Below are 72089 nucleotides of genomic sequence, written 5' to 3' on the forward strand. Positions count from 1 at the left end.
TTTTTCTGCTTCACTGAAGAATTTTCCTGATCTGCAGATTGCCTGAAACTGAGAAAATATTCTGAAACGGAACACCACACTCCAGTTCTCTACGTGCGTTTCTTCCTAGGCTTTGACTGAGGGGCACTGCGGAGGCAGGATCGGGGCCGGGGGAGCCCTGCCCTCGTCGCAGACTGGAGAATGGGATGGCACACACAATGGAGGTCATCACCTGCACTTTAGGGAGAGCCCTGAGTTTGTTCTTTCCATCCTATTGTCCTCCAGCCCCTGCTGGACAAAGAGAATAACAGTCAAATCTGGGAGTAGCTAGGTATCTGGGGGCAACTTATTTATTGAAAGGAAAGAAAAAGCCAGCCTCACAATAGACATCTGGATAGCTACAGGAAGACTTGGGAAAATAACACATTAAGCTTACTGAGTGTTTAGCCAATGAAAGCAAGAGAAATGTAATTCGTCTGCACAATGGCAAAGCATAAAAAAGAAATTAGTTCTTTAAATCTCTTTTTCTTGTGATTGAATCTCTGTGATTCTTCATTAATTGAAAAGCTAAAAATGATCTAGAGTGCCTGCATCTTCTGACAACTTTCTCATAAAATTGCTGTCACTTCAAAGTTGAGTCCCATATTGTGGCAAACTGCATTTCTGTAACAGCGAAGAACTGAGTTTGCATTTTCTTTACCCATTTTTCAGATACTCACAAAGACAAGCATAGCGCTGTTCAAGAAAAAGAGGTTCAGCATAAAAATAAACAAATCACCCTCCATTATCCAAAATCTTTGCTCCAGCTACAGTCCAGCTACAGTTAATAATAATAGCACAGATCAACTGCAAACACTGAAATAAGTTTCAAGAAAGTCTGAATTCATCCATGATTAGTCCCCCATGACTTGGGGTGACAGTTTTCAGCACAGAACAGATGCTTCCACTCTATGTAGCAGCATGAACTGTCCTACAAGTGTAGCCATCTCTCATAAATCTCATTTATGAAAAAAAAAAAATCAAGTCCCTTAAATACCTGTGGTTATATCTTTTTTTTTTTTTCTAATTTCTAACTTACCATCTTTAAAACTAGTGTACTACAGATAATACCTTTGGAATTTGGGGAATTTTTTCCCCTAATGGACAGTAAAAGACTCTGACTTCAAAACACGCTTCACAAAATTGAATTAAAAAATCTCAAATGCTCAACGCAAGAACACTAAAATACATTCTTATATAAGCTAAGTAGGCTAGAACTCGTGCACAGTCCCTGGGCTTAAGTAAGATTTTCCTTGTTTGGTCAGTGCTACCAGTAGTCAAATATTGAAATACTCTGCATATATTTAATAAATTGTGTTATTGATACCTCCCATTAAATAAGGAATTACCATCTGTTTCACTCCATAGTGATCACCTTACAAACTTCTTCAGAGTAGTCACATTCGCAGCTACAAAATGCAGCATGTTATAGATACTCCAGGTATCTGTGATATGCTGCAGGTCACAGCCGCATCCATGAGATGCTGCACTTGCAGTTCATCCATTTGCCAGGTAAGAAGAGCTTATCAGATTGTGTATGGAGCTGTACCATTTTTAGAAGACAGGCAAAACTAGAACTACATAGGCATATACTACTGTCTCTCACAATCCCTTTTTTCTAACAGACACATGGCTTAAAGTATTTTTTCCATATCTTCGGGGCATTTCTAAATACTGGGTACACTATACATCTTTTTTTTTCCTGTTGATTATTCATGTGAATGATATTAAAGGTGTTTAAATCAGTTTTCCTGGAGAAAGTTAGCCACTGGAATTAGTTAAGAGGAAGGGAAGTTGGGTAGACTAGCCTGCCTAAGAATGTGAGCTAGTTTTACTGTGGCAACTGTGGATCTCTTCCAGACTGTTCTTTTAGGAAATGTATGAACATAAAAAAATTTGGAAAAAAAAAAGGAAAAAAAAAAAAGCACGTGGTATTTTCTTTCACAGATTATGCCTGCCAAACACAAAGCAAGTAATGCTTGAACAAAAGTGACATTTATGTACACTAAATGTTTACAAAGTTCCTTGTGTAATTATCTCTCAACATTTCATTCTGGCACACAAGGAAGGCAAGAACAGCTGTTCACTTTATAGCCAACTGTTATCTTTGCCTTTATACACACATATCTATTTTCAACATTTTTGTGTATGTATATACACACATATATACATACACAGAAATTCATGTATTTATACACTTGCAGATAGATACTGGTAACTGGCTAGGAGAGCAAGTCTTCCTTTTGCTTCACAGTCTGTCAGTAAATACTGGATCTGAAACTAGTGAAGAGCTGGCTAAGTTGTAATGAAATTAAGTACTGGAAATAGTCAAGTTTAAGCAGAGATACTTTCTTCAGAAAAAAAACCACAACCTAACAAACAAAAAAACCAAAGCCAAACCAAACAACAAGAGAGTAAACTTTGGGTTTGGTTGTTTTTTTCTTCAATCTATATACGGAATAAAGCATATCTGCTCTCTTACCGAGTTTTAGATCCTCTTGCAGACCACTCAGGAAACAGAAAGCTGGATTCAGCCATTTTACTCACACCAACAATCCACTTCTCTACATAACTTTAATCACTGTGGAAACATTTAATTAATCACTGTGGGGAAGGGTATCAGACGTGGTCTACAGAGAACTTGGAATATTACACTAGATCAAGCAAATAAATCTTAAGAAAGATAAACCTACTCGTGATTCACTCCTTGAAAAAAAAGTACTGACTGGATTCATCAGTTTACTCTGGCCACTTAACACTGCTGATACAACATGAAATATTTAAAATATTCATACCCTAGTTGCAGCTGTCCAGCAGAGAGCCAGTCTGCTCTTTCAGCTGATAAACAGATCCAGATGTAAAACTGGTGGGGGCAAAGGAACCACTGGCTGTTACCTGTCTTCCCCTTTCCCATGCCATGTATAGAGGACATCCGGGAGAAGAAGAAAGGAGGACAGACCATGACCTCCCCTATTAATATCTTCTATCTGTATAAAGGAAAATAATTATACTAAAATAATATAAGATGCTATTTTATCTGTAACATAACAGACAAGTATATAAAACAGATAAAATAACAGACCTGAGTAAAAGATGATTGTATCAAATACATTACTTCAGAGAAGTTTCTCTGATCGATGTTATCTGCTATTAATTATCATACTTTAAAGAAGCAGTAGGTTTGTCTTGTCTGTTCACAAAGCCTGACATGGGAATGTGTTGGCAGACCCATATAATTTTAATCGAAGCTCTAAAGTAATATTGCATCACTGTTGGAAGGTCAGGAATGGCTGCAATTAAATGTCCTCTTTTTTGGATGGACACTGCTTGTACAATCTTCTGGTAATTCAAGCTCCTGATCAAATCAAAACTTTGTTTTGAATTTCCAGACCTTTCCTACAAAGTTCTAAAGGATAACCTTGGTGTTCTTCCTATGTCAAAATACTGAGCTGATAGCTATTCAGTTAGAGTCCTAGGATTTTCCACATTAATATTAGAATATTTGTAGTGCTTTCCTGACAATAAGCAATTGGTGTAAACAAAACCGAACACTTCTCCAAATTCAAACAAACAAAAAGAAAATACGAGGGCAATAGATAATAACAAAGTGCAGTGAGCACAAAGGGGCTTTGAAAGAGTTGTGATATGAAAGGTAGTGATAAATACAGGATTCATATATGGTCAAGTTTAAAACCTCCTTATCAGCAGGGTTTCTAATGTGCTTAGCAAGACATGCTTTAAAATAATATTGCTGTTATACAGAAAATTCTTATTTGGCATCTGTTTCTAAGGGTCATTCAGTAAAATTTTCTAAAAGGAAAACTGAAAATATTTACTCACAAATAGATGTAATCCAAAACAGCTTTAATGACGTTTAACCACCCACTTATGTGCAGTCACCCATAACAAGTATATTGTTTCTATATACTGTAATTACAGTACAAGATAAAGGTCTCATATGTGCAACTAACCACTTAGTAAATGATAGGCTATGTTGATAATTACAGACATTGCTGAAATCACAAAATGAAAATCTTTTTCTAAGTTTCCTAATAATCTTCCCTGTAGGCAGTTCTCCTATTACACATGAATTCTATAGAAGCCTTAAGAAATTGTCATAATGCAGAAATATTTGTTTGAATAGTTCCTGCTGCCAGCAGCAAGCTATAATTTATCACACTCTGGGATACACAGGCTGTCATTAATTCAACTTGCATCCATAAGTGCTTATTTATTCCATTCTGTAGTCACATGGCACAGATTTGGTCTGAATAGCATCAGTAGAATCTTGGACGATTTACTGATGATACTGAAAAAAAGTTGTTCCAACATTTTTGTCTATAAATAACTTCTTCACAGGTTTCAAAATTATTACTCAGTTACAAGTTGTGAAGTGTGAACTGTGTTACAATTTTTCTAAATTCATCTCTGCCAGTACTTAAAAAGCATGAGATTTTTGTGGGAAATTTGGTTTGCTTCAACAAGCTTCAGATCATAAAGACCATGGTGAAGATAAAACAATGGAGTGGTGTAGTAAGATGGAACTGATTTGAAATACAAACTGGACTTTAACAACAAATACCACTCTGAAGAGGGTTGATGTTAAATGCAATCTGGTTTTGCCTGAGTTTTTTGAACCTGTTGATCCATCTGAAACTGCACGGACTGCTGTGTTCCTATGTCGCCTCAGTATATTAAAATACCTGAAAAATTTACAATGTCCTTATAGGTATAAACACAGATTAGGTGCCCAGACTACATTCCTTACTCCTGCTGTCCAAATTAGTGGCTAAAGTGACTACAGCTTTTTCTACGTTGTGCTTAGAAAACTTCTGTACAGCTCGTATCACTGAAAAGTCTATAGATACTCTCCCAACACCCTAGCAGAAAAATCTTGAAGAGTTTATTAACCTGTACAAGTTTACCATTTAGGAATAAAATAAAAGTGTCAGTTAGCCTTTTGATTTGTTTCAAATGTTTCCTTACTACATTGGTATTTAGAACCCCAGTAACATACTGAGGCTGGGTAGCTGTGAGTTGATGGTTCCTGCTTTGAAGATCTTGAAGTCCTGGGCTTAAGTTCATCAGAAACAAAATGGACATTAAGTTACATCAGTAAAAAGGTTATGCATTAATGTATTGGTTTTCTTATTTCCTATGACTGCCCAAGCTCTGATTCTGAAAATACAGTCCACAATATTTATTTTGGCAACATCATACCTCAAGATTTTTTTGATTGTTCTCAGAAATAGTCAACAGAACAGCTGCCAAATTTTATTTTTTACAATCCTGTTCTATTTGATCTCAAGGCAGTCAAGCTCTGCATGATATTCATGCTCTTCTCCTGAAAGAAATCTTGAAATAAGTTCAAAGCTTCAAACAGGGAAAAAACAACAACAACAACAACAACAACAAAATAGATACAGAAATCTTTTTCTGAGGGTTCACAAATTAAAGCAAAGACCACATTTTAATTTCCAAAATGCAGGGAGAGGCCACAAAGGATAAAAACATTGCTTTACTTCCTAATTTTACTTGAAATGAAGCTAGATTGATGTCATGACTTAATCCCAGCTGGCAACTAGAACCACACAGCTGCTCCCTCACTCTCCTCCAGTGGGATGGGTAAAGAATCAGAAGAGTAGAAGTGAGAAAACTCATGGGTTTAGCTGAAGACACTTTCATAAGTGTGCCACATGCACAAGCAAAGCAAAACAAGGAATTCATTCACTACTTCCCATTGGCAGGCAGGTGTTCAGCCATCATCTGGAAAGCAGGACTCCACCATGAGTAATTGTTACCTAGGAAGACAAAACGCCATAGCTCCAAATGTCCCCTGCTTCCTTCTTCTTCCTGCAGCTTTATATGCTGAGCATGACATCATATGGTATGGAATACCCCTTTGGTCAGTTGGGGTCAACTGTCCTGGCCGTCTCCCCTCATGGCTTCTTGGGTGCCCCTCGCCTTCTTGTTGGCAGGCCACTATGAGAAGTTGAAAAGTCCTTGACTGCTTAGCAAAAACTAAAACCACCAGTGCACTATCTACACCATTCCATCCCAAATCCAAAACACAACACTATGCCAGCCGCCATTAAGAAAGTCAACTCTATCCCAGCCTAAACCAATACAGTTGAAGATTATGACATTCATGACACCCAAGCTTCCTTTTTCTGGATTTTTTTTTTGTTAGAAGAGTTCATTCAGTAAGAGCATGGGGTCTCCTGTCATCTCCAAGTCAATCTCAGAAGTACTTGCCTTTTTTCTTTGAAAAAAAAGGAAAGAAGGAATGATGGATCTTTTCTTAGTTCCTCTATATTAGTGACTGTTTTCTTTTTTCTTCCCATATATACACAAGTCATTAAAAAAATCATTCAGCATTTCTAGACCTGATGAGCCCTTTTTGCGTTTCTAATCATCTTGTGCATTCTATTATCTGCCCAATGGGAGAGGAAAAGAAAAAGACAGTTACCTTTCAGGCAGGTGAAGGCTGCCATTTTATTTCTGTACAAAGAATAAGGGTGAAATTCCTATGTCTTGAAGTCCTTCTGTCTTAAAGTAATCTGAAAATCTACTTATCCAAAGAGAACTGATGAAAGATTTGACCTCCCTAGGAGATAAATTTTTAAACAGTTGTTATTTTAGCACTATATAGTTAAGAGGACTTAATATGAGTGGGCTTCCCAATGAATGCCTACCCAAGGGCTTCTTAACGGAAACATGGTATCAAACATAATATTAAAAAGTAAGGAACAAAAATAAAAGGGAAAATATCTTAAGAACTAAGATGCACAAAAAGATGCGATGAACTGTGACAGTGGGTCTACCACAAGACTCAGTATAATTGGTATTTTTCTTAAAACATCAATTCCCTGAGGTCACATGGTAATATAAGAATTTTAGATTTCATTGTTTTCTGTTCGTCTGGGTTGTGAAGAAAATACTGAAACTATAGGCTGAAAACCAGAAGACAGTAACAAAGAACCTACAATTAATCATTAAAAAGTAGTCCTATCAAATTTGAATCTTACAGAAATCCAGATAGATGACATCCCTAGCTCTTCCCTTCTCCACTGATACAGACACTCCACCATAGAAGGCCACTATGTTGGTCAGGCAGCACTTGCCTGGGTGAAACCATGCTTGCTTTCTTGAGTCACCTCCCTCTTCTACATGTGCTTTAGCATAGCTTCTAGCAGGATCTGCTACATGATCTTCCCAGGTACAGATGTGAGGCTGACAGGTCGATAGTTCCGAGGGTTCACCTTTCTACTCCTTTTAAAAGTGGATGCAATGTTTCCCTTTATCCAGTCACCAGGGACTTCACCTGACTATCATAACTTTTCAAATATCATGAAGAGTGGCTTGGCAACTACATCAGCCAGTTCCCTCAGGACTGTGGGTTACATCTTGTCATGTTCCATAGATTTCTGTGTATTCAGGTTCCTCAGGTGTTCAGGAACATGATCTTCTCTTAAAGTGGGAGGGACTTTTCTACCCCAGTCCCTGCCTTGCAGTCCATCCATTCGAGAGGTGTGGGGAGAGAGGTTGCCAGTGAAGACGGAGGCAAAATGTTGTTGAGTACCTCAGCCTTCTCCTCATCCATTGTTAGCAGTTTGCCAGTCTTGGTCATTGAGGGGGCACGCTTTCTTTGACCTGTGTTTTCTGGCTGACACGCCTGTAGAAGTCTTATTATTATTCTTTGCATCCCTTGCCAAGTTCAGCTCCAGCTGTGCCTTGGCCTTCCTTACCCCATCCCTACACAATGGAACAGCATCCCTATACTCTTCCCAGGATACCTGTCCCTGCTTCCACTGTCTGTGCATCTCTTTCTTGTCCTTTAGTTTTACCAGTGGGTCTCGACTCAGCCTTGCTGTTCTCTTGCCTTCCTTTCCCGATTTCTTACACCTGGGGATCAAGAGCTCTTGCACTCTATGGAAAGTGTCCTTAAAGATCTGCCACCTCTGTTCTACTCCCTTGTCCCTGAATGCAGTTTCCCAGGGGGTCCTGTTGACTAACTCCTTGAAGAAATGGCATTTTCCTTTCTTAAAATTCAGGGTCAGGATCCTGACTTTATTCTTCACCTAACCCATATCCCTCAGGACTTTGAACTCCACCAAGTGCATGATTGCTGCAGCCCAGGCTACCTCCAATGTCACCAATAAGCTCGCTTGTGTTGATGACCATCAGGTCCAGTATCACATCCCCTCTGGTAGAGCTGTCTACAGGTGTCTTAAGAAGTTATCTTTGATGCACTCCAGGAGTCTCCTGGATTGCCTACAGCTATCCATGTTACTTTTACAGCAGATGTCAGAGTGGTTGAAGTCCCCCAGCAGGACAAGAGCCTGGGAGAGCCTCCTGTAGCTGGAGTAAGAAGGCTTTATCGGTAGACTCCCCTTGATCAGGCAGTGTGTAGTAGACACCAGCCTCAAGGTTCCCTTTGTTGCGTCAGTCTCTTGTTCTTACCCATCAGCTTTCAACCTGCTGATGGTTATTCTTCAGAGACAGCTTTTCACATTCTATCCATTTCTTGATGTAGAGGGCAACACCTCTGCCGCTCCTTCCTTACCTGTCCTTTCTGAACAGCCCATAGCCATCAATAGCTGCACTCCAGCCATGGGATTTGTCCTACCAGGTTTCAGTAATGCCAACCAGGTCATAGCTTTCTCGCAGCATGGTGGCTTCCAGCTCCTCCTGTTTGTTGCCCGTGCTGCAGGCATTGCTGTAGAGGCACTTCAGCTGGGCTGTCAGCTATGTCACCAGAATCCCTTAATTCCTTTGGGATATTTAACTGGTGTATCCTTCCTGGCTCCTATTGCCTCAGGAGTTCCTGGCTCATGACTTCAGATGTGCTGCAGTGTAGCCAGCAAGTCTGAGAGCAACAAGCTGTGGGCCCTTGCTAGCACTCCGTAATACATTCATTTACATTCGTCCTCACAAACATTTAATGTTACATTATAGCTAATACCAAGGATTCATTATTTATTGTGAACTGAGCTGTCTGAGCTTCAAAAAGTAAGACATTATTTGAGGAAATAAATCAAGATCTTTTCAAACTTGTTACAACTTTCTCAGAAATATAAACTCTGTGAATATTTCACAAATGCTTTGTTTTTGCAAGTGTGCAAAAGATCGTGGAATTTTGAGGTAAGGAAAAAAGTAGTAGTTTAGCAAATATGTTGCTGTAGGGAACCTATGTGTTAGTTTACAGCCCCAGCAACTTATTTGAACTACTGGCAGTGTGAATGATTGAAAACAAGTAGTACAAAAAGTCCCCCTCTCTATATATAATCTATTTATGTAAGACACCTATATACAGACAAAGACACATTAACATATGTCCTTCAAAATCATTACATATATTGCTACAAGGCTTTGAATAAACATGGTAAAACTAGTGGTTCAGTAATAGCTTCTCAAAGAAAAAGAGTAACCATAGGTAAAACATTAATACCCCTCTTCCGTTCTCTTTTATGGTAAATAAATTATTCATTTGTCATTTATTAGCTAACTGTGCATATTTTATGCTTTTTTTAAGATTAATCATTTCTTTATGCAATTTGAAGTATTTACACTGGATTTGTATGATTCTTTTTCCATGCCGACAGTTTAAACACTCTATCATATAAAATACAGTGATTACTATTGCCTTGTCTGAGAGACGGTTGTAAAAACATGTCTCATTAATTTTATGAGGTCATCTAATTGATGTAAGAGAGAAGCAGAGATTTCAGCTTGCAGCTGGAAAGCAAGTAGCTCCCTGTGGGCACATGGCACTCAGCCTTCCCACCCTAGCTGCAGTGTCCACAGGCTGAGTGGTCCATGTTGCACCCAGATTCCTCTTTGGCATTACTACTGTTTTTTGCATCCCCTCACAAACATTAACTGTATTGCAGAAGAAAAAGAGAAAATAAGCACATAAATCTCAGTGCAAGACTATTACCAAGTTTCATTGAACTGTAAGTGATTGTACATGAATAGATCAATTCTACCTTGTGTCACCGCTACAAGGGCTATACACATATAGAATGGAGATGTGAAAATTTCCATCAAGATACAAACAGAATCATCCCACACTGATGTTTTTAAACTTGTATTATGGAAGACTTCTATGTTTCTTACTTATCTGTTGGCACTGGTGAGAAATTGTGTCAATGAACACTTACTGAAATAAAATTCTCAATATGTGAACTACATATTGTTCTAAGTGAAATGAACCATATCAAAATGACAATAACTTATCTGTATTTCATCTTTAAGTTTTAATCACCGGGGAACATAACACTCATATAAAATGCATATGAAAAGAAAAATTCCTGTTATAGTAACCTTCTGTTAAACAAGAATCTTGAATAATCATTTTTTTCTTCTGATCTTTGCTGTTCAGACTTTGAGTCTCCAGTCAAATGGGTCAGATACAATGCAATCCTTCCTCTTGGCAGCCAGTTAAAGAAATGGGATTTACCAGGTTGATTGGAAAGACATTTTACCTTATGCTCTCATTAGTTTTGGCAGTAATTCTTGCATCATATGACATGATTATGCTTTATTTTTTCCACTTATATTGAGGAAAGTGTCAATAAAATAACAAGGGTAATGAAATGAATCAAAGTGATAGAGCAAAATGAAGTATTTTAAAGCTTTCTTTTTATGATAGTATCATTAGATATATGATTTTATGTGATTTAATAAAAACAATGAAGCAAAATTTTCATTTGTTAAAAGCTACCATCAGAACTCATGTTCCGCACAAAACCTAACCAGTTTTTTTCTCTACTGACATTTTTCTAAGAACATTTAACTTAACTTTCTTGTGAGAAAATGTATTTGAAATCAAAGCATTAGAGAAGTTTCCAAAGATGATGCCTATCTGTTAAAGTCACTATGAAAGAAGAAGAAGGAAAAAAAAGACTATAATATGTTCTACCATGTAATGCAACTGCTCACAGAAAAGCTGTAGCACACTTCAAAAAGGATGACAGACAATCCTACTGGTCCTCTTCAAACATTTATTGTCTCCATTTTCTGAAAAAGAAACCTGTATTTGTAATTGTATTTACATCATGCTACACAATAACATGGAATATTTAAAACTAGGATAAATTTAGGTAATGACATAGCTAGCACTAAAAGGTAAGCAGGAACCTAAGAGTAAGCACTTTGCACACTAAAGGTCTAAGCCTATTTTCAGTACAACACAGTAACAATATTTCTAATAACCTCAGTGAGAGGCCAGTCAAGTAGTATATTTCAAAAGTGAACAAAACCTAGAATTTTTCCTTATCTCTATCACCTTGGCACAGCATTAGCATTACTGGATTTCTCTCTACTCCGTTAGCTTTTGTAATATGAGTAAATACTTCCTGTCAACAGAATTGTTATCGTGATTAATACCAATGCCAAAATTCTATCTCTTTTTAAAGTGATCAGTATAAGCTGTTGACATTTCCAGAGTCTATGCACTTGATAGTTGATTGCATTTTTATAAGCATCTTATATGCTTAATGTTACACTAGAAAAATACAAGAGGCTCTTGAAATAACTTTACCTCCTCCAAGTGACATTCATATATCACTATAAGAAATATCATAAAAGAAGACTTGGAAATATGCTCCAAGTTCCTAAAATGAGTAGGACAAGAGCCACAACTACAATTTAAAGTATCAAAGGGACCAGTCAAGCTTTTCCTGTTATATACATGCTTATGTATCTCACCGAATCAAAGTCATAGTTCCCCTCTTTCTTTTCAGCTAAATTCTGAATGTACAATACACCAACTTTTCTATTGTTTTTAAATCAATGAGGACCAGAAAAACATATAAACATTAAAATGTGTACAGGAAAGTTTCAGTCATAGCCAGAAAAGCAAGTCCTTCTTGTGCCAAGGGTTCCAGGGTTGGATACGGTACTCCAGGTGGGGTCTCACAAGAGCAGAGTACAGGGAAGGACATGGACCTGTTGAAGCAGGTCTAGAGGAGGGCCATGAAGATGATCAGAGGGCTGGAGCACCTCTCCAGTGAAGACAAGCTGAGAGAGTTGGGGTTGTTCAGCCTGGAGAAGAGAAGGCTCCAGGGAGACCTTATAACGGCCTTCCAGTACCTGAAAGGTTCCTACAGGAAAGATGGGGAGGGACTCTTCATGAAGGAATATAGCAATAGGACAAGAGGTAACAGTTTTAAACTGAAAGAGGGTAGATTTAGATTAGATATTAGGAATAAATTCTTTCCTGTGAGGCTGGTGAGACACTGGAACAGGTTGCCCAGAGAAGTCATGGATGCCCCATTCCTGGAAGTGTTCAAGGCCAGGCTGGATGGGGCTTTGAGCAACCTGGTCTAGTAGGTGGTGTTGCTGGCCATGGCAGGGGGGTTGGAACTAGGTGATCTTTAAGATTCCTTCCAACCCAAACCATTCTATGATTCTATGATACAGAAATAACAGAAAGATGCTTGTCTGAAATTAACATTAGAAATGTGCAGATATGTATGATCAGTTTACACAGGTGTACAGTGTTTCAAGAGTCACGCAACTCAGACACTAATGAAAATTCAGCATAGACGTGATAAGAGTAAAAAGTAAACTGCCTGAAATAGGTACTTTCAGAGGTGATGGCAACATTGAATTGACTGGCAAGGTGGCACAAGAACATTAAACTGTGATGTGCACCTAACGGTTTCTCTTTAAACCTTTCCTGGTGACATACCCAGTTCCTGTGCATCCTTGTGCTAACTTCAGCTTAGGGGCAGTAATGAACTCCAGTGATGCCCAGGTCCACACTACAGACTTCATGTCTATCCAATTGAGAGCCAGGCTTTGAGGAAAGTCCTGGAGCAACCTGCAAAACTCAGCACATATGTATCACAAAGACTGCAAAGGTTCAACTTACCTCACACTCATGAAGATATTAGTCTATGCAGAAATTAATCAGCCATTTTCATGTAGTTAATTACACCTTATAAACAACAGCCACATCTTACTCAGTACATACAATTAAATATTTAGATATCCTAAGGTTTGTTAGTGTTTCAAGCTACTCTTCACTTATTCCTTCCTCTTTTTTCCAACCCCATGGTCCTTTTTCAATAATGTAGCAAATTGAAATTCACAATAGCCATAATTGTGTTAGTATTATTCAACCAATTTTTTATACACCCACATCAATTGGAAATCTTCAGGAGTTCAGCACTGCTGCCCAGCCAGTAACAAAGCTTTTGCATCCACTACTGCTTCTGTAATGGGATTAAAATTATTTCTAACATCCTCCTACCAAAAGACTCACGCCATCCTTTAATTATATTCCAGTCTTCTAGTATTTCCACCCCTCCACAATAGTCCCTTGCACAATGATTTGTATTCATCCTTGTGCCCTGTGTTCTGCCTCTACTGTTCCATTATATTTTGAGTACAGAATTGTAAAGACCTTAATTTCCATTTCTTAAATTCAAGCATAAGATTTTCCTCTAAAACATACATGTTAACCTCTGATGTTTTTAAATCCCTGGAACCTAGTCATTTGCAGTCTTATGCCTGATAAAAAAACTCCACAGTGTTTGGAGGTATCTAAAAACTGTCAGTGAAGGGTAACTCCTTGACAGACTACTTTAAAAATAATTGTGTTTTCAGAATGTACAAGAGCTGAATACTCTTTTAATATTTGTGGGAGAAAGAAAAAAAAACCAAACAAACAAGAAAATAAACACCAGCTGAAGCAAACAAACAAACAAAAAAAAACAACCAGAAGAAATATAAATCACTTCCTTTTGTCCAAAAGGGGATATTACTGGCCAACGTATGCTTTTACAGATATGTTGACACGATGGAAGTTCTTACTCCTTCTTCCTGTGTTATTTTTTATTTAGAAAAATCTATTATTTTGGGAAAAAAATGTTTTTAAAACTCTTTTTAAAAAGAATCACATTCTGTGATTCTTTAACTGCTTGCAAACATTTAAAATATAAGGGAATAAATGACAACTGCTGTAGGTTAAATTCATTGGTCCGGATTGTTCCAGGGTATAAATTTGCAGCTGAGCTAGAAGAAATATAGGCTAATATTTTTATGCCTCGACACTAGTAGTTCAGCTTGGTTTTGTTTTTAAATGAAAATATATTTTAAATTATTTTCCTAAAGTAACATAATTGGACAGAACTGGGAAATATGCTAACAGATTCTAAGGCAGCAATGCATAAATGCTGGAAGCTTTCCTTTCAGTATTCAATAAAAATACTAAATAGAGCAGTTTTTTACAGAAGGATGGAGGCAGAACATTCATGTATATGTGTGAGCATGGATGTGCACTACTCTGAATGAAGACCTGAAAAAGTCATTGAGAGTTTTTCCACTCATTTTTAAACCTCTAGTTGTATAGTTAATATACAAGTCTTTTTCAGAATTTAAGCTAAATGAATATGAAAGCAATGGCATAATTACTCATTGCCAGGAACAATAACATTCAATTTATGTCTATCAGAATTCTTTACAGTGGCCTCCAAAAAATTAATGGAATAGAATTAACATGGCATTAGTGCCTTAAATTAAAGTCACTGTGCGACACAGATTATATTTAAAACCTACTTCTTAAACTATTTATATGCCCCTACATCCTGTCAACTGTCTAGGAAACACACTTTTCTGTGCAAACAGAGCAAATGATTACCCTTTTGTTGTGATGAATCAAAAAAATTTCAATATATTTTTTTTTCCTTAAAAACACATCCTTTATGTTTACCTTACTGACAATTTTGGCATTTTTCTTTTCAGTTCCTTTTCTATTCACTGAAATATGAACTCTTGGGTTAGTAATGGAAAATGCTGCACAAAGGCAACCATATCTAACCATAGCCTGATCTAAATATTATACACTGAAATCCAGCAGACAAGGCAAGCTACAATGAAATCATCCCCTACATCATAGGGTACAGAGGATCAAAGCATTAGCCCAGCCATTCATTCCTTTTGACATTGATGGGATTGCAGGAGTTAAACCGGATATAGGATGCATTCCCTGTGGCACTCCTTGCATTAACTTAAGCACTAGTTATAGGATTTCAGAAGACCTATTGCCCAATTGCCTCTGGTTTGAGCTTTGGGGATTGTTTTGTTGTTGGTGGGGGTTTTTTTGTTGTTTTTGATTGGGTTTTTTGGTTTGGTTTTGTGGTTGTTTTTTTTTTAGAAAACAAACAACAAAACAAAACACAAAACCACACCCTCAAACAACAAAAAAACCAAACCCTTTCCTTCAGGGATAGAATTTCCTCCAATACCTACATTCTTACTTAATTTGACTCCTTCAGATTCAGTATTAGTGTGAAAAGTGTTCCCTATTCTTGACCCCACAACGCAGTTTACCTCCTTCAAAGAAATCACAGCACAAATTTCTATCAGAAAAGAAATCACATCAACTCTGGAAACTCATCATCCTTGAAACCTCATCCTCATCGATCCCATATTTCCTTCAACCCTGAAGAGATCAAAGTCTACTTTGACTCCTTCATAAGTCTCCAAGGGGCTTATTTGATGCCATTCTTCTGAGTCAAACTTTTCTACCCAGAACAACTCCCAGTAACAGGCATAGGTAGACAGACGTCACCTAGCTTGTATTAGTTGTATTAGTTCCCACCATCTCTCAGCACTGCCTTGATGGGATGTTACCCTCCTCCAATCTCCTGCCAGCGTTCTTGCTCAGATACTGACAGCACACTCCCGACTGCATTCCTCCTGAGAGTACACAAAATCTGTTTACAATCCCCAAATCCTTCAAAGCATTCAGAGTAGTGATTTTCCTGGGTGATATCCCAACATGCTCAGCTGTACTACGTTGTGCTTCATGAAGCAGAGCAGGATGTGAAAGCAATCACAATCCAGGCTTCAAGTATGACCAACCTGCAAACAAGATTTTTCAGCTAGTCATATGCCAAAAGCCAAATTTTAACAGACAAACACAGACAGTTTCAGAGCAGAGATTCATTTGGTAGAATATTCAAAATCCAACAAACTAAATTCTTTTTAATATTTCCAGGATATTTTCTAAATATGGTTTCTTTTTTTTTTCCTGTAAACCTGTCCGAAGAAATTTTCTTGTGATGAACATCTCCCAGCCTCAGATGACCAGAAGAAAGATTACTGAAGAAGCTTCACATTAATGCCTACAGTCATTTAATTAATTTACAAAGTAATCCAGTGGGAACCCACTGAAGACCTTCAGAAGAACATCAATTTTCTTCTCTCTTCTGATGCCATGCATACAAATGGGCACAGTTTCTGAACACACCTTTGAAGAAAGATGTCATCCTTAAAAGGAATTTCATATTTCAAACATATTTATATTGCTTGAAAAACTGTCACAGTAAGTCAGTTTTCCACTGACTATTTATCCACATAAGAATGTTTTCCAACTAAGATTTTTCATACAGTCTAGACATAAAGGTATATAGATTTCTTTCAATAGCATCCCATTTCACAATATGATCGCAAATATTTAAAAGCAAGGCTGACTTCTGACAATGTAAATGTTGGGTAATTAATATCTACTGGAATTTACTTCAAACAGGATTAATCAAGTAAACATTTTTTTCCCCAATTATTATTAATACATGGCCTGTTTGATCCATTGGAGAACCTTACTATAAAACATGTGTGAACATCTGTTCCTTTTTGAAATAAATGAAGCTAAGCAGGTCGGAGACAAGCTTATGCAATTCTGTTTGTACCTTACTCTTTCAGAAGGGGTTTATTTGCAGCAAAATGACACATTAATGTTACATAAAAGGTTTTTGTATATATGTGGGGGTGGATGGAAGATGAAAAGCATAGTGTATTCTGCACAGTCTTCATAACAAAATCAAACACTTTAGAAGACAAACATGTTAGTGGAAACAATTTTGTTTAACAGTTCATTTTTCAGTCCATGTGATTTTTAGTGAGCTAGTTAGCATAGATTCAAGACAGTTAAATAGGTTTATGAGACTATCTGAAAATAATTATTATAATTCAAATATTTATTAGTAAGTGTCCTCTCACTAGCTTTTACAGGAACATTTCCATGGAAAATTCCACATCAAAAGGACTGCGGATAACAAAGTCTTAACTTGTAAATCAGGTGGAGAGATTATTCTGCCACTGGATGCAGCCGTCTCCCCGGTCCCCCAGGATCCCGAGCTAAAGTTATTGGTATAAGCCTGTGCTTTTTCCTCCTCTGGAAAATTACTCTCCCCTTTTCTTCACTACCTGAATAAAACTTTTCCCTGAAGTGCTAAAATGCTCAAATTGTAAAATGCAAATGGTTTAGGAAGGTGTTGTCCTTTTCCACAAGTAATATTTCTCCAATTTCTGTTCCCAAAAATTGCACCTTGGGCCAAGACAGGCATCACAACTAATGTCTCAATTGGCAAAGATTAATTAATACAAAAAAAAAAACCAAACAACCTTCTCTTGAGGTTCTCAGACAAAGTGTTACAATCATCATCTAAACTTGGAGAATATCTAACATTCATGTCAATTATCACATAATACCACCTAGCCAAATGACATTTTTATTTTTTCTACAAGTCATAATATTAATTTACTACTAACTCAAAAAAAAAAAAAACCCAAACCAACCACCACCTACTTTAAAGTGTCTGTTTTGAGACAGCGAAAAGCAAAAGATTCTAGAAGGCATCTTTATAATGTTGAGACATGAGGTTACAAAAAGGGCTTGAAAATGGCATTTGCAAATGGTCCCTTATGAAGTTTTTAAGAGGAGACACCAGGAGATGGAAAATTCTGCTTTAGTTATTTGCTAAGAGCGGCCTACAGACAAACTGATGAGGAATGTGGGAAATTATGATAATTTTCCAGGAAGTAAGAGTATAGCTGGGGTTCCCAGATGTGACAGGGATCTGAGTCCCACTCTAATGTGTAGTAAAAGGAATAAAGTGGATTGAGGTTGCAAAACACTGGCAATGGAGGCAAAGAATGTGACTGCATCCCTGTCAGCTGCAAAGTTTCTTTAGGTAGAAAGAACGAGCCTGCTTTAAAGTCCCGGTAAGAGAAAGGACTATGGGGCTTGCTTCATGCAGAAATATGAAATTTTTAGTTCATTTGATTCATTCATTCAGTTACCTTCACTTTAATCACAGCCTCCACCTGAGCCAGACACAATTCCAACTGATGAGAACCAATCCAAGCCCAAACAAACTAATAAATAGTCACTGTTCTTCTCATAGGTATGAAGGAAGGAGGAACGGGATCTGGGAGTGAACGGGACTGCCCCTCTGCTTGCCTGGGGGAATTCTGCTGCATGTACTGCTTGCTTGTACTACGTTGTAGCAGCGTTTAGATCAGCAAACAGGCCCATTTAGCTGGCTTCTGTCTATAGGACAACAGAAACGACCTACTTTTCCTTAATACTTCAATAACTCTATTCCACTATACTGCAGGCATGTAAGCCAAGCTACAGTTTCAAATCTATTTATTACTTTTTTAAGGTGTAATTGTAGATTCCTCTTTAATGCACTGGAGAGTTATTAGTATCACTTTCTCCTCCACATATTATTACAATGTAATAATTCCTGTAGAGGCATGTTACTAAGCTATGGAAACTACACTTTATTCTACTTCCACAAAAAGCTGCAGGGGAATTTAAAAGCATAATTTGGGTCCGAAACACTGATTTTCAAGTGATGACCTCCTAAATCATTGTCCTTGGCCTTACTATATTAACCAATAACAGTTCATGTTATTACAGATGTAACTAGATTGGTAATAAAAATATAAATCCCGTTTGCCCTTGACATCCTGTCACAATACAGCCCATAGAGAACTAGTTTAAGAAATATGTTCTAGAACGTTTCTTACAAAAAGAGAAATAAAATTAATTATGGTTCCACTGCAGATGGTCATAAAAAGACTTGTGCTGGGTCTGCAACACATGGGACATGGGAAAGAAATTTTGAAATGGCCTGAAACAAGAGTTAGAATCCTTAAAGAAACCAGCTACTGTACAAGGACAATGAAAAAACAAACGTAGTGTGCCTCTCATTCATAGAGAATGATGATAACTACAGGATAAAGCCACCTTTAAACAGCTGTTTTCTGGGTGTTCAGTACTTTCTCTACTTTTCCCACAACTCATCTTCATTAAGATCCCAACTATGGGATCATTATCAAATATCACTAACATTTCTTCCAGAAACAGCTGCAAATCATTGCCCACAAATTGCCTGCCACATCTTTGTCCCACAGCAGGTCACTCCAGACTTAGAAAAAAAAAAAAAAACAAAAGTTGTTTTCTTGATTTAACAACTTTTTTCTTATTTTTCTCATAATGAATTTATTGTTGAGCATCACCCATAGCCTAAAGAAGTGCATATCTATGAATTAGTCCAGAAAAAGAAAGATAGGCACACAAAAGTCCACTGCTAAATGGTATTTGTGTAGTAAATTAAAGTCTTTTTAAAGCCATGTCTTGAATTAGGACAAAGTTATTCCTGATACAAAAGAAAAACACCACCACCAGAGTGCAGACAGTCAGCTCACTAGCACAGGGAGCAGAGCAACATTTACTTGCCTGAATGCTCCAATGGGCACCCACTGCCACTTTGCAGCCTAGGCAATGCTGAGGACTTGGTCCTGTCATTTGCCTTGAAGCCAAAATTGAGTTTCACTCATGCAAGCAGATTTCCATCTAATTGGATTTTTGAAAAAGCAATTTTCAGGATACAGGACACTTCTTTCTCACCTCCATCTTCCTCCGTGTGCTCTGGGTACTACTGCTGCATAAGCAGCTGAGCTTCTGGCAGCACCTCTACAATGTGCCACTTCCTTCTCTTCTCCGATGGCTTATGATTGAACACCAGTAGGACAGGAAGGACTGGAGTCAGCTGTGAGCAGAAGCATGTGGTGAGGGATGACAAAGACTCCAGCAAAGCCCCTAAGAAAGGTACAGCTGTTTCCATTTCCAGTCAAGGTAAGTAAACCCTCTAAAATGTGCTCCCATATCCTCTTTGAAGGACAGGGATGTGACACAATGTTATGGAACCTATAGTTTTACTATACATACTGAAGATATGCCAAGTTACTCACTGTTCTAGCTGTCATGGACAATTTGTTGGATGACTGATTGCAGATCACTTTGGCAAAAGTTTGTCTGTCAGAGCAATCCCAAAAGAGGAACATGGAGTCAAAACTAGAAGACTAAAAATGTAAGAATATTCCCATCACAAAGACAGTCCAGGAAAAATACTTAGAGTAATTACCCAAAAGTGACCATTTCTTTGTTCACTTCCGCAATGAAAACTGCAAACAATTTCACAAGTGAGCAGCAGGAAAGGTTCAAGTAGTATTACAAAAAAGCAAATAAAAGACATTGTTTAAAGTATTCTCTAAAGAGCTAAAAAAGAAAGTAGATAGCAAAATACAGACAAATACTGGGAAAATATTATAAAATTTAATTTAATTTGCAGACTGATAACAGCCTATACCTGTATTCTCCATAGGAAGAAAAGATAGTATCCCTAAAACTTTTATTGGCTGTGAAACTGGAATTAATGTTTTAAGCAATCACTGAAAACAGAGATAAACCTTTAGCTAACTATCCCTATGGACTTCTTTCATGCTAAAATGAGAGATATCAGCTTCCATTAATGCAGCAAATAGAAATAATCAACTGCTAAGCTACTAAATTTAATAAAATAAAATTAGTTCAACAAAGCCCTGTAAATGAGGAAATGATGTTTATGGTAACCTATTATATTGTGAATCATAGAATCATAGGGTTGGAAGGGACCTCTGGAGATCATCTAGTCCAACCCCTCTGCCAGAGCAGGGTCACCTACAGCAGGTTACACAGGAACGCATCCAGGCAGGTTTTGAATGTCTCCAGAGATGGAGACTCCACCACCTCTCTGGGCAGCCTGTTCCAGTGCTCTGCCACCCTCAAAGTAAAGAAGTTCCTCCTCATGTTTAGGTGGAACTTCCTGTGCTCAAGTTTGTGCCCATTAGCTCTTGTCCTGTCCCCAGGCACCACTGAAAAGAGCCTGGCCCCATCCCCCTCACACCCACCCTTTAAGTATTTATAAGCGTTGATAAGATCCCCCCTCAGTCGTCTTTTTTCCAGACTGAGACCCAAATCCTTCAGCCTTTCTTCATAAGAGAGGGGTTCCAGCCCCCTAATCATCTTCATAGCCCTTTGCCGTACCCTCTCCAGCAGTTCCCTGTCCTTCTTGAACTGGGAAGCCCAGAACTGGACACGGGACTCCAGATGCGGCCTCACCAGGGCAGAGTAGAGGGGGAGGATGACCTCCCTTGACCTGCTGGCCACACTCTTCTTGATGCAGCCCAGGATGCCATTGGCCTTTTTGGCCACAAGGGCACATTGCTGGCTCACGGTCATCCTGTTGTCCACCAGGACTCCCAGGTCTTTTTCAGCTGAGCTGCTCTCCAGCAAGTCAGCCCCCAACCTGTACTGGTGCATGGGGTTATTCCTCCCCAGGTGCAGCACCCTACACTTGCCCTTCTGAATTTCATAAGATTTCTCTCTGCCCAACTCTCCAGCCTGTCCAGGTCTCTCTGAATGGCGGCACAGCCTTCCAGTGTGTCAGCCAGCCCCCCCAGTTTTGTGTCATTAGCAAACTTGTTGAGGGTGCACTGTATCCCCTCATCCAGGTCATTGATGAATATATTGAAGAGGACTGGACCCAGTACTGACCCCTGGGGAACACCACTCGTCACTGACCTCCAACTAGACTCTCTGCCCCTAATCACGACCCTCTGAGCTCTGTCTTTCGACCAGTTATCTGTCCACCTTACTGTCCATTCATCTAACCCACTCTTTCTAAGCTTCCCTATGAGGATGCTGTGGGAGACCGTGTCGATCGTCTTGCTTAAATCAAGGTAGACAACATCCACTGCCCTCCCCTCATCTATCCATCCAGTCATGCCATCATAGAAGGTTATCAGAGTACGGAGAGAAATCTACTGAGAAGGTTCAAGCTCTCTAAGCAAAGAAAAAGTTTTCTTAACACAAATCCTTGATTAATTTCTGAAAGTTAACTGCTTTTAATACACTTTGGAATAGTCTGGGATGTTCAATAGATACTGAAAATGTCAATTTACCCAAGTGAAATCCTTTCAATAAATTTATCTATTCAATGAAACTATCATCAAGGTTTCTGATCAAGAGTGGAACTTTCAGCAGAAGAAAAAGTTTTCAACTACTGACAGCTGACTATTCTTACTGGGGAGATGAGTGGGCCAAGTTTTACCAAAGGACTTTGAATTTAGGTCTCACAGCCCAAGGAACTATCTGTCTAGGTTGATGAGGGCATCTGTTTTTATCTAATAAACATTTAATTTTCCACAGCATTGAATCTAATAATGTCATTTGAGCCCACTAGCTATACCTATATGGCCACCACACTGTGAAAGAGGTATACGGGCGTGTCTTCAGTCCCCAGTCCTCTCCACCAGACAGACTTGTGGGCAGAACACCACCTTTGATTGTGCTGTTCTCTTAAAGGTAAGACTAGACTCAGTATACCACATAAGTACGTGTCACATAAGTAATGTGGTCATATTCAAAAAAAGAATGAAGCTATCACCACAGAACAATTTTGTTTGTACAAACCTCCTGAACCCCAATAAATAACTTCCTGCAGAAAGAATCTTCAAAGGGATTTTTGCTCTGGGAAATTAAATGGAAAACTTCTAACATAGATGCTATATGGAGAGTTATCATATAGAACCATTCACATTGCAGAAAGAAACACTACATTTAGTTTATATTTCAGCACAAGAAGAAATGTCATGGCATATTTGGACCACAGCACATTGTAATTTCCTCAGCCTGAAGATGAACATCAGCTAAAATATTGTCTCTTTGAATCTGTGGTAGCCAAGACCCATTTCCAAAATGGATTAAGAATTTACTATATAGAAAAGGAATGGAAGATGACTATTGTCATGACTATTCTTCAGGAATGCTATTCAGAAAATGGGTTTATATATTTCAGCTGCACATACAGTAGATGCCTAATTTCTAGTTTGCTTCTCCTTATACCCATGATGTTTTCAGTCCCCGGCACTCAAACATGTCTGAAATTATTATTTCTCAAGCAAAAGAAGAAACATAAAATCTTGTTGCCTTATTTGTTGGCAATAGCTGTATTCATTACTGTCTATCCAAACACTTCAATAGTATAATGTTTTGTTAGGATAAAAGCTATGAGAGATAAGCTGTTACTGAAATGTCCATCACTACAAAAATAACCATCCTTTTTATAGAATCTAATCATTTACATGTATTGATCCGTTAAAATGAATGTTAAAAAGTATTATATTGTTATGACAGAGACAATAAGGCATACTCTTCGTAAGACAGTTCAAATCTTTCTTAACAAGCCATCTTTGCTATCCTTGTCCTGCAATTTCACACTCACACTTAAACAGATGGTCTATTAGACTCAGATGTTTCCTGCTCTGTTCTTTAGGAGCGTAAACACATAATGCAGTGGGCTAGAAGTGATGTTAGCAAATGCTTTCTACACAGGAATAGAGAGTATAAGCCTATTCCAATGCTAATAAAAATAAAAATGTAAAAAATATTAAATGTGTTTGTATTGGAATAGAAATAAAACACAAGTATAGTAGGTCCAGGATCTGAGCAGCTGGAAAAAAAACCCAAAAAACCCCCCAAAAAACAACAAACAAAACCAACAAAAACAATAACAAAAAAAAACCCCAACTAACCAAACAAACAAACCAAACACAGTAAATCTATTATTTGCTAAAAGTATCTCCAGATGCAGTTTTCCTGCAGTTTAATACCTTGCAAATATGAAAAAAAACTAAAAGTAATCAGAGCAACTGTTATCCCTTCAAAGCTTTTTGACCAGGCTTTTTATCAGCATAACAGGTACGTGTAGGAAGCTGAGGCTATACCTCAGGATGCCCATACATCTTCCACAGATAATGAATTTCCTAGGAACCACAGTGAAGTAGGAAGCAAAATGGCTGAGGGACCACCAAGTCATCAGCATACTTGCTCATAGCACAGTAAAATAGGAAGACCTTAGCAGTAAAAATAAAGAATTAAAAAATCTATTCCACTATAGTTTATTAATTACCATAGTATGTAGATATGTTCACTGTCATGTAACTTAAAAACAGTTACAGTATGAGTTTGATGGTCCTTAAACAATGTAAGACAGAAACACTTGGCACATCAATGGACAAATATATTTAGTCCAGTGAAGTGTTTGATATCTTTCTATTATTCAGGCAAGTATATATCAAAATTCATGTAATAGAGATCATCTTGTTTGGAAATGAATGGCAAACCAAGGTACTGAAAACCAAGCAAAAGCTGATTCTAACGCTTCTAAAGAAGATTGAGGTAGGTCTTTTAGTGTCCATAAAGGCTTGCCTACCACCCCAATGACTTTATGAAAAAGTCCAGAAAGAAGTCTGTCCCCTGATCTGCCCTCTGTCAAAAGTCTCCTTATTTCCCTTTGGTATCAGTGTCACATCATTGTGAATTCAGGAACTCCACTGACACATTAGTTCTTTACTACATTTTTAAAAACTGTTTAAAAATGTACATTCATTTTGTGTGAATTTCTGATTCCACACTCCCTCATAAAAAAGAACTTAGAAATAAAAATAACCTCTATCATGAAAAATGACAACACAGCGATTTAACCCCTGGTTAGGCAGTGGTAAGTTTTTTCCCTTGAATAGTGATGATCCATGAAAAGGGGGTTGAACACAGACCCAGTCAATGTTTCTGGATTATACAGCATCAAAAGAGAAAGAAAGTTATTTTATTCTGAGAAAAAGAGTATATCAAATGGTTAGAGACAGCACAACCAATCGATTTGCCATGCTCATTTTGTAAATTAGTATTGCTGAGCCACTGAGACTTGATCTGTGGGTTTCAGGCCTGCTATTTTCCAACTTTGCTAATACTTAAGTTGACAATATATTTGACAGGAACACTTTTTACCAAAGCCCAGAAACAACAGTTTTACAAAGAATTAAAGAAACTTCTTCTAAACAAATATATTCTTTACATGGTTTGAAGTATACTGCAATTACAAAAGCTTACAGTCATCTGATTTTACTTTATCCTTGTTCTTTCACTCTCAGACTGTTAAAGACGGCTTTGCTTGTCGGGTATTGAATAATTTTTTCAGCATTACATTCAACTCAGATGCCTCCTGTTGCAGAAAGAGGAAGGGGCGGGGGAAGTTGTAAGCATCCCTTTGATATGAGCTGTCAGCCTTAACAGAACAGCAGTGTAAGTAGGGTGAGAGCGGAGAAGCTGACAGACATGGCACTGGGATTATCTTTTAAGCATTTGCTGAGTAATCTCTTACTGAGGCACTCTGAAATACTATCATATGGTGAAAAGGAGCCAAGGCAACGAAGACAAGTCTTGTAGTTAAATAAGGCTAGTTGTTGCTTTTCTTTTTGTTTCCATTCAACACCCAATAAACTGAACCTTCACAAAATATAACAGTTTGATCACTTTCTTATTAGCCAGGTTGCACTCACAAAATTGGTGAAGACTTTACTATACCTCTCCATTTTAGGTACTTTCACATGCCATTTTCATGCTTTATTTTAACAAGATTCGGTAAAAAAAATATTCAAATTGTGGCAAGCAGATTCACTAATAATGTATTATTTACTAGTGTTGTATTATGATATTTATGCATTGATTGCAAAGAGCACATTTGAACTGAGATAGATATCCCATAAGTGTGGTTTCCTGTTGCTATGTAGAGTCTTCTAGCAACTTCTAAAGCAAGAACTTTACAAATAAATCAGACATTTTAAACACGCATAACAGAAGAGCTGGGGGGCATGGGGTAATATCTTCTTATTTATTGAAACTGAAATAGAGACCACAAGACAACTTTCCAAGACTTTTCTCTGGTACCTGTTGGATTCCTCCCCATCTGAAATAAATCTAATTAGCATAAATTCATGCTGAAGCAGAATTTGGCAGTGGATGTATGATTTTTCTTTCAGCTGTGGGAAGGATGAATAGTCTATCTTGACACATGTAGAAAGAAAGTAATCTGTTTAGTAGCATCCAGAGAAGTACACGTTTTCTTAACTGATACTTGAAAGACACTCTATACAACTTTGGTGATACCAGAAATGCATATATATGTGTATTTGTTTATCCTGCCCTGTGTCTCAAAATTCTCTTCCATACATAACCTTTAAGCATCCTGCCCCAAAGTTTATACCAGCCTTCAGAAACTATAAGAAATACCAGGCTGAATTATGTAAGAACATACAGCATTAGAGAGGTAATTTCAGCAGCCAGACTGCTCACATTTCTTTTACCTTCAAATGAAAATCCAGAGCTGGTGAAGGCTTTGGTCATCTAAAACAATGTGCATGCAAAAATCCCTCTTCTTTTCTGGTTTGATAGACAATGTAGAAGTCCTTGTTAGTCACAGGTCGAATAATTTCAGCTTTCTACACTGATGAGGAAGTATAGGTCGTAAAGTTGAATGACTTGGCACCTGTAGTTTGACAGATTGGAATCAAAATACCAGCTGCTACGAGATTTGGACACCATTCAATTGCTGAGATGTTTCTTAGGATTGCTTTCTGTGGTATTTTTTCTTTAGTACCTTTAGCGTTTGAGCCCAGTGTAAAAACCAGCATAATTTACATGATCAGCTATGCTTTTCTGATAACATCAGCTTTATGAAGGGTCAGTAGATTTGACCTGGTGGATGAATACAGAGGCACAAAACCTAATTTATTCTTTCAAGCATGATACTAGTTTGACATCCTAACAGGCCAAATACACTGAACGTGTATAACCTAGCATTATGTTTCTTGTGGTTTGTTTATATATCCCACCAAGACACTGTTTTTTCAAGATTATTAGGAACTACCATGAAATATTTTCCTGCTGATTCCAAAGGGGTAGACTGAGCAGTATAATCCAACAAAATCTAGTTGCTTACGGTGTGAAAAGTCCCAGTTTCTGTCATCTTTTTCAACTCATCCAGATCCATAAGTTTAATTCTTAAAGTGTTTGGGAGGAGAGGCTGGGGGGATTTTTTAGACCTTTTTTCTATGCTCAGAAAATGCCAATCTGATATGGAGGCACTGGAATGTGTGAAAGGACCATTTTTGCTTTCTCTTAGGGTTATGCTACAAAATGACTTGCAGAAAATGTCAACAATTAATTTATGTAAAGTCCTGTACTCAGCAATTCTATCATACTGTGGCAATGTCAGAGCTAAATCTCAAGTTTTTCTACTTTGTTGGAAAAAAACATACATTTTCTATCAAAATATTTTAGGTCTTCTTTGTTTGCAATTTCATTATTACAGGAGAAAGATCTTTATCAAATCAAAGCATATTTGTTCACTTTTCATTGGCAAAGTTGGATGAAATAATTAAACAATCAATCAGAAAATGCTCAGCAGTAATCCTTTTCCGGGTGAGTCATCACAGACCTCCTCAGAATCAGAACATCTCATCCCATTCTCTGTGTGGGGCTGGACCACATGATTCACAGTGCACAGAATTGCAGTTTCTAAAATGTGTCTATTTCAGTTCTGTTTCCCAGTAAAAGATAAAAATCAAGTACTGGAATTCCCCTTAAGACTGATGTTCAGAACAAGGAGCAGTATATAAATATTTTAAATTTCCTCCACTGGGCAGTCCATTTTGAAAGCATCAGTCCCGTGCAGTGATGTTAACTAAGCAGCTCAATATGAAGCATCTAATTTTTCTGTTGTAACTAATTTAAGCTGTCTAGCTTTATTGCCTGATGTCCCACCACATGTTTCTGACATCTAGAATTTAGCACTCTACATTATAAAGTTGATATCAAAACACAAGCTGACTTTGAACCTCTGACTTTCAAAGAATGCATAAATTTCCACTTTTCTCACAGCAGCATCTAATTTTCAGACCTGGCATGTCAACAGCATCTCTGAGGTTCCCCCTATGCTACATGATGATGTTAACGAACAACATACTGCCTCTGCTGCTGACACTGGAAATGGCTGGCAGACTCTTCAAAGCTGCTCACCTACTTCAATTCCCACAACCACAAGAAAAATCTCAAGTTACCTCAATCGCTTGAGAAACTCAAGGAATATCATCACTCATATGAGGAGCTAAGGACTTTCAAAAAATAGGAAACAATAACTAGGAAGTGAAAAATTAGCATGGCTTTTGAGGGCTACTTTTGAGCATAAATCAGGACCTCACGAGGGCAAATGTAGCTTGAAGCATGTAGGAGCGTGAGTGTGCTCATGTGTGAATTCAGTAGCGAATTTTCACTCAGAAAACCAACCTCATCTTGATACGTCCCTAACTCCAAAACACTTACCTTTTCACTTCCATCCCAATATGTAACAAGAAGCTACTGCAACTTGATCACACACTTCCCACAAGAAGTTCCCATTCCATAATACTTACCATGTGCTCTAAATGAATTAGAAAACTACTGCCCATTAAAATCATCCCAGAAGACTGAAATTAACCAGCATTGGCTTTCATTTCATGAAGAGTTCTTTGCTTTTTCATGAGTAAAGATTGTATATTTTGAAATGTCAGTGCATTGGGGTCTGTGAAAAATTGATACGTTTTCTATTCGTGCAAAATGTTCCACACCAGAGCAAGAGTTTGTATGTCACCAGAGAAAGTATATGAAGGCATTCCTTTTGTTTTAATAATCTGCCTATAGGTTTATGAAGCCAGTGTGCTTTAGGAGCTAATCCACAGAGTCCTAAAAGGATTAGATTTTGAATTTCAATCAATGAAATAGATGATAGACATAAAATGGTAAATAGCCATGCTGTACCCTAGCACCTACTGATCTGTACTAGCAGACTGTTGCGCTACAGGTTACCTTGGCTAGGCTGACTGCATTAATTTGCAATCACAATTTCCCCTTCAGCTCTGCCTTCTTGCGTCTTTGGGAATGATTTGAGAGATTTTCTAACAAGTGCATCATTTTGTGGAGGTAACTAACAAGAAATCAGGAGATCTGTTTGCCACAACAGCTACTTTATCATCTGATCCAAAATTAGATATAGACTGCACCCTAAATGAATGAAAAATACTGCAGTTCTACAGACCTCTGAAGTATGATCTCAGAAATAAGGAAAAAAATACTGTTCATTTCCAGAAATAAACACAGAAGAATAAAACAAGTGGTAGTGGGTTGGGTTTTGTCTAATACTGTGTAAGAGAAAGCCCCTGATCCTAAGTGCATTTACGGTGCATTCAATCAGATTGGTTCAAAAACCCAGCCTACAAATGTCCTCTTCACAAAAGTAATTTTATATTAAATATGATTTTGGAAAATTTCCTTTCTTCTTCTTACAGTCTTCTGCTAAAATTGTTTAATAAAAAGGACTTTTTTTTATATATATTAACAAGTGTATGTAAACATTTTTACTACTTATCCCACCTAATTCTCATAAACTATTTTCAGTTATTGCAATTAAAATAAAATGGAGATTTGAAAACAATTAAGGAATAAGCAAAAACCTGCCAACATACATATAATTTAATAATAATTTTTAAATGAACAGCTATTCAGGATGGACTTTTACAGCAATGATTACATAAGGAGATTTTTATTTGCTAATATAAAGAGGATCTGAATCTGAAGGTGCAGAAAATGTCCTTGAGTGAATTTTTAGCAGGACCTAGGAGGAAATTAATTCTGCAACTCTTATTATTGTTAATGGGAGTTATTCAGCCAGATCTTCACGCACGAATCACAATTAATATGTACCCCTTATGGTTTTTTCTGCATAATATTTGAAATTAATTTCCATAAACAAGTTCCCAGCAGTTATTTAATACAGTAGATGTGATTATGATTCCACAAAGGTCCCTTGATTCACTTCAGCATAAGCCTGAAACTGTAGCAACAGTAGAAGAAGTAAAGCACCTGACTGAACACCTTAAATTAAATTCTCACCTTGGTGTTACTCAGCTAACTTCAACAAACTAGCCCAAATTTACACTAGTATAAATGAAACCAGAATCAGAACGCTATTTCTACAAAACAGCTTGCTCCTTAGCTCATCCACAGTTACATTTCCACATCAGTAACTTTTAGATGTGGCCTATAAACACTTTACCTGCTTGCTTTATTGGCAACTGCTCCAGTGTAGAATTCAGTTCTAGTGGGTAGTATTTATTCTGGTTGGATCCTCACAATGGTTCTCTTAAATTTGAGACTGTTGCACATTACTTCAGTAAGAATATACTTCTGTATGAGAAGAACTGAGAAAAATTGATTTCTGATTGTTCCTCTCTTTAACCTCACTTTCAAGAAAGCGGTAATCCAATATATTTCAATATTGGTACTGCCATTCACTGATTTCCACATAAGGCTTCTTGATTTTCTTAGCATCTCTTCTGCAAAGGAACTGCTGAGTTCAGCATAGTGAATACTTTTGTAGAGATTAAACTTTTTAGCTTACTCGCATGCATCATAAGGCACACAGGTGGAAAAACCCTACCACTGATTACGCAAAACGAATGGGTGTAAAATGTAAGGGCCCTGCCTACTTATGACAGTATTTGGGGCAATCCTTTTAACTGCATTTTACTGCAGACTTTTTCATTTTGAGATTTTCTCCACTGGCAGTAGTGACTGACATGAAAAATCCTACTGGATATGCCTTCTCACTGTGTTGTATAGATACCACTTGCTCTGTTCCTGAAACCTCCAGACCTGAGTATGTAGGGTTTTACCATCCCTGATGATGGTTTCTCCTTGGAGAATCAGCTGTGTTCACGGTTAGAATACACGTGATGTATGGAAAAGTGCTGTCAGTGTACAAGTCCTAATACTATCTGAACTAGCTCGAGCACTTTAGGATTTGGCGCTACCCCACAGCTCTCAGATCTGCAGCCAGTTATGCTCACTCAAACAATTTAATCTTATTTGCACGTAGTTTCAGACACAGCCAAAGACACAACTTGAACAGTTTTGACCTTGTTTTTGCCATACTGTCCTAAAAATCTCCAGACTAAAATACCATTTGCCATGATACCTGTTAGCACAAGTTGCCTATGCCATCATGGCCAGAGTCAGCTAGTTTGCACAGGTGTGTGTTGACAATATGCTAGTCTGCTATTTCTACTGGAGGTTTCTACTCCTTGTCATTGATACTAGAAAGACATCCACAGTTTCTAGCTTAGGCTTAATTATTTATATAATGAATCCCACCCTGGCAGGCCAGAGATGATAAAAAATGCCTATTTAAAGTACTTGAGAGGATTTTTTGTTCTCGTATTATCATTAACAAGAGAATTTTTTTTTTGTTCTAGCATTATCATTAACAATTCGTACTACAGAAGGTAAGTTTATAAAGTGTTTGGATGATGTTAGTCTGGGGAAAAGCTGGAAATGAGCTTAGAGCTTATGAGCTTGTGATGCTGCTTAAAGAGTGGTTGTATAACTGAGTAGCCCTTGGAAGAAATGTAATTATGTCTGCATGGTGCTGCAGTTGCATTAATAAAGCTTGCCTCACTCAAAGGTCTCCATGGAACCACCTCCCTGTCTGTATCCACAGCCCTAGTAATTTGCAACACAGATAAGCTACCCATGGATGATGAGAGCTGTCTGCATTTCTATACCAAGACCACCTCTGTATCTAGCTTGCAGATGTCTTATTCATTTTCTCTGATATGACTGTGTCATGTACTTATTGTCAGATTTTGCCATCTAATACCTTATTTGTGATTTCTAAGGAGCAGAAGGCATGAAAAAGATATCAGAGCATAGTCTATAAGAATATAGAAGTAATGACATTCCGTAATTGTCCCGAAAAATACAGATGCAGCAATGAGTAGCAGAGACAGGATATGGCCTACAGGAAAGAAGAGGACAAGCTTTTTAGCAGGACTTGTGATAGGATGAGGGGTAATGGCTTTAAACTAAAAAAGGGTGGATTTAGGCTATATATAAGGAAGAAATTTTTTACAATGAGTGTGGTGAATCACTGGAACAAGTCACACACAGAGGTTGTAGATGCCTCATCCCTGGAAACATGCAAGATCAGGTTGGAGGGGGCTCTGAGCAACCTGATCTAGTTGAAGATGTCCCTGCTTATGCAGGGGGATCCAACAAGATGACCTTTAAAGATCCCTTCCAACCCAAACTATTCTGTGATTCTATGACTCAGTCATTGCATTTCCGGGAGGAGGCAAAATGCTGATGATACCTGAAACTACACAGAGTGTTTTGTAAAACATTAACCCTAAACAGGTTTGCATTTCAACCATTTGGACAGTGAAAATATAATTGCTTATGTCTGGAGCTGCTCTTGTAAGTAAAAGCAAGTAAGTGCATAAATATTTCTAGTAAAAATTATTCTGACTTGAAACAGTATCAAAATTTTATTCTAGTTGTCTTACACCTTACTGAAAAAAAAAAAATCTTAATTAAAAAAATAACCACAAAGTCCCCCAAAGCCCATTACCCTGTATGCCACACAAAACTTTAAGAGTAATCATTTAAAAGGAATAGAAGACATATCTCTATAAATTAACAAAGAAAACCTCATATGGAAGAGAAAGTCCAAAATCTTATAAAGATGTAAACATGTTTATATGTTTCCATAAGATCACAAAATCCATAAAGACTCAGTGAATTCAGGCATTTACTGAAGTTCATTCTCTTTGAAAAAGTTCAGACTACTTTTACTATTTAGATCTGGAAGATATTTAAATATCAAATCAAAATAGCAAGATATCAAAATATAAGAAAAAAAAAGATGTAAGAAATAAAGTATTTTAACAGTGGGATCCAATTGCTATAAATTGTCAAGAAATGAGAAAAAGAGCAGCATGATTCCAATTCCAGGTCCAAAAAGGCAAGAAGACAACATCTAAGCTAAGCGTGCTCGGAAAAAACAGGAAAGCCTCACCAATGGAGAAATTTTCTCAACTAAACCTCACTATTTTTAGTTGAGGATGGCCTTCCATTTGAAATAAAGCAAAACCATACATTTCATTTAGGTCAGCTCAACATTAATTTGAGCCACAGCCATACCTCATGTCCCCTTACCCCCATCTTCTGTACCGACTATAAAATCATCTCACTGCGGTGTACTTGGTCCTCTTTGTCTGACTGGGTCACTGCATCATGGGAGACACTCATACTTATGGAGATGTTAACTCAAGTGTCCCCTATGTATGAGTCATAGAGTATGGGATACCCGAATTTCATCTATGGTAAGGCAGTATGCACAACACATGGACATAACTTTAAGTCCAAATACAATACTTCAACCTTTTTTAAAATTACATGTTACATGCCACAAGTTTTTTATTAGAAACAGAAGACAAATATGAAACTGACATTATCAAATGCCAGATACACCCCATTTATTTAATCTCTTCTATGAATAATTTCTGTACATCAACATTACTTGGTTTTGCTGAATACTGTAATAGCATCTATCATAACTACATTATGGGAATTTGTCATATAAACCCCAATCCTGCAAAACTGTGTGTACGAACAGCCTTCCCCCACTTACTAAGCCAAGTAAATCTGCAAATATACTCTCAAAAAGAACATCATTGCTTCCAAGCTGATGACACTGAGAAGCTTAACTGGTATTCTTAATTGATTCAGGCATATCCCATAGGAATATGCTGTACTGTTCCTGTACTATTACCTCTTTTTTTATGCCGAGAGAATGGTGTAATTACCTATGTTTCTGAGATACTAAGATCCTTCAGTTTTACTTGCTTTCAGTGAGAATGTCTGAGAAAAAACCCTGCCCCAAAATCTAAAAAGTGGAAGAAAAACCCTGAGGCTGGAGGTCTCTGCCTTGAAAGGAGTCCTATAAAAAAGGAAAGCAGTTCTCTGCTGGTGCAAGAATATGTCTTAACAGTCCTTAAGGCCTTACACTATGAACCCTGAATGCACATCTATGGCTATACAAACACTTCGAAGTATTAAGTTGTAACTTCAAACTTGCCTAATCAACAGTAATTCAAGCAGAAATATGATAGAAAAATCATTAAGAAAAATAATTTTGCTGACACAGACTTCTATTAAAAGCATCTTAAATTGGAATGGCTGCACACAGAAAATGCTTTTTCCCTCAAAACAACTATGACTGATTAGTCTATAAAAAGATTCATTTCTCCTAGAATAGCAAATCAAACCAGGAACAGCATTGTTCAAGCATCTGCTAGGAATGGAAAACATATTTTGTCTTTGGTCAAATGTCTGAAATAATGTTTTTATTCTCGAAGTGGTTTTCTATTTTATGTTCCCCTCATTTTTGTTTTGTAGATTTCATGCTGTAGCCACAACAGTGTTATTAACACCACTAACTTTTTTGTGTTCCTTAATAAGGAAACCTATGGTTTCAAATTAAAAAACACCACCAGAATTACCATTTGCATACTCATTGCAGAGGAGTGATTAGACTAATCAAAATTCTTTGATTACAGAATGCTTCCCAAGTGTCTGTCCCTGATAATTACTATGCAACCACTACTTTCTAGGAGGTATAACTGAAGGCCTTCATGCAAATGTTTTTTTACATAGCAATTCTCTGGTTTTTCCATTTTATATGTATTTATGTCTAACAGTCAGCAACCAGGGCTTTAGGAGCTTGTATTTTTAGAAAAATAGCAAATCTTGTGGAAATTGTGTTGAAATAATAAGTGCTAACAACAGTACAAAAATCTTCAGTTCAATTTTCTTGAGATAACCTCATTTTCTGCCTCCATTTCAAATTTAAGAGTGATGCCACAGGTTTATGGCACACTATTGAATCTGAGCACTGAACCCCCTAAGTTGAAACAAAACACAAATAAGCAGACCTGCAATTGTTCCAGAAAGTCCACCTGGTCTTAAATAATAATATATCCTTCCTATGATGCTATGTGAATGTATCACACCTTTTGTTGTATTTGTCCTTGACTTTGTGAGATAAAGAGATCATTCACTCCATTTTGCAGATTACCTTCATACAACCAACATTGTGACTTGAGCAAGGCATCCACAGCCTTCACTAGTTAAAGACTCGCCCGATATACTGAGTAAAAGCTTTAACGAAGCTATTTTACAAAGAATCATTAGTGACAAACTTTTATTTTTATTTCAAAGCACTTGACAGAAGAGAGGTAACAGCATAAGAAGAGTTGTGGAGGAGGACGTGAGCTAACCTGGTGACCACAGCACTTGTGCCAATGCTAGGAAACGGAGGCTCCGCTCTTCTGCTCCTTTCACTGGGCTTCAGCCCTCACCTTCCCATTAGCAGGTCACTACTCTGGTTTTCCCTCAGGAGGCTGTTCCGGGTTGAGAGCCTTCTCCAGTTTTCCTGCTGAACTTGCTAATTTTTGCAAAAGAGGAGAATCAGAGGCCAAGAGGCCACTGAAGAAAAGAGAGAAGAGAATGTGATTCTGCATCTTTGGGAGGAGAGTCTATCTATTTAGCGCCCGATCTAAAGACTTTAAATGCACATTACAATAAATAAAATATACAAACAACCTTTAGAGTAAAGACTAGAATCATCTGCTGGATTCTTTTACTCCCTTGAAAGTGGGAAACAAGGATAAAAAGAAAATTAAGGTGAGTTACAACCTAAATGAGACTTGAAACCACTAGGAAATTGTCCGAAGAGAAAATTCATATTCTCTGGCTACATTTTTGAGCAAGAGTAATACCCAGTGCAGGGAAGGTATACTGACTTACATTAGGTGTACTAAGCATATAAATATCAGGTAGGGGTTTTCCAAGCATGACGTAGCAGATTTATTTCTGGTCACAATTTGTGGCTTTCAAGAAGATTTAAATATAAAGTAGACACCATGCTCCTCAGCCTTGGACAAGACACAAGAACATTCACAAATGGGAAGGTCAGAGATAAAATATTAAGCACCTGGTCAATTTTACTGGTAAAAACTATGCTCAGAGTTTGAGAACTGCATGCTTTTACTTACCCTTTTACACACAATTGCAACTTGCTCAAGGTCAGACCACAGACTCAAAGCTAAGAACAACTTCCAAGACGAAGGAAGGTTATAACTGCTGCATGTTCTTATCTCACCAGAGTAAAGTTTAAGAGCAGCTATAACACAGAATATAATTGCTGCATATTTAATTGAAACTACTATATAGGATAATAACAATCCCTTTTTACAGTGTATAGAAAATATATACATCACACAATCTCACTTTTTGCCTCCATGCACATTGTCTGAATTATTTATGTAAGTAGTAATTGGAAGGATGATTAAATAAAACCACCCGGAAGAAGCTGTGCATAAATTTCACTATGTGTTTGCAGTCACATTTAATATCCGAGCAAAATATGTGTAAACCATAAACCAAGCTTGTTTCTATGAAGGAAAAAATGCAAATAAATAAAACTATTTTCAATTCTTAATTGATCCCTGGCCTGATAAAGATAGCATAATGCTTTCACACTGCCTCCACTTTTGAAATGGCGCAAGAATCCCCCTCCACAGGGGCCAAAAGCAATCAGCACTAATTGCACCTGCCGGCTGTCAGAGCCCTTCCGCTCACACTGCAGTGGCAGCAGCAATGGTCTTCTGGCAGGAAAGGGAAATCACTGACATTGTTGCATCTGTAATAAAAACTGTAAAGTTGATGATTCAGTACTCTGTTAGGCACAAGTTTTTATCAGATAGATGTTCCTGGGAGTGAATGTTGTGCTAAGGGCTCTGGGGGAAAGCAAAGAAAAAAACAAAACGGGATCCATCTATAGGGGTTTATGTGCATATTTAGGTAAGACGATGGTACCAGGACTTTAGAAACATGATGAGGGAGGGGGCTAGAAGGAAGAAACAGACAGCAAATGTTAATAAAAAAACCCAATTGGTCACTTCAGTCTAGTCTCTATCAATGTTTTTTCACCCTATCATCAATCTCTGTTCATTGTAGCACAGCTGGCAAAATATTACAACGCAGATCCTTACAGGTGAAAACTGATCCACACTAGCAGACTTGTGTGTAAAAGCCTACCTAACAAACAACATATATTTGGTTTTGATGTTGCTTTAAAAAAATGTAAAATTCCCTAAAAAAGATCTTTTGAGACATGAGCGAAGACCTGGTCTCCTTCCTTTCATCTCAACTTTTGTTTAGTCTCAGTACTTTGTTTCATGTTTACAACGTTCGTGCTTGTGGTCTACTGATACTGAAAAATTAAAATCTTTTAGCATGAAATTTAATTTCATGCATTACTTAATAAACATTAAAGACAATATATAATTTATTCTTTCTTCAAAAGAACAATATTTTATTACTACAGAGGTTACAGGACATTAGCAAGACTAAAAGTTACGATAAGAGTATCACATTTATCATGTGTCCTGGAACTACTTAGGCTCAATCCTGATCCATATATTATAAGTAAGTTAAAACAAGATCTCCTAAGTCCCATATTACAGATGGTGCCTTTTTGATTCTGCAGAGCTGCTCAAGAAGCAGACATATATTTAGTTCTTCCTCCTGTATTTCCCCTAGTCTAAAAACACACCTGCTTTGTTAGCCATCAATTGCATATAATAAAAGAAGAAAATATCAGGATGTTTTAATTGTTAACTTGCAAGACTGGTTATATTAATTCCTATATTAATCGTTTAACCCCAGCTGGCAACTAAGCACCATGCAGCTACTCACTCACTCCCCCACAGTGGGATGAGGGGAGAGAATTGGAATGGTAAAAGTGAGAAAACTCATGGCTTGAGATAAAAATAGTTTAATAATTGGAATAACATATAATAATAATGACAACAACAACAACAACAACAACAACAATAAATTGTAAGGACAAAGAAAATAACAAAGAGAGAGAAATAAAACCCAAATAAGACAAGTGGTGTAAATGGAAGCAATTGCTCATCACTGAACGATGCTCAGCTAGTCCCCAAGCAGCAGCCCCCCTGCCAACCTCCCTCCTGCTTTTATTGCTGAGCATGACATCATATGGTATGTAATATCCCTTTGGCCAGTTGGGGTCAACTGTACCAGGTCTGTCTCCTCCCAACTTCTTGTGCATCTCCAGCCTACTCACTGGTGGGGTGATATGAGAAATGCCTTGACTCTGTGTAAGCACTGCTCAGCAATAAATAAACCATCCCTGTATTATCAACAATGCTTCCAGCACAAATCCGAAACATAGTCTGTTACCAGCTACTGTGAAGAAAACTAACTCTATTCCAGCCAAAACCAGCACACCTTCCTACAAATACCTCACCTCAGCTATTCTGGGATAATCCTAACCGTAATTCCACGAGTATCCTGTGATCAACCATACACACTCTGCTCCTTAAAATGTATTAATCTAACTTGCTTTCACTTTCTTGTGACTTTGGTTGAAATCTTAACTTCAGAAGTATTGCATGTAAAGATTCCATTATATTCAGCAGGGCTATGACTCCAGAAACTGTGCCTCTCTCCTTACTTCGTAATTATAAATCTTGAACTAGAACAAGATGAATTTAGAATGGACAAGAAACCTACTCCCTGCCCTCACAGGATGAAGAAAAATAACGCTCAAACCCTATCAGACATGAATCTTAAGTGGGATCTGAAGAAGCAATGGCAAAATCTGTGTAGAAGAAACGGACTGCCATTCACAGGAGTTTCCCCCACTTGAGAAAAAAAAATATCCCCTTAATATAAATACAACACAAGGAACACCTAGAATAAAGGTCTGCAAAATAGCAATAGATAGCAATAGACAAAGAAAATTGACTAAAGAAAGAGAGTCAACTTAGTCTGCTTACATTCTTAAACCTGAGATGAAATTAGTGCTCTGAGTAGTCAGGGCAGTTGATATTCTCTGTGTGCGGTAGTTGATGTATTTCATTTTTTTTTATAATAAAGTGTAGATTTAGACAATAATATTTATACAAGATGAAAAGCATTTTTAGAAAAACCTGAAAAACTTAATATTCTGTTGATTCAACATTGCCACAATTCCTGCTATTTTAGTACTCTATCATTTGTGACCTCTCCATGCACCTTTAAGCTAATTAAATAGCAACAGCTTTTCTCCACCAAGAAATTATTAATTCCACTACAAGTTCTCCAGAAGAACTGAAATGTTTTAGAATCAGATATTCTGTAGTCTAGATATGGAAACTGAATCCTATACATCAAGATGAAAGCTTAGACATGTCCACAATGAATAATTTGTGGAAACAGAAAAAAAGATGATTATGCTATAACCACCAGTGCTGTATTTCCCCCACCTCTGCTTCTGTGATTCATCTCTGTCTTCCTCCTCAACATATGTTTATATTTTATGGTGCTACCTGAAAGATATGTTCATAAGAAACCTTATGAAATTCAACAAGGGCAAGTGTAGGGTGCTGCACCTGGGGAGGAATAACCCCATGCATGAGTACAGGTTGGGTGCTGACCTGCTGGAGAGCAGCTCGGTGGAAAGAGACCTGGGAGTCCTGGTGGACAACAGGATGACCATGAGCCAGCAATGTGCCCTCGTGGCCAAGAAGGCCAATGGCATCCTGGGGTGCATCAAGAAGAGTGTGGCCAGCAGGTCAAGGGAGGTCATCCTCCCCCTCTACTCTGCCTTGGTGAGGCTGCACCTGGAGTGCTGTGTCCAGTTCTGGGCTCCCCAGTTCAAGAAGGACAGGGAACTGCTGGAGAAGGTACAGCAAAGGGCTACCAAGATGACTAGGGGGCTGGAACCCCTCTCTTATGAAGAAAGGCTGAAGGATTTGGGTCTTTTCAGTCCGGAAAAAAGAGGACTGAGGGGGGATCTTATCAACGCTTATAAATACTTAAAGGGTAGGTGTCAGGAGGATGGGGCCAGTCTTTTTTCAATGGTGCCTGGCAACAGGACAAGAGGTAATGGGCACAAACTTGAGCACAGGAAGTTCCACCTAAACATGAGGAGGAACTTCTTTCCTTTGAGGGTGGCAGAGCACTGGAACAGGCTACCCAGAGAGGTGGTGGAGTCTCCAACTCTGGAGACTTTCAAAACCCACCTGGATGCGTTCCTGTGTAACCTGATCTAGGTGACCCTGCTCTGGCAGGGGGGTTGGACCAGATGATCTCCAGAGGTCCCTTCCAATCCTGCCATTCTGCAATTCTGTGATTCTGTGTTTTCCCATTAAAACAAACAAAAAGCATTTAACAGTTTTTTGAACTGGCCTGAGAAGGTAAATAGTGTCCGGTAGTAATGTACTGTCACCTTTATCTATACACATACACATGTATAAATATTTTCTGCATTGACATGTTAAAGCTGCCCACTGGAAGCCACAAAGTTGTCTGCTTAGTGTTCATTTGCAAGATGCTCATCTGAAACCTGGCCTCTGCAGCGTCTTTTTAGCACGACTGTCTAAAGATTTGCCTTTTCAAATCCCAAAAAATCTATTCTGAAAACAAAATTGAATGCACAGTGGAACTTCAGTGCAAGGATCTAAAAGAAGGGAGATGTGCAGATAGGGTAGGCACTCTTTTAGCTGCGAAGAGTTATTATTTGCTAAGAATGGATTCAGTTTATAACGTAAGGGAAGACAAAAGCCAAGATTTACGGGAGCTATTTAGCATGTTTTCCCTAAGGATAAGCTGGACGGTCCAAAAAAATGGTGCAGCCTTATGGCAGGAAACAAGTGTCCGGCACCTGAGCTCTGTGATGAGGCCAGACCTCAGGGGACAGAGAAAAACCAAGTTCTCTCGATCACAACAGCAGCTCAAATCCATAGCCCATGGAGTAATAGACTTATGGTAGCACAATAGCTTTTAAAATGTGCCCAATAAAGACTTCCTCATCAAGTCTAAGCCTTTAGTTTTGTTTTTCAGCATAAAACCAAAGGTCAGTCTTTGAGTGACACATTGCTCAGCTTTACCCGTGCAGGGCTGCATTTTTCAGATAGGATCACAGTCTGAGCGACGGTAATAGCAGTGAAACACTGTGGGTATGAGCAAAGGTGCCAGAACCTCTCCTGGCAGAAATTTCACGCCAAGTAAGGTCTTATCATTCTTAAGGAACATCAAGCATATTACCCTAAAACAATATTTGTCCATTTACAATATTTCCCATATAAAACCCCATAGTGTGGTTCTAGTGCAGTCTTTCTAGCTGCTGATACATTGTACGGCCATCTTTCAGACCGTCTCACACAATCCAAGCTGTGTAAGCTATTTCGTATGTCAGTAACTACTTATGGCTTCCTGAGAAGGTTTTGGTACTAGTTCAGTGAAAGGTATAATTTAGCAAGCAGATTTAGCAAGCAGCAGATAAAACAATTAGACTAAAGATCTTTTGTGAAAGAAGTGGCTGGCAGCACACCCGCAGTGAAGGATGACTTTGTAATTTAGCAAACAGATTTTTTAAGTGGCAGATACAACAATTAACAGAAAAATCTTTTGTGAGCGAAATAACTCATCAAATATGCACAGAGAAGGTAAATTTGCATGAAAATGATGTGTAGATTTCCACTGAAAAGCAATCTATTTTTTCCTGCCTTTTTTCCCCTCTTTATATTACTAGAGTTTGTGGTAGTAGAGTGATGGAAAACAGAGCATTTAGTAAAGGAACGAATTCCAAATGGGGACTATGGTTGAATTTGAAGCATCAGCCTAAAAAACTCTTGCATTAGAACTCAATCATTATGTGCCTCAGCTATCCAAAACCTGTTTTTCTTTAATCAAGCTTTCTTGTTTTATGATTGCTATGCTTTATTGCTTTATTTTAACAAGACTGAAACGGTAATCTCTAAAATTATTTGAAAGGACATGACAGACTGCAATTTCTGTTACTCTGTGTTGAGGAAGGGGAAGTCTGTCACCACATTTACTACTCCATCCTTGATCTCAGGTAACTGTTTGCTTACAGAGCATTGCCAAGTGCACACGGAGCTAAAAAATGGTGACATAAAACACGTTGTCATGGTTTCAGCTGGGACAGAGTTAACTGTCTTACTAGAAGTTTGTATAGTGCTATGTTTTGGATTTAGGATGAGAATACTGTTGATAAAACACTAATGTTTTTAGTTGTTGCTAAGCAGTCAAGGCCTTTTCTGCTACTCATACTGCCCCACCAGCAAGTAGGCTGGGAGTAAAAAAAACATTGTGAGAGGACACAGCCGGGACAGCTTACCCCTAATGACCAAAGGGCTATTTCATACCATGTGACATCATGCCTAACATATAAAGCTGAGGGAAGAAGGAAGGAAGTTGGGGGACATTCAGATCTATGGCATTTTGTCTTCCCAAGTAACTGTTATGCTTGATGGAGCCCTGCTTCCCTGGAGATGGCTGAACACCTGCCTGCCCATGGGAAGTACCGAATGAATTCTTTGTTTTGCTTTGCTTTCATGCGAGACTTTTGCTTTACTTATTAAACTGTTATTATCTCAACACACAAGTTTTCTCACTTTTACTCTTCTAATTCTCTCCTCCATCCTGCTGTGGGGGGAGTGAGCGAGTGGCTGCGTGGTGCTTAGTTGCAGGCTGGGATTAAACCATGACACGTGTTTACTCCCTGAGAAGTCAGGACCTTGGCAAACCATTTGAAAAGTATATTTTCCCCTTTCAGTACAATAAAAGCTGCAGGAGATAGAGAGTGTCCCTAAGACAACTCAAAGCTGTGATTATCTCCCCCCCAAGTCATTCCCACCAATCACTATGAAGTCTCTGGGGAAGAAGAATAAATTTGGTTTTCCTGAAGAAGATAACAGGATTCCAGCTCTGTATTTATCTTGCTGGTATGCTTTAAAGGTCACAGTGCTGGTCGAGAAAGGACTGCTCAGCAGTGCCCTATCTTATAGCAGTGCATCAAGTATTTTCAGATGGTCTGAACTACTCACATATTACTGTAACTTTGAGAAAAACAGTGATCCAGACAGGGATTTTGCAAAAAGCCTCCTCCCTGAGCCATTGTGAAGAAATGATGAAAAATGATGTGTTTGCAGACACAAGAGCTCTACTCTTCAGTCTTTACTGAAAGCGTTGTTCCCATGGATGACCATTTGGGTGATACCCTGGCTGGTATATTTGATCTGGTATACTTGAACCTGTTATATTATTCCATATGAACTGTATGAAACTGAGTTACAAAGGACATTAAAGATATTAGCATATCTTTTTTCCATCCACAAAAGAATCAAATTACATATCAGGTTCAGATGGGATAGTCAAAAGACAGCTTGGCTTTTCCCTTGCTCTTGCTTTTTAACTTTTTTGTTTATATTTTTTGTGAGGAGTATTTTTATACATCATAAGGTTCAGACTTTGTATTTACATACATTGCCCAGTTAACAAGGCTGTTTTAGTATTTTTCTATACTTAGGAGCTTAATGAAATACCATATAAAATTTTTTTCAAGGTATTTTACACCTCTCCAAGAGAATGAATCCTGCATTTCTAAAATCAATCATTAATTTATAAATTATACTACCATCTTTTCAAAACACAGAAACAGACAATAAATAAGTACAAACAGAGCAAATCTACATATTCAGGAGAGATAAAACAGTAAGATTATAGGTCTTTCTTTGAATAAAAATTATTTTATTCTTCAAAATTTTTAAAATATTTATTAAAATTTTACTCTGTATTTGACTGGAGCATTCACTAGAAAGATAGGAACTGAAAAGTTTAGTATTTCTGTTTAGATAAAGTAAAATTCTCTAGTAAAATTAAGTTGCGCTTGCTTCCTAGCACCTTTGATTCCAGTAAAACTGTGGTTTATTACTGCAGTTCCCAGTATTTAAGTTCCTTTAGGATAGTCTCACAAATACTTAAAGAAGCTATTCTGCTCCTGCTCCATTTTTTACTTTTGGTAACTCCTGTTGTATTATACATGAAAAATACTTCTGCAGACTGTAACAGTGTAACAACTTAGCAGCGATATCCCTTACACTACAGCAACCTGTAAATGAGGAGATACAGCAAAATAGTGGAAGTTGCATCCCTGTCTCCCCTCTTTCCTTCAATGATTCACGCAGTTCTTTTTGTGTGAATAACTGACAGCTTGCCCTGCAGCATATACTGCTAAAGGCAATTCATTCTGAACTGTACAAAAGATATGTCCAACTTAACTGTCAGATACTTGTACACTGTATGTACTTTTTCCTAGAGACAGTTTTAATTTTTTCCCCTCAAGAAGCTATAATTTTTTTCCTCATCACTTTTTTTCAACACAATGTTTTATCTCATCGATTGGTTAAACAAAAGATCTTCTAACAAATGATGTTTCAAAATGTCAGTAAGGGGGAGGCATCTGTAAGGCATAATAGCTCAGCCCTTATCACAGGATTAGTAAATAGGGCCATTGTCTTCAGGGGCAGGTATTCTGATTAGGTTTAAAAACATACTCATAACTTCAGACAGTTCTCTCCTGAACATGTCAATCCTCCACAAAGCCACTTCTTTGTATGACACAAAACCAGGAATCGGGAAACCTGATTTGATATAAACCCAATATGATTTTCCTTCCTGGACACAATATTTATTCCCATTTGATTTTCACCCTCAGTGCATCATGGTTGGAAGAGCAGATGTACCTCTAGCACTACTACTTCCATCTTCCAGCAAAGACACATGAAAACAACACATCCATGCAAAGGCTGACTAATGGATGTAGCTAGCAACCTGGTGAGGGACTGCTTTTTTAATTACCTGTTCTATTTTAATCGGGAGCAGCTGACTCCATCTTTTCCACAGTTGTTTTGGCAACAGAAACATGAAATTTCACCTGGGAATATAATTTAGGGTATTCTCAAGAAAGACTAAGAATACCAGAATTTTGGCAAATTATAAAGCACATGTAGATTTGGCAGTTTACACAAGACAACTGGGTTTTCTGAGTTCTTGCAAATGCAGACAAACCTCAGCTGGTAAAGCAAAGGCAGCATTTTTTTGCTTGCTTTTTGTTTTAAAGTCTGTAAGCAGAACTAATGCAACACTTGTTTTAATTGGTAAGTAGGAATTATAAACATCTCCCACGTTTTAACTTATGATTATTTTGACTACATCTAAAATGAAGAGCTGAAAGACACTTCACTAAGCATGAGGACTGCAATTACAGAAATCTGCAGTTTAGGTTGTTGACAGTAATAAAGGGATACCATTTTCATGTCAGTGATGATGAGGTCACCTCACTGGTGTGTAACCAGGAGACAACTTCTTCCAAAGTACTAAGCCAAGTGCTGTTGTGACAGGCAGTGAGACGAAGCTCTCTGAAGTAGCTTCTGACAAGCCACGTGTGATGGGGCCCAGCTCAGTCTCTTCCATAGGGCAGCTCATACTCCCTTACTCAAGAAAGTACTTTTGCCACCATTTGCAATGCAGCCTATGAACATGTACACAATCAAATATGCACTACAAAGAAAAAGAAATAAAAAAAAAAACAACTCACCATTACACTTCATTCATCAAACTGTGCATGGAATTTTTCCTGTCAGCATAGTCTCTCCCGCACAGAGTCCTGCCTCCTGTTGGGAGGATAACTCTTTTGTAACGGATCTCAGCTTCTATGCCTCCATAACCATATGTTTCTGACTCTTGGTTCATGTAAGCTTTCCCCTTTATTCAGGAGTGGAGAGACCCCTCCTTTTAACCTCTGTTTGAATTTCATACCTAGGGATATCTCTGAACTGAAATGCCGTGATTTTCTACTCATTAATTTCATATCATGAGAACAGGCTTCTGCAACTGAGCTGTTTATTCAGCCATCAGTGGTCTTCTCCCCACAGTACTTTTTGAGCCCAATTTCAAAGCAGCTGTGACAGACAGACAGATCGCAAAATTTAAAATGTTACTACATTTCTGAGTGTTTCTGAAAACTGGCAGCTGGACAGAGCAAAAAGCATTCACATTGAGGGAAAGAAAGTCTGCAATGAACCCAGTTGCCCCCTATTCAGCATGGGCCCTGCCAGCTGCCCCACAGCTCCCACCACCTGCACACGCCAGAGCAGCCTCTGAGCCCATGCATGCATCCCTGGCTCCCCCATCCCTGGAGCTGAATGGAAGAGAAGCCAAGGAGACCACAGTTCAGGACAGAAAGAGGAGAGGGTAAAGGTAGAGTACTGGTGGTATGCCAAGATGTTTTTCATCATCTCTAAATACTTACAGTGCTTCAAGATTTATTTCTGAGAGTAAGATGCAAAAAGCATATTTTGCTATCAGTGAGACCAACAAGAACTACTGGTGTTTTCAGCTTTTATGAATCATCTGGATTCTGAAGATATGCTCCATTGATGCGTAGCAACTTAGGTATTGTAAGAGCAGAACAATGAGTTTCTCCTAAAATCTTGTTTCCGTTTAACCTTTGTGCTATAGATATTATACATGACATATAGAACAATAAAACACGAATTGTAAATACCGTGTATGTTTCTGGTTTTTTTTAATATATTTCCATATAGACTTCAATCCAATATTCTTAGAGTTCAGAGAAGGTTGCCCACTTACACAACTGGCATTAATGAGCCATTTTACTATCATTCACTCATATTCAACTAATAATTAAATAATTCAAATATCTATTACTGTTATATCTTGTATAAGCCCTCCTCAGAAATCACTAAAATCACTCATAATAATTTTTTTAAAGTTATGTGCAGTTATGCAGCTAAATTTGGGGACATGTATTTACTTATATGGGAATCTGTTATTAGTCTCCATTGTAAGATGTCAAATATCTTGGACTTTACTGAGATTCTATGTCTGAAAGGGTGTTTAGAAGGAAAGGTTTACAAGGTAAAAGGCTACAGGTGCCATTTTCTCATATATTTGTAACAGTTTGTACATGAACACAACATAGACATAAATGCCCATGTCCCAACTTTAAATTAGTGACTTTAAAATGGAACTTCCTTAATGGGTCCTCTTATTTCTTTAATTTAAAAACATCTCAGCTATTAACAAATAATACGCTTATTATCGTTTTCATCATCCTGGACGGTCTCCCAGTAAGTAGTAATATGCTCAGTGGTAATAATCCTTGACAATTTGACTTGTGTTAATGTACTCCAGTAAGAGTGTAGGTGATACATTCCCTGAGGTATCTCGCTGACATAGCACACCAGTGTTCACTTTGCAGATTGCCTATCCATAATAGTGCATGTTTCCAAGTTTTTTTGAAACGGAAGGCCATATCCAACCAAGCATTGTTAACTAAAATTTAGTAAAATTATCACATCTATAATGAATGGTGTGAAAAGCTATAAGAAAAATGCTTACTTTTATGCTCACGAATCCAAAAGAAATTACATTTTCTGCAATCACCATCTCATGTATAATATGCTTTGAAATTGAATCACATTATCACTTCAGACAGTACAGGAAGTATCATAAAATAATAGCTATCTCATGAATTGCTTTTTTTCTAAGGACTTTCTAAAGCAAATACTAAGGTTTGATAGCATATTGCTTCAAATGGACTGCATCAGAAAGGGGGAGCACGTGTGAAAAGATTTGACCAAATACATTGCATGTACAAAATAGCTTCAATGAAATTAATGAGAGATGCACAGTACTACTCCTTCTGTCTTGCAAAAAAAATGTGAGACTTTATCTGTTCTGAATGGGCAAATTTCCAGAATCTGATTAAATAAATGAATTTCGACAATTTAATAACTTCATTTTCCTTATTTTGATGTAATCTCTCTCTCCATCACATTTTTTTTCTATATAAATTCCCCATTTCATCAATGCCTAGACATTCAAAAGTATTTTGAAATACGAATAACCAAATCTGATGATGTCTGAAATTACGTATGTCTGAAGTGGACCAGATGGAAAACACTTGCATAATTCTCCAACAGGAGTTTTTCTGCAGAATTTATCTTTGCTGCAGTTTCTATTACATGTAAACTTTAACAAAGATAGGCTTTAGATGCTTAAAACTACAGCTATGATGTATATTTCAGACAGTTTATATGAGGATACAATTGACACGTTTCCATGCACTGATCCAAAATGTAGAACCTTAACATGGAACTCCAATATTATACTTTCATTTCTATCTATCCCATTTAAAAGCATGTTAGCTAATAGTAAATAACACCTTAATTTGTTCATTTCAGACGTCTTGAAGCTCTCCTACTATGTACCAATATATTCAGCTGTATAATATACAAACTATAAGACTTTTAAAATGTGCAATTCAGGAATATAAGACGTTCTATAAAGTTCATCAAAGATTAATTAAATATACACCCAGAATGGTTTTTGTTCTTTTTCCCCTTCAGTTGTGTTTGAGAGAGCTTTTTATTTAGGCCAAAAAATAGAGGGAAAAATCCTTTCACCCTTATTCCCTCTTTCCACACGAAGAGCACTATCTGTACTTTCTACAAAGATTGTTACAAGTGCAGAGAGATCTTTGGGAGATCCTTTCTTAAATAGTGGTGCATGATTAAGTTATCAAACAAAGAAATAAAAAGGAAAAACAGTTACATCATCCTGATGATCAGTAACACTAAAAGTCATATATGGTCAACTGCTGGAAGTCTGAAATAGCAGCAGCAGTGAAACAACTTCAAACAAAGTCAAATTTAATTTTGATGTGCCAGAAGGCCTGTGAGTTGATGACTGGAAAACATTTCAAGATTCAATTTGTGATAACAGAGTTTTTACTGCAGAGCAGATGAATAATATTTAAGAAAGCAATGCAAAACACAGTAAGAGAAATTACCAGAAACCTTCAACAAACAAGCAATGGAACAAAGTAATTTCAAAAAGACTGTAAAGAAACCAAAGAAAAGAAAACCACACAAAAACCCCCACAAAACACTAGAAAAACAGAAGACAAAAATATTACACAAAGTACTGATGAAATCACTGACATACAAAACTTGGTCAGAGAAAACTTTAGGAAGGAGGAGGCTCCATCAGCCACTAGAGTTGACAAGTATACACAATATAAAAATGTGAGAGTGTATGACAAAGACGGAATCCAGTATGCTCAGCTTAATATCTATATTTAAGAAACCAAATAAAGCTAAATTCTTCATGCATTTCATGTTGTGTAATAGTCAAAGAAGGCAGATTTAGGAACACAGTATTTGTCTAGAAGCTTGTAAAACATTTTTTGACTAACTATAGAGGGAATTAAAAGTGTTTAATTTAGCATAAAATGTAGTCATAAGCTGTCTCCCAAAGTTTAGTGGATGAGAGCATAGTCCAGGTTGAATCACGATCAGACCAGAAATAGAAATGATAAAACAGGCAACCCAAGAACTTCTGGAAATGCTGAACAGACATCAGAAGCATAGGAGCAACAAGCTGCAAACCCTTCAATTTATCCAAATGTTGAATCCTGACCAGGCCAGATTTTACAACAATCACGGACATGAGCACTGGAGCAGTACCACCAAGATACAACAGGTAAATAATAGTTAGGTTGCAGTAACAAAAAACACAGCAACAAAGACATTGAAGTCTGCCAAAACAGTCAATACATTGCCTAAAACTGTGTAAAAGGACATAGAGGGGAAAAAAGATATGGCAGATGCCAACTTAACTGTAAGAGTCTTAACAACATCAAGTTATTTGCTAGTCTCAGTAATTAGAGAAATAGAAGTTTATCATCAGTACCAGGAAAACAAAAAGGATGAAAAACATTTGCCGGCAGATGACAACCAGTTCTCAGCAAAAAGTTATAGGCCAGAGTAGGATAAAGCTTAGACAGTACTCCAAGAGGAGTACATACTCCAATAGGTAATAGTAACATATAAGAATGGTCTTAAAAACATTTTCAAATCTCTTTTCACAAAACTGATTCAGTTTGGAGAGAAATATTGTGGGGGCAAAAGATAAAAACCTCTGAGTTCTCATTCTACGTGCAGTGAGAATTGGTGGAAAAAACCTCTGTTCTTAGAAGGATGGACGATGACATGATTTTAATGCAAAAAAAATGAGGCAGGGAGACAGAAGAACATGATGAACTGCCTGGAAGCGAAAGCATTACCATGGTAAAAATGGGTAAGACTACAGACAGCTGACAGAAAGGCATACAATGTTATACAAACAGGGCACAGGTTCCTCCAAGCCTGAGGCTCCTCACTACTAGACTGTGGCATCCAAAACTGAGACTCAATCACATTGGGTTGAGGGAGAGCTGTGTACAGGAAGAAGTAAGAGTGCTCTAACGCTTGCTGCACCCACAGAGGTGGGATCTGAAAAACCAAAACACCACCATTATTTCTTCTCTTGCACCACTAGGAAGTAACTAGTCATAAGCCTCAAAGCCACTGCAGGCTACTTGGTTTTGTATACATGAAGTCCTCATCACCACAGGGTCCTGGTTCCACAGTAGAGCTTTTATGTACCATACATTGTATTTTAATATGAGTTCTGTGTTACATCCTTCACATAAAATATCCATAGCTAGTAGAGTCAGCAGATACAGGGTCTTGTCAATTAGATGTGCACAGTCTGTCATCAGCGTGCTGGCTGACACAGAGCTTTATAACAAAGACTTAGGTTGAAAAACATTAAAACATTCCCCAGGGATGCCAAAATTAATTGACAAACCTGGAGTTCAGTGTTACTGAGAATTGCCTTTTACTCTGCTAGCTATTTATCCATCCATTCAGTGTTTAAAAAAAAAAAAACAAAACAAAGGTGCACAGGTGCCAATGTGTTTCAATCAATTTAAGTGTAAAAAATGGACTGCTGATACCCAATGATGCGACTGGCAGGTTTCGAACATGTGCTTGGTAGGGGGAGGTTAACTCTCACTGAATAATTCACTATGCCTATAAACTGGAGTAATAGGAAGTGAGAAGAGGTGTTTGCATTATCACATTCATATTTTTCCTTGCATGCGGTGAGCTGACAAGCTACTTACCTTTCACATTTCGTATCTGATAACAGCCCACTAATGATGATATGAGGAAGTGTAACATGGAGCTGGATTCCTACAGAAGAGACCTAGCAATGTTTTTTTGAGAGGAGCTGTTCTCAGACTAAATTTACAGGTCATAACGGACAACTACCTGGGTGGAAAAATCTCACCCTGTAAGCCCCTGCCACCAGGTACCTCAGCCTCAGGCCTGTCATCACCGAGCTCCCCCAAAAAACATAATCTAGATTTCTGGTATGCGAGCTCATCTCTCACCCACTCTGCTGGAGCACCAGAGCACACACCAGTAGAATCTCTGCCAACTTTGCAGCAGGAGGAAGAGTGATCATCTTCCTGGGGACAGCCCTCTCCCTTGGCCAATGAAATCACTAAAAAACTAAGCTAATAATAAAAATATTAACAATGCAATATGTGGGAACAGGACAATATGTCCTCTATTTTTAAAAACGCACATTCAAGTCTATACTATTATGACTTCATTACCCAAGATAACTAGCTGAAATAATATCCCTACAGCATTATATGTTTATACAGCAAATAAACAGGGCATAAGTCTATATAAATGCCAGTCATGTAAACGCATTTTATCAAGTGTTAAATGCTTAAATATCTCTGAATGCCTGCTTATATAAATGACTGATCAGCATGTACACAGCATTTAATGACTTAGGCCTTGGTCACTTTTGAAATAGATTTCTAGAAATCTTGCTTTGCTTGGACACAGGAAAATATTACCATATTACCTCATTTAATTTTAATCTCCTCACATGCAGTATAAAACAAAAAGAATCTACACACAAAACTGGAGATTCTTTTAAATAGATTCATTTATATGCGTTGTGTTGGTTTAATTGAAGTCATGAACTTGGAGGCACATAGAGCTGGCAGAAATTTATACCCTCTCTTTTTAAATACTTACCTCCTCAGAACTATGAAGAATGTATTTGAAACAAGCGAATTACTGGTTTCAAGATTACTATTCACTGTGGTCTGCAGACAAACAAAAGATGTATGAACACTCAGAGACAGCAGATAGGATTCTTCTGTTTACACATGCATTGCCTAAATGTGAACAGCTCTAGTTCAGTAATTTTCTAGTTTTTATTTCAAGCAGCACAGCAGCTGTGACTTCATTGCTTCAGTTTAATTTTAATTGAATGCGCAGCTTGGAATATGTTATATGACATATTTTAAAATGTCTTGTATATGAGACTGCTGAAAATCCATCAGACCTTAAAGTAAGAAGAAGATAGTGTAATGTATAAATGGATGACATTACTGATCATAGTGCCCCTCTTCTCTGCACCTCAATCCCAAACTTCATTTACCAAAATGCGTGGGTCTATGTTAAAACAGTAGTCCGGTGGGTTATATGTGCTGCAGTATGTCACCTACAATTTTTTACTGTGAAAAATAAGACTTTGAAATATAGCTGTTCAAGACATCAATTTCCATTCCTAAGAGTTTCCCTTGGAGGGAAGAGAAGTTCATTTATGAAAAAAGTTTTATAACAAAACCAAAACCCTGCACATTTGTGTTATTAACCATAAGCATCCTTTCATTAAAAAAATATTTTAAAAACATTAAAAAGAAAGATTTTAATATTTTATTATAAAACAATTATTTTTTTTTAAGTACTGCAGTTTGTTTCTTTTTTTTTTTAAGAGATGAAACCTGAAAGATAATGGTCAACTGATTTGAATGATATACTGTATTTAAAATAATTCAGTTTTTAACTGTTGTATCCACCAGTGAATTAAAATATTCTCTTACTTCACTCATTGTGCATGAATCCCTGGAGTATAATTATAACTATATACCTATGTCTACCTAAACACAAATCAACAAGACAGCTTTTATTCTGGTAAAATTCTTTTCCAACTTTGACAATTCTTCAGTTCTTGGCTAACTCTTTTGGTTACAAACCAAAAGCATATAAGCTTAGGCCTATGCTAAAGGATACCCCAAAAACCTAGACGACTATTTTTTTATCTCAGTTGTAAAACTTCCAGATGGAAGATATGCAATTAAAAAATAATATACTCTTGCATTTCACAGTCACACCTTTCAATGTGTCTGTTTTCTGCTAAATGGAAATTTGTGACATGCATGTAGGAATATTCTACTATCATTTTTTAAAAAAACTGATATCCTTTTCATTAGCAAAGTATCAAAGCTAAATTAAAATGTATTAAAATGCAAAAAAAAATCCGTCCTAAAAGTAAACTAAGAATGCTTGCAGAACACCACCTCAGTTTCCTTTGTTTATGCTTACACAAAGACTTACACAATGTTATTCCTGCCCAGCAGAAAACAAATATTTACACCAGGCTCCGAAGTATCATAGAGTTATCATCTTTGATGCTTCATTCAGATGAATGTAATTGCATAAACCTAGAGATTTAGTTGAATGAATTCATCATCACCTCCACCATGGTCATGGAGTTCCAAGCCACTGTGATGCTGAGCCACCATAGCCTGAGCGCACAGGCAGCCACGTTACTGAGTGCTTTCCAGGAATTTGCAAGGAAACGGGACATAGCCAGGCTTGAAAAATGTTTTGTTATGCTGGGTAACAGATTTTAACTAAATGTTTAACACATCTGACAACATTTATCACCTTTAAAAAGTTAGCAGGTCATGGTCAGCCCTAGTACTTCTCAGGTTTACCCACTTCTTCCATATCTATGGGGACTAATGCTTTTGTTACGGAATACATGTGTTAATGCCACCTCTCAATTTATTTTTGTCAAGCAGAAAGCTCATAGACCTTTTCTATTGACTAGAACGCTTTTTTTCTTTTCAATAAGGCACAATATTTAGTTAGTTTATGCAAATATAACCTGATTAAATTCCTAATGAAGTATGCCTATGCTTATACACTTTCCTCCATTTTCTTCCACTCCAGTTTTTTATTTGGATGACTATATATTTCTTTCATGATGCACAATCTAATTTCTGAAGAACATTAAATAATAACTTATTGTTGACAGTAAATTACTAAAAATGAAACTATAATTATCTTGTTCTGATGCTTTTTATGCTAGGTTTTTTATTATTCTGATCATATTGCCTTATTTCATTTTTTTTGAAGCTAATATTTACATTGTACTCCATCCAAAAGTCTTTCACACAGAGATAGATAATAAAGAATAATTGGTTATGTACTATTACAGTCCTTGCAACCTAAAATACTACTTGGTTAGAAAAATTATTGTAGCACCTTGAAAATAGAAACTCTATTGCTATTCATTGGAACACTCAAACAGAAGTTCATTGCACTGAAAAATATAAAATTAAATTTATTATTTAAATGCGTCCCATTTCCCAAGTAAAGACAAGAGTTCCTACTTGGTAAACTGACCCTCCCTCATATTTATGAGACTGAATGGAAATTATAAATTATTCATGTTTGCCACCAAGCTGTCAGTTAAACCAACCAGTCAGTAACAACAACCAGTAAGACTAGAGTCTTCAAGTTGTGCTGGAAACACATGTAAGTGTGTACATCAGGAGAGGATATGCCTTTTGTACTTCACAAAAATGTATTGATATGGTATTTATACAATTCGTTATTCTTCTAAGAAATAAATATGTTTAGATGTAAAGAGACAGGAAAAAAAAAAAAAGAAAGCATTAAATGTTCAGCATAAAACTGAATGCAGCCTTAAATCAAGTGAGTGCTCTTCTAAGACCAACCTGTAGAATTTTAGGAGGAAAACTATACACTAAAACCAAACAACTTTTATTTTAGTGCCTCTTGCAGATATTCACTGTTTCTTCTGGAAACTGCCAATTAGAACAGTTGCAGTTTAAACATGCAATCAAGGTGCAAAGCAAAACCAACTGGCAACAGAAAAACTAGCTTTGACCCCCCCCAAAAAAACCACAAAACAACACAGGAGTTAAACACACAGCTACACTTTCCTATATTAAAAACTTGACATTTTCAGTCAACGCTTAAAAAGCAAATCACATTAGTGTTTCTTAAAAATGGCAACTTATAAGACATCCTAACTCTGACATGTAATTTTACTATGCAGTACAACTGTCTAATGCCTTAACCAGCAGCAGTGGAACTGTGCCCCTAGCTAATAGAGCTGAGAAAGACAGTGCAAGTCTCAGACAGCGCTTCTTACAGTATCTCACAATCAATGTTTTCATGCAAAATTATGTAGGAAAATAAAAAAAAAAAAAGCCAAAGTAGAAACCACCTTTAAAAAACCTGTATTATGTTCAAATTAGCATAAGCAACTATCCAAGCACAGCCCTAGCGTTTGTCTTCTTTTGCCATCCACCAATCTTCCTACACAATTTTATCAAGATTTTTCTTTCCCTTTTATTTTTTCAAAAGATCATAAGGAACTTTGGAGAAACCTTGAAAACCATCTTTGCCTCTCTCCCAGAAATTTATCGGTTCAACAGTTGTAATTTTGCTTCCAGTGAAAATAAGTGGATATTATCAAGAAAGAAAAAGGATCTTTAGGCAAATAGCGTGTACAGTGAGCTCGGAATGTCTTACTAATATATGATCAGTAGGCTAACAGAGAACTACAATAAGATTGATGCAGGCATTTTGACAAAACATGTTTTTCTCTTTCTCTGTCCCTTTACACTGTCCTCTCTACATGAGCTTCTTTATTCAGTTATCATAAATCTTAACTGAAAAGAGAAAAATCTCTAAGCATGTTTTTTGCCAACCTAGCCACATTATTCTTCCCATTTTCATTTCCAGAATAATCCTATTCTCTTTTTAATATTCGTCTACTGCAGCGCAGCTTCCATTTATAACCAGGCATCCAACAACAAGCATGAAGTAGCCCAAGCATGTGGACAACAAATGTATGTAGCAATCTAGTAATAAATGTGATCATTAATATTCTCAGTTTATTTATTATGGCCACAGGTACAAAAAAACTACTCAATGAGATTCCAAAATGGTAGTTTAATATTAGGCAAAACAGAAGATGGAGCTCATAAGAAAAGCAAACCCAGGGCATTTGCTGCATAACCTGTTTCAGTGCATGCACAAGTGGTATTACAAATAATTGCTTTTGTATGTTTTGCATTCCTAATTGCAATAGCTCTCTTCCAAACATCCAGGCTGATTTAGAACATTTGGTGTTGATAAAAAAACCCAAGACAGAAGCATAAAATAACTTCCCCTGTGTTATCCCCACAAAGTTAAAAAGGGCTAACTATTTTGGAGAGTTTAAGGTAAGAATATTTTACAGATAGTGTAACTTTTAGAAGGGTTTCTCTCAGCCGTGAAATGAGATCTTTCCAGAGGGGATGATTCTTCACTGCCCAGAAGCAGTTCTGTCAAGGCCAAGAAAATATCTGCCCCTGGTTTAATGGGAAATATTGAGGGCCTTCAAGAGCAATGTGGAGAAACCCCCTGTATTTTTATGAATAACATTACTAAGAGCAGTGGGGGGCAGGAGAGGGAGCAGATCAAGTGTTTCACTTTGGGCTTTAACAATTGAGCTGAAGTCACAGAAGAAAACGGTGAATAAATTCTGAAATGGGGCTACAAAGATTATGTTAACAGAGATTAACAAAGCTTCTTTTGCACTGGGGGATGCTCCAGTTTCTCGGGCTCAGCCAAGAGCAGTTCAAGTGCTCTTCTGTGTGTCAGTGGCTTCCTATGGCACCAAGTCACCCAAAACCACACCAAACCACTCCCAGTTATGGAAACCATCAAAACTATGGGGAAATATATGCTATGATCCAACCTCAGTTTCCACACTGGCAGCATAGACGAGCTGACAAAACATGGCAGCCGCCTGTATTATCTTTAACAATGTCACCGATAATAGAGGTAAGTCCACAAGAAAATTATCTAAAAGTATACTGTAAACCTGTATGATTCTTCAGCATGAAGAATTAGAAAATACAACACAGAAAGTGTTCATTCATTCATTATGCAAGTGAAATAAAATAATCTGTAAGGAAACCACTGTGCTATCACAGAGACATCTACATGTTCCTACACAATACTGATTATAATAGATCAGCTCCTGTCACAGATACAATGAAAACAGAAATGAACAAGGGAGATTAGAAGAACAAAGCACACATGCTTTATTATAATACAGTGATATTACAAAACTGCAATACTCAAAACATTAAATAACCCAAGATGACAGCGTTTAGTAGATTCACAAAGCATATTTTTCTCAAGTTTGCTTACCTGATCGACTACAGCTAGCTAAGGCACCAGAAGCGATCCACGTGAAGTAGCAGGGAGCCTCTCCTGGGTTAAATTACTCTCTGGAGCTCCATATTTCAACCTCTAGATTGCTTTTGCTTCCCAGCTGCCCTGCATCTTTCAGTGCAGTACAGACGTAGCCACAGCAGTGCACTAAATATAGGGCATTGTGCCACTTGCATTGAAATAAAAGCATTTTGGTCAAAAAGTAAGAATAAATGGCTGGTACCTGTACTGTGCAAAGAACAAAAATAATTCATCATAATTCACATATTTTTCTATACATGTGGTCTTTTTCAGAAAAAAAATAAATAAAATAAATCCATACTACAAGTAGGCACCTCTACTTTTTCATTTTTATACTGATCCTAGCAAGATTGTCTTCCCATATGGCTTTAGTGTAGGAAAAGTTACAACACATGCACGCATCTAAGCAGATAAAACATCATATACTCGCTTTGCTGTTTATTTTGATTCATGTTAATTAAACATCTTCAACAGGATGCACTGAAAATTACTTAGCTCCAAGCTATAACCATTGTTTTTCAGAAGCAGGGCAATAATAAACTCTGTCAATGCTTTCACCAAAACTTGCTATTAAAAATATGCGGAGAAATGTTTGTGAGGAAGAAGGAACAACAGGGGATAGAAGAGGCAAACACAAACAGGCACATAAATATGCAGCTTTTAATATGCAGTCCAGATTCCTATTTTCATTTTAAAGTGCCCTCACCCTTGAGTGAGCACAAAGAACAGGAGCAGCTTGGCAGATGTAACGGTATCAGTAACAAAAGTAATAACAGCCAGATCTTGCTGCCTCTGTTTGACTGGCAGTTCACTTACCTGCCTTCTCTTTTTTTCCTTTCTCCAGTAACCACAAAATGTATTACATGTTTTGTATTACGTGTTTTGCTTGAGTGTAAGTGCACACAGGCACGAAACAATTTCTCTGATGATATTACAGAGCAGGCTAAATTCTAGGCTTTTGTGAGTGCCCTGAAACTTAATTTGTGCAGCTTGTGAACCATGCAGTGGTACATGGCCCAGGCAGCTCTGCTCAACTCCTGACTTACTTCCATCTCAATCCCCTGGCTGTGGTTACATATTCCTACGTGCCTCATCTCAGGGTTAGGCATTTTCAAAGTAGATTAGACTAATAACAGCTGTTGATGAGTTAACATCCTAGCTTGGTGACTCCAGCTAACAGAATGGGCAAGACTCTTGGTTTGGGTCATTTCATAGATTTACATTTTTCACTCAATTTTGATTTAATTTGAGTAAGTACCAAACAAAAGAAAAAAAAAAAAAACAAAAACAAACAAACAAACAAAAAAACCCAAACCAAAAACCTTAGGCAAAAAATGCAATGTCATATTCAGTATTTTGCCACAGTCATGAACACTTTTATAAAGCTTTAGACAATATACAGATTCTATAGCTTTGATCATTGGCAGCAGAAGTCAAAACATCTAGCATATAATATAGATATGTGTGTGTGTGTGCGCGGATGTGTGTGCATTTTGAGAGAGAGATATTCCGTTGAACAATGTTTTCTCTTTTCTAAATTTTACATCTGTGGTTCCTGTGAGAAATAGAGCATAATTATCTGCATAAAAAAGACAATTATCTACTAATGCTTAGTTTCTATGCATCTTAAACCTTTTGTTAGATCATAATCTCAAATTACTACTCAAATTTTTGGAAAGAATATTCACGATCCTGCCATATTATTAGATCTGTCTATGTCCCTGTATGCATTTGTATGATCTTCTGCTATCCAGGTAAGTACTTTATACCACACAACAGGAGGAGAATTGATTTTTCCATTTGTATAAGTGTGTATTTTACAGGGGTATCCAGAAATGCAACTTCCATAAATAACATCAGCAGAGAGCACACCATGATCTATAATCGTGCCTTATAGTTACCTTCTATAGATTTCAGACTTGGGACTGGGCATTGAGACTGTCACAAACTAAGGGGAAGACGTAGACATTTAGCAAACCCATAAAGTGGCTATTGTTCTTTGTCTCTGGATACATCTCTTGCAGTTTTCCCCTGTTCATTAAGTGTTGAATTGTTCCTCAGGAACATTTATTTAGAATTTTCAATTTGATTAAAACAAGTTAATTATGTTTAAAAATAGGAAAGAGGAATACCAGCTGGATTCTTCAACAAGCAAGCTAAATATGAGGATGGGTACAAACTACTTTGTTTAACAGAGAAAGGGCATTTTTCTCCTGCTGTGTCAGGGGAGCTGGATCTCAAGATAAATACAAGATACTGATATTGGAATTTCCTAATAATTAATTGTTCTGAGAAGCTTTTAACTAACCACCCATAGTTTCAGATTTGCAGTAAAGCATCGTCTGCTTCAAATTAAGGAAGACAGAGGGCTCCTAGACTGTCTGATAGGTATTTCATTCCCTAGAAAGAGGGTTGGGTGATGCAGAATTATGACATTTTCCTACACAATTTAATTATGACACAGAGAACTCAAAACTCAGAGTCTATGAATCTTCACCTATAGAAAAAGTTAGAAGGGCCAGGGTAAATGGGGAAAGTAATTACTTTAACGATTAACTGATCAAGAAATTATAATCAAAAGGGAATTTAAAAAAAAAAAGAAAACAAAACAAAACCAAAACCAATAGTGCTTTGAGTAACCTGGTCTAGTGGAAAGTGTTCTTCCTGTGACAGGGAGGTTGGAATTAGGTGATCTTTAAGGTCCTTTCCAACCCAAACCATTCTGTGATATGATATGATTATACATTTACAAGACACATGTCAGGACATGACAAATCTACTGATTCTGACTTTAAATACTTGCATATACATTGTAACACTCAAATATTTCAAACTGTTCTACATGTTCTTGAAAATTCGTTAAAATCAGGAAAACTTTTCATGCTCACAGTCCACGATACTGTGGATATTATATCAATAAGGATTTTGTTTGGTTGGTTTGTTTGGGTTGTTTTATTTTTTTGTCATCGCTGGTTTTCTTTGCTTTTGTTTTTTTTTTTTTTTTAAATAAAACTCAGCCTTCAGGCTATGGGTCATCATTGTTCCATTTCCTCTTCTGCCTGGTGATTGAAAGATTCTTTGGGTTACGACATAGTGACAAAACTAAATACAATATACATACATAAATATCAATAGTAAGTTACAGACTTGACAAAACAAGTCAAAAAATTTAAACAGCCATTAGTTCCCACTTTCTAAAGTTCTGCTAAGAAACTTTGAAAGTTAAAGATCAGCATCATTTATGGTAAGAAAGTCCTATAGCTAATTATTAGCAGCTGAAAGGAGAATAACTTTAAGGTAATTTTGATGCCCAAGTCACATAAATACTGTGCAATTGTTACAGTCTAGAGGAAATTGGATTTTCTGCTTCACAGGAAACACTGATACTTCATATCGGTTTCCATCAGTTATTGGAATAAATGGATACACATAGATGTTAATATATACTTAATTATGTATTTATATATTATAAATCTATAATTCTGAATAACAATAAAATTCAAGAAACATTTGATTCAAAAAGGGTCAAGCACTAAGGTTGTCATTTTAGACCACAAATCTTTCAGAATATAAAATATTTTATTTTACTTTGTTTATTTGGGGGTTTTTATGTCTTATTTCAACTATATTGACTCATGGGAGACCTCAATCTATTTTAAAATAAAGTATGCTTGACACCCTGGATAGACTACATTTGATGATGTTGTTCCTTTTAATACCTAATATCAAAATCTGCCTTATAGTAGTCACCTTCTTTAACACCTCCAACACCTCTTTGAGAGATCCATTCCAGGTTTCAGTGACAGAATTTCCAGTATAAATTTATCCAAAGCAAATATTGTCCCTAGCTTATGTCATTATTTTCTCTTCCTCATTTAAAGAGAACAATCATATAGATTGGTCTTGTTTTAGTTATGATAAATAAGGCATGCTTTCAGCTTTGCCTTGTAAAAGTTTCTTTAGAAGTTCTTCAGAATTTCTTTCTCATCTTTTTTCTTTGCCCTTATTCTGTTTAAAGTTGTTACTCTTGTGCATGCTTTCTTGAAAAACTACATGCAGTATCTCAAATAAACTCTCATAAGGGCTTCCCTCCAACAGAAACCTATTTTCAACAAAATCATATTTTGTATTTCCCTAAGGAAAATTTTACTTTTCCAGACACTGTAATTGCTGTCATTGGGTCACTACAGAAAATTCCTGTCAGGTCTAGTAATCTAAGGGACATGTAACTCCTCTAAGGTCCTGCCTAGGAAACAGAAAAGGTTTGGCTGTGCAGGTTTTCTTAAAAGATAAACATCCATTTTGTTGTTTGTTATGCTTAACCACACTCTGACAAAGGAAAGATCAGTTATTCTACAAATGTCTAAACTCTTCATCATAATGATAACATCAATCTATATGGCACTGCTTGTTGTGAGGGGAAAAATTGCTTTAGTTATGTGCAGGCTCAATCTGTCACAGAGCTCGTCCAGGAGCCACACCAGGGAGTACCTTACTCTGAACGGCCCATTAAAATTCAGTCCTCTTGCTGCAATTACTTTCTACTTAAAAAAAAAATTCCATCCCTACCCGCCCCAAACATTATATAAACAATTCAGGGAATAGCACCTGGAAGCTGAAATCTGACATTAGGGTATATTTAAGGCACTCTCAGAAATCCTGAATAGCGAAATCCAGAGCATCCATCCATCCTCTCTCAGCCTCTGCTTGGAGGAGTATATCAAGAGAGCAATCAGAGAAAAGGCATCCTGTGTAAGTCTGTATAACTTAGAACAGCTTTAGACTCCTTACAGCAAACTGTCCTTGCTCCCAGAACTACGCCGAAAAGTGCAGAACAGTGCAGAAAAAGTGGCTAAAAATAAGTGAAGATAAATCTCAGTTCCTACTCCTTTATCCCCAAGAACAAATAGTAAAAATAGATGGGAGTAAAGAAAGAGTGAAACTTGTACTGGATGGGCCAGGTAAAATTTATGCTTGTTTTGTTTCCTTATTTCTTTTATTTCTAATTGGAATTTTGTCCCACATGTGTCCAAAAAGTGGATTTCAGAAACCACAAAACTTCAGAGGAAATCTTTCTTTCATACTCAGTTTGCAACTGGACGCGAATTTGTCAAGTCATCCTAAAAACATTTTTTCAGGACTGGCTTCATGTAATTGCCAGAAGGGCAGAGGTAGGGTTCTTCACTAGATCAGATGTTTGAACACTCACACAGAAGTGAAAAATCAGTCTTCTGCTTGGGACAGCTGATGTCACTTCTTTCAGGAGACCATTTTAAACACTATCACAGAAGATAAGAGAGAAAGGCAAGGGAATGGCTAGACATTTCAATTGCTCATCATCACTGCTTCACTTAGTAAAGGTAATTAAAATATTCACACCAGGAGGGATATCTTTCCATAGGAGTGCACTTTTTGTCCTGACCAGTAGGCTAGAAAGTCATCCTAGGATATCTTCAGGTTATATAAGTGATTTATAAAAAATTAATTGCTCCATTATAACTAAAGACATACCTCTAAGTTCTCTTAAGAGGACATTCAGTTCAAGTTATTTTTTGTCTGATCAGTAGAAGGAATTTCACCCAAGGGCTTGTACCAAAAATAAACATTTTGTTTTGTACCACACTGTCCTGCTCCCAAAAGCAACCTGTGTTTCCATGTCACGTTTTCCCTATCTAGGATTGTGAAAGATTTCAAATTCAGTCAGTCCAAACCTCTGTTTAAGCTTTCCGCAGTCCATTTACCAGGCTGAAAATTTATACAGTCCTTCTTTTCACCTTCCCTTCATCCTCTTTTCATTCCTTTCTTCACTCTTGCTTATCCTCTCTATTAAAACATGTAGTAAATACATTAATAGAAAAGAAAGAAAATGAGAGAAAGAAAAAATCAGAAGATTACTGGAAAAAGAAAAGTTGTGAACAGAGAGAAAAGCAGAGACAAAGTGGAAGAGTGGAGAGGAAAGGTGGCATTAAGAGCAATGCTTGACGAGCAGGTTAGCGAGACAAGGTGTGGGAAGCTGAATGAGTGACAGAAATGAAGACAACAGCAGAATAGGTCACTAGATGGTAGCAAGTTGTCAGACAAATTTAGTTCAAACACAGCTAACTGACCCAGGTATAGGTAACAAGAAAAAAAGATTCCCAAATAATTCTTAACCACTAAGCATATAGAATTTTAAATATGGAAGCTCACATATACAGTTATAAAAGAAAGGCAGGTAGGATCACAGAATCTTAGAATGTTTTGGGTTGGAAAGAACCTTAAAGATCATCTAGTTGCAACATCCCCTGCCATCAAAAGCCCCATCCAGTTTAGTCTTGAACACTTCCAGGGATGGGGCATCCACAGCTTCCCTGGACAACCTGTTCCAGTGTTTCACTACCCTCACAGTAAAGAATTTCTTCCTAATATCTAATCTAAACCTACCTTGCTCTAGTTTAAAAACTTTGCCCCTCGTCCTATCACTACATGCCCTTGCAAACAGCCCTTCCCCAGCTTTCTTATAGGCCCCTTTCAGGTACTGGAAGGCTGCTGTAAGGTGTCCTCAGAGCCTTCTCTTCTCCAGGCTGAACAACCCCAACTCTCTCAGCCTGTCTTCACAGGAGAGATGCTCCAGCCCTCTGATCATCTTCATGGCCTTCCTCTGGACTCACTGCAACAGGTCCACATTCTTCCTGTGCTGAGGACTCCAAAGCTGGTCACAGTACTCCAGGTGGGGTCTCATGAGAGCGGAGTATATGGGTAGAATCACCTGTCTCGCCCTGCTGGCCACGCTTCTTTTCATGCAGCCCAGGATGCAGTTAGCTTTCTGGCCTGAAATCAGGGGAAATCAGCAATGACCCACATAGTTGGAGATCATACCAATGACGTTTTTTAACACCATATATCCATGAAGTCTTACACTGTCAGGCACACAATCTGAATACTCTCAGAACTGAAAGCTTTGCAGAGCAAGTGCTGTATCTGTTCACCCACTACCGCTGTGATGGGAATGTAGGTGCTGCTAGCTGGGACAGATGGCATCGCAGCCACCTCACAGAGGCGACGATTTTCTGATGATATTTCTCTTTCTCTTAGAAAACTAATATATTGACTACCCCTGAGAAAAGAAGCAAGAAATTGATCTTTACAGCAGTAGGTGGCTTAACTGGCAGACACTAGTGGTGTCTCCTTTGGTGATTTTGAAGAATCCTTCTGACAGGATCCCAAAGCTGGTTCCCTTAGCAACCACAGATGATGCATGACTGTATTATGTTTGATTCTCCAAACATCATTTCAGCTCCTCCCTAAGATTTAGTTCTTGTTTGTTTGTCAAGCCTGTGTCTCTGAAAAGCATGTTCCAGTGAAAGACTCTGAAAATTAATCCTCCACCTATTTCTGAGTAAAACATGTCGTTTCACTCATAGAGATTTACACTTTCAATCAAACAAATAAGATTGGGCCCCTCTCCAGATTTCACTGCCAGGACAAGTAAAGTTCTTCCCAGAAGGGATAAAAGAGAATTTGTCACAAGCGCAAAAGTTATCCACCACAGCCCATCAGGTGGAGGTGACCGACTGGGGAAGGAACAACAGATTAATATTGATCTTGCATAAAGTGGAAAATGGAATATAGACAATGTGTCTTTCAATCTAGGTTAAAGAACCAAGCAGAAAAAACTGCTCAGGGTATGCTTTAGGCCATGGAATATGGGACCTAATTAGCAATTAAAAGGGTATTGTGATAAAAAGAGAATATGAATATTAATGAATATCAGACAGACCTCCAGCATAACAATAACAACATGATCCTGGAGGAGGACATAGAAGCAAATCAGTTTTAATGCAATGATTACTGCACTTGCAAATGTGCAACCGAGGCTATATTAAAATGTGGCATAAAGTATACTCCTCCATTCATAACACAGTTGCAAATGTTACAAGGCAAACGCAGAAGATGGTGAATATTGTTAACAGTGACCCACCCTTACTTCAATGAGAATGAAAGTCAGTAAACACAAATTCAAGTATTAACAGCTAGAGGCTTTGACATGGCATTTTCGTGGGTGCAGAAAGAAGGAACTATCTTTGCAGAAGCAGAGTTCCGTAGACACGTGTTTCCTTTTTGAGTTTTTTTGTTCCTTTTCCCCCTCCCTTCACTACAAGCAACCTGAATTAGCTTACTCTGGGCCTGAGGCATCCCACAAGGCTGATGGCTTTCTTTGCCATGAGGGCACACTGTTGGTTCACGGTCAGTGTGGGATGCACCAGGATGCCAAGATGTATTCCAGCAAGCCAGCCTCCAGCCTGCAATGGGGCTTTCCCTTATTCCTGCCCAGGTGCAGGACTCGTTTCAGAACTTCATGACAAACCACTCTGCCCATTTCTCTAGCCTGTCAATGCACCTCTGGAGGGCTGCACCACCATGGGGTAGGTCTACCAGGCATTCCTCCGAGATTGGGATCATCTGTAAGCTCGCTGAGGGTGGTCTCTGTCCTATCATCCAGCTCATTAATGAGGATATTAAGCAATATTAGACCCAGTATTGACCACTAGGGACTGATCTACATCTGAGCTTTGTGGAAATCACAGAATCACAGAATGGTAGGATTGGAAGAGACCTCTGGAAATCATGTAGTCCAACCCCCCTGCCAGAGCAGGGTCACCTTAGAGCAGGTTACACAGGAACGCATCCAGGCAGGTTTTGAATGTCTCCAGAGATGGAGACTCCACCACCTCTCTGGGCAGCCTGTTCCAGTGCTCTGCCACCCTCAAAGGAAAGAAGTTCCTCCTCATGTTTAGGTGGAACTTCCTATGCTCAAGTTTGTGCCCATTACCTCTTGTCCTGTCCCCAGGCACCATTGAAAAGAGCCTGGCCCCATCCCCCTGACACCCACCCTTTAAGTATTTATAAGCGTTGATAAGATCCCCCCTCAGTCGTCTTTTTTCCAGACTGAAGAGACCCAAATCCTTCAGCCTTTCTTCATAAGAGAGGGGTTCCAGCCCCCTAATCATCTTGATAGCCCTTTGCTGCACCCACTGCAGCAGTTCCCTGTCCTTCTTGAACTGGGGAGCCCAGAACTGGACACAGCACTCCAGATGCGGCCTCACCAGGGCAGAGTAGAGGGGGAGGATGACCTCCCTCGACCTGCTGGCCACACTCTTCTTGATGCAGCCCAGGATTCCATTGGCCTTCTTGGCCGCAAGGGCACATTGCTGGCTCATGGTCATCCCGTTGTCCACCAGGACTCCCAGGTCTCTTTCCACCAAGCTGCTCTCCAGCAGGTCAGCCCCCAACCTGTACTGGTGCATGGGGTTATTCCTCCCCAGGTGCAGCACCCTACGCTTGCCCTTCTGAATTTCATAAGGTTTCTCTCCGCCCAACTCTCCAGCCTGTCCAGGTCTCTCTGTATGGCGGCACAGCCTTCCAGTGTGTCAGCCACCCCACCCCCCAGGTTTGTCTCATCAGCAAACTTGTTGAGGGTGCACTGTATCCCTTCATCCAGGTCATTGATGAATATATTGAAGAGGACTGGACCCAGTACTGACCCCTGGGGAACACCACTCATCACTGACTTCCAACTAGACTCTGTGCCCCTAATCACGACCCTCTGAGTTCTGTCTTTCAACCAGTTATCTATCCACCCCACTCTCCGTTCATCTAACCCACACTCCCTAAGCTTCCCTATGAGGAGGATGCTGTGGGAGACCGTGTCGATCGTCTTGCTTAAGTCAAGCTAGACAACATCCACTGCCCTCCCCTCATCTATCCATCCAGTCATGCCATCATAGAAGGCTATCAGATTAGTCAGACATGATTTCCCCTTGGTGAATCCATGCTGAGTACTTCTGATAGCTTTCTTTTTCTCCACATGCTTTGAGATGATGCCCAGAATGAGCTGTTCCATCATCTTGCCAGGAATGGAAGTGAAGCTGACTGGCCTGTAGTTCCCCAGGTCCTCCTTCTTGCCCTTTTTGAACACTGGAGTGGCATTGGCTTTCCTACAGTCCTCAAGCACCTCTCCTGTTCTCCAGGACCTTTCAAAGCTGATGGAGAGCGGCCCAGCAAGGACTTCCGCCAGCTCCCTCAGCACTCTCTGGTACACCCCATTGGGACCCATGGACTTGTGGATATCTAATTGACCTAACTGATCTCTCACTTGATCCTCCTCAACCAAGGGGAAGTCTTCCTCTTTCCCTGTTACTTTCTCCAAAGTCTGGGACTCCTGAGGAGGTTGTGTCAAATGATCAATTGTGTCAAATGGTTGTGTCAAATGATCACAACCATTTCAGCCAAGCAGTTCAGCCAGCTTTCAGTCCCACCTTACTGCCCATTCAACCTAGTCCATACTCCACCAGTTTATCAATTATGATATCATAGGAAACAGTTCTGAAACCATTGCTGAAGTCAAGATAACCAATGTCCATGGCGCTCTCCTCATCCACCAAGCCAGTCACCTCATTGTAGAAGGTTATAGGGTTGTTCAGCCATAATTTCCCCTATGTAAATAATCTATACTGACTACTCCCTATCACCTTCTTGTGATTCATGTATCTGGAAATGGATACAGAATCATTTGCTCCATCACCTTCCCAGGGATTGAGATGAAGCTGATCAGCCTGTACGACCTCAGATCCTTCTCCTCGCCTGTTCTGAAGACAGGAGTGACATTTTCTTCCTTCCAGTCCTCAGGAACCTTCCCTAATCACTATGACCATTCAAAGATAATCCAGAGTGCCTCACAGTGACATTTGACAGCTCCCTCAGCACTTGGTAGGTGCATTCTGTCAGGCCCCAAAGACTTATGTACATCAGTCTGCTTAAACCTTCCCTAATCTCATCCTCCTGCGTCAAGAGCAAGTCTTTCATGATCAAGATTTTCCTACAGGTCTTGGGGAGTAAGTATTCTTGAGGTCTGATCTTAACATAAAAGACCAACACGAAGATGTCATTGAGTACCTTGGCCTTTTTCCAAGTGCTCTATCACCAGCTCCCCTGCCCTATTCAGCGGTGTGTCCATATTTTCCTTAGCCTTCCTTTTTTTGCTGATATATCTCTACGGAAGTCTTTCTTGTTGACCTTCATGTCTCTTGCCAGATTGAACTTCAGGTGGACTTTAGCTTTCCTAGTTCCTCCATACTAACACAGTGTGTCTATACTTCCGTGTCACTGTGCTGGTTAAACCACAACAGCCACCTGATATCAATTCCATCTCTTGTATGCTTTCTTTTTATGTTTAATTTTCTCAGGAACTCTTTGTTCATTCTTGCAGGCCTCCTCACACATTTGCTTGGCTTCCTGCACATGGGGGTGGACCGTTCTTGAGACTGGAAGATGTGGCCTTGGAAAATCAATCAGCTTTCCTAGTCCTCTCTTCTCTCCAGGACCATATCCCACAGTATGCTTGCAAGCACATCCTGAACAGGCCCAAGTCTACTCTCTTGAAGGCCGAGGTTGTGATCCTGCTTTTTGCCTTGTTCCCTCTTTTCAGGATCGTGACCTTCACCACTTCATATTCATTGCAGCCAAGGCTGCTGCTCCCAACCATTACATCTCTACACAATTTTTTCTTGTTTGTAAGAATCAAGTCCAACAGAGCACCTCCCTGATCACTTCTGTTAGGAAATTGTCATCTGTGCACTCAGAAAGCTCCTGGATTGCTTCTGCCCAGCTATATTGTCCTTCCAGCAGATAAGCAGGTGGTTAAAGTGCCTCATTGGGATCTGGGTTATCATACCTTCATTGCATTCTCAACCTCCAGATGGTGTTTCTCTGAAGTGGTAGCAGTATCTTGCTCCATGAGACCCCACTCTTAACAAGGCCAGACCTTTTAAGAAAATATGTTGCTCAAGCTTTCCTGTTGCTCTGTTCAGAGGCCAAAATCCATCTAAATTCAAGTATTTCTCTGATGGCGTAAAATATAATCCTGCACTTTAGATACTTCATCAGTCAGTGGTTTTATCCTCATTTGTGTGTTTAATAAGTATTGAAGGTTTTTTCTTCCATGAATTTCACTAATTGCTTTTAAACCAATTTATACTTTGGCATCCACAGCGTCCTTTGGCACAGAATTCTACAGCTTAATTAAGCATGGTTTGAAGCAGCACTTCCTTTTGTTCTTTTTAAAACCTCTCATCATTCCATTTGATACTTTCCACTTCTTGTTTTATAATAAATCATGAGTAATCATTCTCCATAATCTCTCTCATGATTTTGGATATAGTTATTTAAATATCCCCTCTCAGTTCTTTATCCAAACTAATTGCTACTACTTTTGTATATCTTTATTCACTCTTTATATTCTCTCTTACATCTCTTCTATACCTCTAGTAATCGTCATATCCCTTCTTCTTACCTTTTCCAAATTATTATATTACCTTTGAGATGAGGAGATCAGAACATAATGTAACATCCAAAATTTAAGAACATCATAAAGATATAAATGCTGACTTAGAGCAGTGCTTCTCGGTTTTCCCTTTCTTTTCACCCATTCCAGAAAAGTCCTACATGCTTTTTGACAACCTCTGAGCACTGTGTTGGTGTTTCAATGACACTAAGACCTCATTCCTTGAGTGGTGATACAGTTTCTCAATGATGTAGTAACTAGTGTTGCCTTTCCTTTATCTGCCCTGAGTTTCACCTGTCCTGAATTTCATCTGCCACTTTTACTGAGTCGTTAAGATATCAGGATAGCAAAATCATTATGCAGCTCCTCAAAGTTGAGTTTTGGTTTTAATGTACTATATCATTTTGTATCATTTAAGTTTTGTCACCTAATAATTCATCACTGTTCCAAATAATTTATAAAAATGTATACGAGGACTTTTTGCTTCCCTAGATTTATCTTTTGAGTAGGAGTCACTTCGAACTGTGTGTTCATCTGTCCTCATGTACTGTCTTTCAGTCTTTATAATTACTAGATTTTAACACTGCCTCCACCACTCTGTTTAGACAATGTCCCTCCTTTTATATGGTCTTAATTTTTTCAAAAAAAATATCACAGAATCACAGAATTTTCAGAGTTGGAAGGGACCTCTAGAAATCATCTAGTTCAACTCCCCTGCTAAAGCCGGATTGCCTAGAGCACATCACTCAGGACTGCATCCAGGCGAGTCCTGAAAATCTCCAGAGAAGGGGACTCCACAACCTCCCTGGGCAGCCTGTTCCAGTGCTCTGTCACCCTCACTGTAAAGAAGTTTTTCCGTGTATTTGAACGGAACTTCCTATGTTCCAACTTGTGCCCATTGCCCCTCGTCCTGTCACTGGGAACCATTGAAAAGACTCTGGAACCATCCTCCTTCAACCCACCCTTTAGATACTTGTACGCCATAATAAGGTCTCCCCTCAGCCTTCTCTTCTCCAGGCTAAAGAGTCCCAGCTCTCTCAGCCTTTCCTCATAAGGGAGATGCTCCAGTCCCTCAGTCATCTTAGTTGCCCTTCACTGGACCTGCTCCAGCAGTTCCCTGTCCCTCTTGAACTGGGGAGCCCAAAACTGGACACAATATTCCAGTTGTGGCCTCACCAGTGCAGAGTAGAGAGGGAGAATGACCTCCTTCGACCTAGTGGCCACAGTCTTCCCTATGCAGCCCAGGATTCCATTGGCCTTCTTGGCGACAAGGGCACATTGTTGGCTCATGGATAATTTACTCTCTACCAGGACCCCCAGATCCTTCTCCTCAGAACTACTTCCCAGCAGGTCCACCCCTAACCTATACTGGTGCTTAGCATTCTTCCTCCCCAGGTGCAGGACCTTGCACTTGCTATTGTTGAACCTCATTAGGTTCTTCTCTGCCCAGCTCTCCAGCCTGTCCAGGTCACGCTGGATGGCAGCACGGCCCTCCGGAGTGTCAGCCACCACACCCAGTTTGGTATCATCAGCGAACTTGCTGAGGATACGCTCTGTCTCATCATCCAGGTCATTAATGAATATACTGAACAAAATTGGACCGAGTATTGACCCCTGGGGGACACGACCGGTTACAGGCCTCCAACTAGACTCTGTGCCGCTGATCACAACCCTCTGAGTTCTGTCACACAGCCAGCTCTCAATCCACCTCACTGTCACCTCATCTAGCCCATACTTCCTCAGCTTCCTAATGAGGATGTTATGGGAGACAGTATCAAAAGCCTTGCTAAAGTCAAGGTAGATGACATCTACTGCTCTCCGCTCATCCAGCCAACCAGTTATAACATCATAGAAAGCTATCAGATTAGTCAAGCATGATTTACCCTTGGTAAATCTATGTTGACCACTTCCAATAACTTCCTGCTCCTCAACGTGTTTGGAGATGATATCCAGAATGAGTCGCTCCATTACCTTTCCAGGGACAGAGGTGAGACTAACCGGTCTGTAGTTCCCTGGGTCCTCCTTCTTGTCCTTTTTGAAGACTGGAGTGATATTGGCCTCTCTCCAGTCCTCAGGCACCTCTCCTGTTCTCCATGACCTTTCAAAGATGATGGAGGGTGGCCAAGCAATAACATCTGCCAGTTCTCTCAGCACTCGCGGGTGCATCCCGTCAGGGCCCATGGACTTATGAATGTTCAGATTGGCCAAGTGGTCTCTGACCCAGTCCTCCTCAATTGAGGGAAAATCTTCCTCTCTACAGACCTTCCCCCTTGCCTCCAGGGTATGGGATTCGTGAGGGACAGCTTTAGCAGTGAAGACCGAAGAAAAGAAGGCATTCAGTAACTCTGCCTTCTCTGTGTCTTCCACCACTAGGGCACCCGTCTCATTCATCAGTGGACCTACATTTTCCCTAGTCTTCCTTTTTCTATTGATATACTGAAAGAATCTCTTCTTATTGTCTTTAACTGCAGTGGCCAAGCTGAGTTCTGATTGAGCTTTGGCCCTTCTAATTTTCCCCCTACATAGCTTCGTTATATCTTGATAATCCTCATAAGTTGCCAACCCCCTTTTCCAGAGAATGTAAGCTTTCCTTTTTTTCCTGAGGTCCAGCCAAAGCTCTCTATTTAGCCAGGCTGGTCTTCTTCCCCGTCAGCTCATTTTTCGAGACATAGGGATGGCCTTC

This window comes from Chroicocephalus ridibundus, chromosome 1, assembly GCF_963924245.1.
Source record: "Chroicocephalus ridibundus chromosome 1, bChrRid1.1, whole genome shotgun sequence".
Lineage (NCBI taxonomy): Eukaryota > Metazoa > Chordata > Aves > Charadriiformes > Laridae > Chroicocephalus > Chroicocephalus ridibundus.